Source organism: Malus domestica, chromosome 07 (genome assembly GCF_042453785.1).
Source record: "Malus domestica chromosome 07, GDT2T_hap1".
NCBI lineage: Eukaryota > Viridiplantae > Streptophyta > Magnoliopsida > Rosales > Rosaceae > Malus > Malus domestica.
The window spans coordinates 7386081-7456415 of NC_091667.1; the positions used below are offsets into that span (position 1 = coordinate 7386081).

The following is a 70335-nucleotide window of genomic DNA, read 5'->3' on the forward strand; positions in this document are numbered from 1 at the left end:
GTTATGCTAAAACGTAGCTAGCCACACTATGAAAATAGAACTCATATCTTGAATACGAGAGCAAGTACTCTACCATTGGTAGAAATTTAGAAGGTATGGTCCTTGTGCGTTTTGAAAGTGGATTCTTGAAATTCTTGAACATGACCAATTTTACTGTCAATTTGCATTCACGAGGAAAAATCAGTACTAATGACCTGTGTCGAAATATAAAATTATTCATCGATCTACACTAAATTTCCTTATCATGTTATTTTGTGACACTGGTCTTACATTTTTTTCATTTCTAGTTTAGCGGTTGAGATTGTTACATCGAACTTTTTAATCCACATTACCAACACCGTTTGTTTTTTAAATCAAAAGTATAAGGAGAAAAATCTAGTTTTCAAAAGGATGTGAAAGTATTTGAGAATAGCAGTATTTTGTAGATGCCCTGTCCATATCAGTAGTTGAGTGCCTTGATACTCTAATGTGTTCTATTGGTCCCAATCTAATTCTTCTACTCTTTCTCACTTCAATATCATGATATTTTAGAGTCTAGATGTTTATTCCTTAAATTCAAGTCTATGGTTTCAACTCAACCAAGTCATGATTGATTTCGTGGTGGTTTGTGATTCCTCCTTATGCTCTTCCTCAACGAGAATTCTAGGGTATGTACATTGACGATGACGTACTTTCATGAATTTAACGATAAAGTGAGTGTTCAAGAATTTAACATAATTTAATTGCTGAATGCGGTCCCCTCAAACCTTCATGCTTATGGCACCACTCAAAGATGGATGGGGCAAAATTAGGTAACCTTCCAAGCCTTTATTTCTAAGGAGCTTGCCCCAAAAGTCAGCCTCTAGACCTTAATGGAACCAATTTGGACTGATTTCCTAGATTTCTCGTTTACACTTTATTTTTTCGTATGTTTAGTGGACCTAACAAAAGAGTAAATGATGAAGATTCCTGACCAAAGGCAAATAATCATATAAATGGGGACAATTCTTATTTTCACAAGCATTTGTACTTATTGTGCCATAATATAAAGAAGTATAAAACAAATGAGTTCGAGAGTATTTAGTTTATGTTTTTTTCAAGAATAATAACAATGTAGTAATTTTTTTTTTAGACAACTGTCATTCATAAAATTTGAACTAAACATTCTCGGACAAAACGGAGAATTTATTCCATTAGATCAAATCAGTTAGTATCATATTTTTATGCATGATCTCTCCTTTTGTGTATATAATATGATACAAAAGCAAAAGAAGAAATTGTGGGGTTTTCACACTAATTTTGGAAAGGGGGAAACAATTAATGGTTTCAATTAGGAATTATAGAATTCTTTTCCTTTCCATACCTTGACAACACTAATCTCCCTGTTGAACTTGATCTCTTCAGTACCAGAGGACCCTTTACCAAGCTGAAAACTCCACTACTTCTAGGGTTGTTACTGGATTTGGAATTCTGTTCTTGATCAACTCCTTTTGATGATCCAATTTCCATGGAAAATTGAAGATTTTCGCTATAAAATTGGGCACTTCCCATCTGATTTTCCAAGTCCTCTTCATCATCTTCACTATCATGCAAATGCAACACATCAGCAATGGAAACTGATCTCCTCAATTGCTGCTGGATCCCATGATCTTGTCCAATCTCACAACTGCTCACTCTACTCTCCAACTGACCAACAACCTCGTCCGAATTATCTTGAACCACCAAAATACTTGCATTACTCCTGTGTTGGTATTCCGAAGCAGACGCGTTCACCTCCTCCTGTTGATTTCCATCGACCGGAGGCACCGCTTGTTGTTGATGAGGCACCAAAGCAATGGCAGGAGCAGCAATGTTCGACCGGCACAGCGGACAACTAGAATGAGATTTGAGCCAAGTATCAATGCAAGGAACATGGAAAGCATGGTTACATTTTGGCAACAGCCTCAGGCTCTCATTTTCTTCAAACTCACTTAAGCAAACCGAGCAATCGGTGCCTTCCACAAGCATATCACCTTTCTTGTACTTGTGAACCGTGATGGACTTGATCAGGGACTCATCCAGACCGTTATTTGAGCCTGGCATCGATTCACTAACTAGGTTTGGATTCGAGCTGTCCATTTCCATGTCTCGAGCGCCATCACTGCCTCTTCGCCGGCAGTATCTGGTTATGATGGTGTAGTAAGTGACTAGAATGAAGGCACTAGCAAAGATGCCAATGATTGCTATAATGAGAGGAGAGAGATCTGTTGGAGAGTCTTGTTGGTTTTGATCATCGGTTTCGGCCAAATCAAATGCAGGTGGAGGACCAATGATATAGCACCACTGAGGGCAGTAGATGCTGCAAATCCCTTGGGAACAATCTTTGTATGTGTCATATGTTGCCCATGGATTTTGGTTTCCTGCAGAGCCCATATGACCAAAAAAAACTCAATAACCCTAGCTCCTGCCAGATCTTGCAAGTCTTTTTCTTTTCTTAATTTGGTCACTCCCCTTTTACTTTGCTTGATTTATGCTAATGTTAGAGAGAGAGAGAGAGAGAGAGAGAGAGAGAGAAAGGGAAGCAAAGTAGTAGAGGAGAAGGGAGGTGGATTATTGATGTGTGACTCCCTTGTATTCCACAACTTTTTCTTTAATTTGTTTTCTTTTTCTTTGGAATTATTTGTGGGAGGTGATGCTTTGTTATCTTGTATATTTGGAAGTAGATGATTGGTAGTTGAGTTTCTATCAAGTGATTAACCTAAAAGCTTAAGAAAGCATCAAATCCAAGTCTCTGTAGTCGGTGAATATAGGTGGGAGTGTACTCTTTGCGTTTTAAAAATATGCAAAGCAACACCACACTTCAAACTAACTCAACCCTCGGCCTTCTTGCCTCCTTTGAAAAAAAGGACTCAAGATTCTTACATAATTTAATATGATTTTTTTCCTTTTAAAATGGGGACAATTAATGGCAAGCCAGGGTTATCCATCTTTTTCGAAGGCTGGAAAGATTCACAAAGACATTTCAGCCTCCTCTTGACCACAATCAAGCAGACGCACTAGCTTGAAGCCTCGAATGCGGGACCTCCCTATTTCTTGTATTTTGAGAGCCGGAATCTGTGCCCTTGGCACTGGGCTACTTGCTTTTCAAGACCTTAATCTAATCCATTTTATATGATTGTCACTTAGTACTACGGTCTAATGATGTTTCTCTTCACTTGTAAGTCTTAGATTCTATTCTCATCAAAGACGAATTTAAACCACATTATTGCTAATCCATTATGAGGCTTAGTCCATTCTCCTACTCCCTTAGTGTAGATAAATTGTCTGTTAAAAAAAATCATTTTGTATTATTCATTTGTAAGAAAATAATCAATATTTTATGTTTAGTTACTATGACAACTTAGTTAAAGTCGCCAATTACATTAGGGAAATTTTATTTTAACCCATCTAACCTATTTCTATACCCAACTTACTATTTGCACCCATTTAATTTTTCACTAAACTATTAATATCTCTTTAAACCCAAATTTAATTCCTAATATACCCCATAAACCTAATTCAATTATAACAGCACCAATCAAAATCGAATTATACATATATGTGTTGCTTTTCTTGTATTTGATCAAAAAACACCACCACCAAATCAAAATAAAATTAAAATAATACTACATAAGGGTTAACGCCGAACACAGAAGCATATCCGTCTAAAAGAAAACTCTAATCTACATGCCATTAAGCTTCTGAAACTATTCAAATTGCTTAAGTTCAACCCTGAGGTTTTATTCCGGCTATGTCTTCGAGAGTCAGATTCAACGTATCAGCAGAACCTTTCTTCACCTCTTCCCCACGGGCAGCCAGAAATTGCTCAACGTTGGATGGTTTTCCAAAATACCCGAGATGATCAGCAATCAGGTGGAGATTGTTACACCCACCACAGCAAGCTACCACCACACCTTTCTCGTATGATTCTCTACTGCACGTCTTCATGGATCTTGTTTCACAGACAGTGCAGGTAAAAAGCATGGCCAGGTCATGCCTTGGGGATATTTTCTGCTCGAAAGAAGCAGAAGATTTGGTATCGGAACTGTTGATAGCGTTCGTGTTGGAATTAAATAGAATTCAGTTTTTGTTCAAGTGTCTAAGAATGAAGAAATCAATAGAAAAGTGTATGTCTAGTCTCATAAGACAAGTGTATGCTTTAGATCTTTGTTTTGAATCAAGGGCTGAGATTGCTCTAGATTAGCTTGTAAGGAAATATCCTAAGTTGATATTTATTGATATTTCTGTGATTACTTCACAGATAAGAAACCTTTCACATTCCCCCGATTTCTGTGTTCTCTGTTTCATTTTCTTGTCTGCCTCCAGGAACCAAACCAACTCACCAGAATTTATCATGGCCTCAGAGCTTAGGTTCTGATCAAATTCAGGACTGGGCGTTTTGTGTGTGTGCTTCGTATCTCTGAAAAGGAAAGGGGAAAAACATACCCAGATCGTGAAAATCTCATCTGTTCTTACAAAGCCTCACATGGTTACTTCGAGCAGTGGAGGAGATCTGAGGGCTCCTATTTTCAATGGGATCAACTACGATTTTTGGTCCATTAAGATGAAGACCATATTCAAATCACATGATCTCTGGAATTTGGTGGACAAGGGTTATGAAACTGTAGAAACTGAAAATGATTCTAGCGATGAAGATCAACAGTCTGTGAGGAAGATAGCAATGAAAGTTAATGAAACAAGAGATGCAAAAGCTCTTGGTATCATTCAAGGGGCAGTGTCTGATGAGATCTTTCCTCGAATCTCAAACTTTGAAACCTCCAAGACTGCATGGGATGTTCTTCAACAAGAATTTCGTGGTGATAAAAAGGTTAGGTCTGTCAAACTACAATGTTTAAGAAGAGATTTTGAGTACACTAGGATGAATGATGGTGAAGCTCTATCTGTTTATTTAACAAGATTGACTGATATTGTGAATCAAATGAAAACTCTTGGTGAAGAACTGACAAATCAAAGATTAGTGCAAAAGATACTTATTAGCTTGCCTAAATTTTATGATTCCATCGCATCTATTATAGAAGAAACTAAAGACCTTGACTCCATTGAGGTTCAAGAAGTGATTGGTACATTGAAAGGCTATGAGCAGAGGTTAAATATGCATTCTGAAAACTTAGCTGAAAAGGCTTTTACTAGCCTAAGTGTGACTGAGAGAGATAGCAGTTACAGGGGTCAGGGGAGCAACTCAAATCAAAAGAAATTATGGAAAGGAAAAGGGAAGAAATGGGACAACAACCATACTTCACAATCAAAATCAGAATCTAGCAGTGAGTCTACCAAAACCAAGTGTAAAATCTGTGACAAATTACACTATGGTGTTTGCTGGTTCAAGGGAAAACCCAAATGCACCAAGTGTGACAGATTTGGCCATCTAGCAAAAGATTGTAATCCAAGAAGGAACCAAGTTGTCAACTATGCACATAGAGCAGAAGAAGAGGAAGTAAATGTCTTTTATGCTTGTAGTGTTGCAAAAACTGAAAACAAGAAAGGAATCTGGTATATTGACAGTGGATGCAGTAATCACATGACTGCATATGAATCCTTACTGATCAACATTGACAGAAGCTTCAATTGCAGAGTTAAAATGGGGAATGGACAACTAGTGGAAGCTACTGGAAAAGGAACTCTTGTTCTAGAGACAAATGGTGGAAGAAGATTCATCAAGGATGTAATACTTGTACCAGGTCTTGATGAGAATCTCCTTAGTGTGGGACAGATGATTGCTCATGGTTACTTCTTACTTTTTGGAGACAATATGGTGGAGATCTTTGATGACAGAAGCCTCCAAAACTTGGTAACACAAGTTGGCATGACAGAAAACAAAAGCTTTCCACTTATGCTAGATTACAATGATTCAATTGCTCTAAAAGCAAGTGTTGCAGAAAACTCTTGGTTATGGCATAAGAGGTTCGGACATCTCAACTTTCACAGTTTAAAGAGATTGGAGAAACTACAAATGGTGACTGGTCTTCCTGAGTTACAAGAGACTAAAGAACCGTGTGAAGGTTGCATATTGGGGAAGCATCACAGGGACTCTTTTGAAACTGGAAGTGCATGGAGAGCAAGTCAACCTCTAGAACTCATACACACAGATGTGTGTGGTCCAATGAAGACACTTACACTCAGTGGGAACAGATATTTTCTGCTATTCATTGATGACTGCACCAGGATGGTTTGGGTATATCTTATGAGAAACAAGAGTGAAGTCTTTTCAATCTTCAAGAAATTCAAAATGATGGTTGAACTTCAGAGTGGTCTCAAGATCAAAAGACTAAGAAGCGACAGAGGTGGTGAATTCACTTCACTAGAGTTCCAAGAATTCTGTGAAGGAGCAGGATTACAGAAGCAATTGACAGTGGCCTACACACCACAACAGAATGGTGTGGCTGAGAGGAAGAACAGGACCGTGGTTGAAATGACCAAGTCAATGCTCCATGATAAGAAAATGCCACTTTCTTTTTGGGGTGAAGCTGTCAATACATCTGTGTATCTCCTAAACAGGTGTCCAACTAAAGCACTTGAGAAGAAAACACCGTTTGAGGCATTTAGTGGCAGAAAACCAAGTGTGAAGCACTTGAAGGTGTTCGGATCAATCTGCCATGCACAGATACCATCTCAACTACGACACAAGCTTGAGATCAATAGTGTCAAGTGTGTCCTTGTAGGTTATGGAAGCTGTGAAAAGGGCTATAGGCTCTACAATATTGAGTCACGTAAAGTGATTCTCTCAAGGGATGTGGTGTTCAAGGAGAATGAAGCATGGAATTGGGAAACCAATAACATAGACACTATCTCATTTCCACTAGCAATGGAAGAAGCACAAGCTGAAGTGCAAAATGTGAATGAACCTGTTATACAAGATGAGAGTCAAACTGATTTTTCAACTCCAACACAAGGATCTCAGTCCTCTACTTCAAATGCAGAAGGACAAGAATTACAGGATTCCTCCCCTGAAACAACTCCATCGAGAATGAGGAGTTTAAATGAGATCTATGCAGTGTGTAACTATTGTGTTGTTGAACCAGAGAGTTTTGAAGAAGCTGAGAAGGATCAATCTTGGCAGAAAGCAATGAGTGAAGAAATTGCCATGATTGAGAAAAACTCTACTTGGAAATTGGTAAATAGACCGAGTGATAAACCTATGATAGGTGTGAAATGGATTTACAAGATCAAACTGAATTTGGATGGATCAATACAGAAGAACAAAGCAAGATTAGTTGCCAAGGGCTACTCACAACAACCTGGGGTAGATTTCAATGAAACCTTTGCCCCAGTGGCAAGGTTAGACACCATTAGAACCTTGATTGCTCTTGCTGCCCAAAAGGGATGGAAACTTCACCAGTTAGATGTCAAATCAGCTTTTCTAAATGGCATTTTGGAGGAAGAAGTGTATGTGGATCAACCACAAGGATTTGAAGTGCCAAATAAAGAGGAGAATGTCTACAAGTTAAACAAAGCACTGTATGGACTCAAACAAGCCCCCAGGGCTTGGTACAGTGAGATAGACTCCTATTTCAGCAAGAGTGGATTTAACAAAAGTCCTAGTGAAGCAACATTATATACAAAAACTGGTGAGAACTCTGAGATGCTTATTGTGTCTATATATGTTGATGATGTGGTCTTTACTGGTAATTGTGAAGAAATGATTGAAGAATTCAGAAGGGAAATGATGAGACAATATGAGATGTCGGATCTTGGCTTGTTGCATCACTTCTTGGGAATTGGAGTAATACAAGAAACTACTGGGATTTTCATACATCAACAGAAGTATGCACAATCACTGCTTGAAAGATTCAATCTGAAAGGATGCAAATCTGTGGCAACACCATTGATCACGAATGAGAAACTTTGTAAAGTGGATGGTTCTGAATCTGCTGATGAATGCTTATACCGAAGGATGGTTGGAAGTCTGCTTTATTTGACTGCTACAAGACCTGACATTATGTATGCAGCCAGTCTCTTATCAAGGTTTATGCATAATCCCACGAGAATTCACATGGGAACTGCTAAGAGAGTACTAAGGTATATCTCAGAGACCTTGGATTATGGAATCAAATATGAAAAGGGAGAAAAAGCAATTCTGGTAGGCTTCTGTGACAGCGATTGGGGTGGCAGTGAAGATGACATGAGAAGTACCTCAGGATATGCATTTACATTCGGTTCTGGTATATTTTCTTGGGCTTCTGTCAAGCAACAAAGTGTTGCATTGTCTACGGCTAAAGCAGAGTATGTGAGTGCTGCAATGGCTACCTCCCAAGCTATATGGTTGAGGTTTGTGTTAAAGGATTTTGGTGAAATGCAAGTGGATGCTTCACCACTTATGTGTGACAACACATCAGCAATAGCTATGACCAAGAATCCTATTTTTCATCAGAAAACCAAGCATATCAAAAGGAAGTTTCACTTCATAAGGGAAGCCTTGCAGGAGAATACCATTGAACTGATCTACTGCAAATCACAGGATCAAATGGCCGACATCTTCACCAAAGCTCTACCGAGGGAAAGGTTTGTCTACCTCAGAGGAATGCTTGGGATCAAAACCAGAATTCATTTAAAGGGGAGTGTTGGAATTAAATAGAATTCAGTTTTTGTTCAAGTGTCTAAGAATGAAGAAATCAATAGAAAAGTGTATGTCTAGTCTCATAAGACAAGTGTATGCTTTAGATCTTTGTTTTGAATCAAGGGCTGAGATTGCTCTAGATTAGCTTGTAAGGAAATATCCTAAGTTGATATTTATTGATATTTCTGTGATTACTTCACAGATAAGAAACCTTTCACATTCCCCCGATTTATGTGTTCTCTGTTTCATTTTCTTGTCTGCCTCCAGGAACCAAACCAACTCACCAGAATTTATCAGTTCGCATCATTATTCGGTTTCGAACTGCCATCTTCAAGATTTGCCAAATCCTCATTAACCAGATTAGTTGGATTTGTTTGTGCCTGAAGATCTATTTTGTCAAATCCATATCTTTTGAGTATAGAACTTGTAGAAGGAACAAATTGATTTGCCGCCAACAATTTGTATGAACAAAAACAAGAAAAGTTAAACGGAATAGTATACAGTTTAAGCATGAAAATATTTATCTTTAAAAGAAATCCATGGAGAACGTATAAATGACGGACTGAACCAACAAGTTCTTCAGCATAAAGAGAGAAACAAACGGAGGACTTCGATGGAAATAGATCAACAAATTCAACTTAGTATACAAAAACAAGAATAGTTTTCTGTGTCTAAATTGATGGATAGCATTATCAGATACTATGGGTGTCCATTTTTGTGTTTTGTGCGAACAAACAAGTAACGCGGATATGTCCGTACACCATCGATAAAAGAGTAAACAATAGCCATCTACTTATGAAAAATTTCTGAGTTTCCTATATATTTTCCACCATCACATTTCTTTTTCTTTTCTTGATTAGCAATCTTCCGCAAAAGAAATGAAATGAACGTAGGGTTTAATTATAGTGTTTGGGTTTATTGATAAATTTGAGATTTATTATTAATTTCATTTTGTACTTAATAGTAATTATGCAATAGGGTAAAATAGACAATTAACATTCAAAATTTTAAGTTGGATGTAAAAAGAGGTTGCATAGGTTTAAATAAAATATCCCTTACTTTATTATATTGTTGATTCTGTGATTTTATTTTGTCGATAGTTAATTATAACATTATCTATTAACTATAGTCTGGTGAAGTCGACAATAATTTTAATTTAGTGGTGCTTCCTTCGTAATGTTGAAAAATATTCATATGGATAATGCTGGGGGACACAAGGTTTTTTCATCTAAAATTAGTATGTTTCATCCCAATTGATTAAAGAAAAGGGTAATGCTAGGAAGATTATATATTTTGTTGATGCACAAAACCGGAGGGGTCTTGGAATAACGTAAATCCGACCGTGAATCTGCAAGAAAGTAAATAACACAAGATGTATTGTGGTTCACCCCAATGTTTGGGCTACGTCCACACATATATTATATTTCTCTGAGAGGATTGTGAAGGTGAGGGTGAGAGCTTCTGAGGGTGAGAGAGTTCTTCCCATGGCCTAAGAATTGGCCTCCCTTAATGAGGAGAGTGAGGGATCCTTTTATAGAATAAGGGCTCCTTACTTATTACATATTTGCCCCTCTATTTATTGCATAATGACATTTGAGTCCCCTGAGTATTTATACGAGGTCTAAATATGGAGGCCCTAAGTATGGTACAAACAGTAGTCCCCCAAGTCTTCAGTCAAGATAGTCTTTTGGCTGGATACTTGAAATTTAGTCCATGTGTGGGCCGAAGTAACTAGATGTTGTCTTGAACTGATGCTCGATATGAGGCGGTGCTCAATCTGAAATGATGCTCAACTAGAAGTAGCACATGTTGCGAGACTGCTCGGTTTGTGGCTTTTGTTACTTTGGTTTGCTCGGCTTGTGGCGTTGAAGGTGAGGGAGTCCCTTTCATAGAATAAGGGCTTGCTCCTCAATACATAAGTGATGGGCTAAGAGTTGATGCTCGCGGCGAGGCTGTTGCTCAGCTGGCGGCGATGCTCTCTAATGATGGTGAGGGGGTCCCTTTTATAGAATAATGGCTCGCTTCTCAATACATAAATGATGGGCTAGAGTTGATGCTCGCGGCGAGGCGGTTGCTCAGCTGGCGGCGATGCTCTCTAATGATGGTGAGGGAGTCCCTTTTATAGAATAAGGGCTCGCTCCTCAGTACATGAATAATGGGTTAGAAGTGATGCTCGTGGCGAGGCGGTTGCTCAGCTGGCAGCGATGTTTTCTAATGAAGGTGAGGGAATCCCTTTTATAAAATAAGGGCTCGCTTCTCAGTACATAAATAATGGGTGTTCTCTAATGAAAGTGAGGGAGTCCTTTTTATAGAATAAGGGCTCGCTCCTCAGTACATAAATAATGGGTTAAGTCTCCCAAGTATTTTACACGAGGCCCAGTTGAGGCCCAATATATGGTACATAATATAGTCCCCCAAGTCTTCGGTCAATAGAGTTTGTTGGTTGGAGACTTCAAATTGAATCCATGTATGGGCCGAAATGACGGTTGTTCGGAGGCAGTATTTGCATACCCTGCATTGAAGCTTTGTAGGTGAAGCTTTGCAAGTGAAGCTTTTGAAGCTGGAGTTTTATAAATGAAGCTTTTGAAGCTGGAGCTCTGTAAATGAAGTTTTTGAAGCTGATTGACATGAGTGATGCTCATGAATGTTGACATGAGTGATGGTCATGAATGTTGACATGAATGATGGTCATGAATGTTTATGTATGATTGACATGAGTGATGCTCATGAATGTTTATGTATGATTGACATGAGTGATGCTCATGTATAATTTTGGAATACTGGACGTACTTTTGATCACCTGGTTGGTGATAATAGCGGCAGGCTGCCGAATAATTTTGGAGTACTGGGCCTTTTGATCACCTGGTTGGTGATAATAGCGGCATGCTGCCGAATAATTTTGGAGTACTGGGCATACTTTTGATCACCTGGTTGGTGGTAATAACTGCAGGCTGCCGAATAATTTTTTGTAGTACTGGACGTACTTTTGATCACCTGGTTGGTGATAATGGAGGGCATGGCTCTTTTGGGCATATGAGCCTTCGCCTTCCACATAACATTCCAGCCCTTTTTTTTTGGGCTTGCTGTTTTTTTTTTTTTATAATTATTATTACCCTCTCGATGGAGTTTATACAGATGTCTCCGAAAGATAAGAAAAATAAATTACATCATTCAAAAATAAATAAAGCAGTCGTTAGGGATCAGACGTGCTATCCATCGTGCTGTCATCTCTCTGTGGACCCCTTTCCAGCAAGACCGATTCCATTGCCTAAAATTTCAGAAACCCTACTTTACTTCATTGTTGGTCTCTCTGTTTCCGCCAATGTGGCTAAAAATCCTCATCTTTTTTTTTTATTCCTTATCCTCCTCCTTTTTCTTTTTCTATTCTTTTCCTCCTTCTTTTTCTTTTTCTTTAACATCATGGTGTCGTCTGTGAAGAGTGGGAACATGCACTCCTTCATGATGTGAGTCTTTATCTTTTTCAGAAGTTGATGCCTTTTTGAATGGCTCTAGCTATCACGTTCGAGAGCATCTTCTGTAGCAGCATCAAGCATCTCAATCATTGAGGGGTGAACAAATGTAGTAACCAAAGGTATGCCTTCTGGAAATTCCACAAAGATTGGTCGTTCTAAATCCTCAGTTTCCTCAGGAAAAGGGGCTTCTGTTTTGGGCAAAAACTCATTAGAAGTGGAGAGAAAGAGACGAAAAGCAAGACCCATCAGAAGGATTGCAACTCTAAACTTCACCATCAAATGCTTGTGCTTGTGATTAAACCAGTCCATTCAATTCAGCTTCATTGCTTTCACTGCGTGCTTCTTGCTTTCTTTCTCTCTAGATCTTTGAATGTAGTGGATGTTGAGCTAGAATTTTCTTGGAAAATTCAGGCCGGATTTTCCCAGAAAGTTGTTGTAAAAGCTAGAGCAAGAGCTGCACTGCAGTACCTTCGGATGAGGTGGCCAGGGCGGGGAGCTTGGAGATAAGGCAAGGGGACGCAATGGCAGTGTGGAACGGTTGAAGAGAGCTCAATTCTCGCTGCAACAGCCTTGAGGAAGGGGAGCGACGGGCCATGAAATTGGACAGAATCGAAGGGCATGGCGCTGCTAAAATTCTTGTTCTTGCTGTTGACATCGCTGCTCGGAAAAATGCGCGCAGAATTGTCGATCTTCCAGCAATCGAAGCTGACATTTTTTTTATCTTTGTTCGTCTGTGTATTTCGATTCCAAACCCTAAAACCTCTGTTTCTCTCTGGCTCCATCACCTTCTCCTACTGTAGGCCCCGAAGCCATCACCGTGACAGTATAGATTTGATGGATGGCTGAGATCAGTTGGAGGTCAATGGCCAATTGGTTGTGTTATCTGTCTCTGTGATTTGCTTGTGGAATTGGAGGCTATTGGTCAGCGGATTCAAGAGAGATGCACCTGAGTTTCTCTTTCTCTCTGTAGATTGAATGGGTGTGTCTCTGAGTGTGGGTGTTGGGTTCCTGCAAATTCACGGCAGAGGTGAAAAAATGAAAGATAACTGACACAACTTTTCGTATTGCTTCACACAGCGACAAATGTTGATGCACAAAACCGAAAGGGTCTTGGAACAACGTAAATCCGACTATGAATCTGCAAGAAAGTAAATAACACACGATGTATCGTGGTTCACCCCAATGTTTGGGCTACGTCCACACTGATATTGTATTTCTCTGAGAGGATTGTGAGGGAGAGGGTGAGAGAGCTCTTCCCATGGCCTAAGAATTGGCCTCCCTTAATGAGGAGAGTGAAGGGTCTTTTTATAGAATAAGGGCTCCTCACTTATTACATATTTGCCCCTCCATTTATTGCATAATGACATTTGAGTCACCCGAGTATTTATACGAGGTCTAAATACGGAGGCCCTAAGTATGGTACAAACATATTTAAATCATATTTTGTAACTCATATGACGTGATTATTGATGATCGGATTATTACTTAAGTATTGATTAGCATGCTTATTTTCTATTGGTGACACATCACATGATTTGCAAATTTGGTTTAAAAAATTAGTCTACCTAGCATTATCCTAAAGCAAATGATAAACACACGTACTTTTTCTCCATAAACACACCCCTATTTTTTTTTTTTTTTTTTTTTTTGGAAAACAACACACCCCTATTTAATCTTACTAGTTGTTTTCGTTTGAGATATTAAAGTCAATGACTAATTTTTTTTTAATTATTATTATTAAGGGGAGGGGAAAGACTTCAAAAATATTACATTAACTTAGGTGAGAGAGAGTTTCGAACCCAATAAGCATAAGTAGAAATCCAGCATATCCACTAGAATAGCAGACCACATGCAATTCAATAACCAAAAATAAAAAAGAGTGAGAAGCTAAAATAAGTGTTACAATCACCCATTAATTAATTAGATAAATTTGATTTTATTGACAAATATTATGTCAAAGAAATAAGAGATTTATGATAGCCATTTAATTTTCTACCATTAATCTCCACTTGTTAGGTCATCTTCAGTGGTTGGGATACCCCCCCCCCCCCCCAACAACAAAAAAAACCATCTCCAATGATTGAGCTTTAATAAGTAATGGGGAGACATTTAATTTTCTACCATTAATCTCCACTTGTTAGGTCATCTTCAGTGGTTGGTATACGCCCCCCCCCCAACAATAAAAAGCCATCTCCAATGATTGAGCTTTAAATAAGTAATGGGGAGAAAATAACATTTTGGGCTAGATTTCCTCCCCATTTTAAGCTAGGGATAAGAAACTGGGTCAACCATGCACGTTCACGCGCTACACAAAACATCACACACGAGGAGTTGACGCGCCTCACTGCCCCTCGTGACAAAGCTGCTAGCGGTGGAACCCATTGGCTACAACATTGTCAGCCACTTGTTTTGAGCCCAACAACTCTTTTCTTGATCCAACGACTAGCGTGACTAGACCGTTGGTTAATCCAACGGTCCAAATTCAATTTTTTTTAAATTTATAATTACATTAATCGAATGGTTGTGGTCGAATATAAGCAAATCTAACTATATAAAAAAGAGAGGATTTGACGGTACAAATTCATGTAGTATTTTAATTGTCGTTTGTATTATTGTTTTAAGATCGAATTATGAACTTTTGTTTAAGAATGAGGTAGGTTGTGCAATTTTTCATTATTTATCAGAATTTAAATATTTTTAGATCAAAATATTCATAAAAATAAATTAGGATAATCCACATAAGTTTTATTTTTCAAAGAGTTAAAAAAAAAAGAAGCTAAAATCAATTTTTAATAATCTCGGGCTAAAATTTTAAGCCATAACCATTGGAGAATAAAAATTATTTCTGGATTATTGCTTAAAATTTTTTGGTTTAAAATTTTAAGCTTCATCTCCAACTATTGGAGACGGTCTTAGAAGACTTTGTTTGACAATGGTGTCGTTGTGAAATAGAACAAAGGAGAACTATTCTAGGGAATGTGATTGTAATGGGATAATTTAGGTGTTACCGTATCATGATTACATGAGTTACTAATTAACTCATATTATAATATTTGTATATAAATTAATTTTTCTTCAAGTAAATATGTGTTGTTGTCTCATTTAATACGTGAACTAATACTATTACGTGCATAATAATATTACAATATAACAATAATTTCTCAATGCAAAGACTTTCATATCCTTGCTTAATCCTATATAAGTGTCGTTGAACAAACCTATGAGGCTTTAAAGATTCCCAAATTTGAACGAAGTTGTCTCCCTAAAATGAAAATAAACATTGTTTGAGTTAGGCTTTTTAGTGAAAATTATCTTTGAGACTGACATAACTTCTTATTTTAGTCCATACCAATGAAAATTAATAGTCCCTGAATTTGTCCACCGTAAATCATTTTGGTTATTCCATGAAAAATTTGTCAATATCCTCGTTAAATTGTCACGTGAACGACCACGTGATCACCTTTTAAAAGTATTTTTGTCAAATAAATCTCTCTACTTGACGAAGATAATGACATTTTTTTTTCTTCAGAATAACCATTATTTATGGTGGACAAACTTAAGAGCGACTTCAAAAAACTATTGATTTTCATTGGTCAATAAAGTGAGGAATTATATCAATATCAGAGATCGTTTTAATTGAATACATTAATCGAATGATTGTGATCGAATATAAGCAAATCTAACCGTTAAAAAATAAAAAAAAAGATGATTAACGGTAAAAATTTATTTAATGTTTTAATTGTCGTTTGTATTATTGTTTTAAGATTGAATTATGAACTTTTGTTTAAGAATGGAATAGGTTGTGTAATTTTTCATTAATTATCGGAATTTAAATATTTTTAAATTAAAATATTTATAAAAATAAATTAGAATAATCCACATAATTTTTATTTTTAAAAGAGTTACCTAAAAAAAATGCTAAAATCATTGTTTAATAATCTCAGGTTAAAATTTTAAGCTATAACCATTGAAGGATAAAACTTGTTTATGGGTTATTGCTTAAAATTTAAGTTTCATCCCAAACCAGTGGAGACGGTCTTAGAAGACATTGTTTGACAATGGTGTCCCTGTGAAATAGAACAAAGGAGATCTATTGCAGATAAAGTTTAGGGAATGTTATTGTAGTGTAATAATTTTTAGGTGTTACTGTATCATGATTACATGTGTTACTAATTAACTCTTATTATAATATTTGTACATAGATTAATTTTTCTTCAAGCAAATATATGTTGTTGTCTCATATTTAATACGTAAACTAATACTATTACGTGCATAACAATATTACAAATTTACAACATAAACAATAATTTCTCAATGCAAAGACTTTTATATACTTGCTTAATCCTATACATGGTGTTGTTGAACAAACCTATCAGGCTTTAAAGATTCCCGAATTTTGAAAGGAGTTGTCTTCCTAAAATAAACGTTATTTGAGTTAGGTTTTTTAGTGAAAATTGTCTCGGAGATTGACATAACTTCTCATTTTAGTCTCTAACAATGAAAACTAATATAAGTGATTCATGAGTTTGTTCACCGTAAAAAGGTTATTCCATGAAAAATCTGCTTATATTCTCGTTAAATTGTCACGTTAACAAACCACATGACCCTTTTAAAAGTATTTTTATCAAACAAATCCCTCTACTTGACAAAGATAATGACATTTTTTTTCTTCAGGAGAGCCATTATTTATGGTGGACAAACTGAAGAGTAACTTTAAAAAAACTGTCGATTTTCATTAGTTAATAAAGTGATGAATTATATCAATATCATATATCGTTTTAACTTCAAACCCCTTTAATTAAGGCTCTACCAAATTGAATATGAGATGTTTATCCTACGTAAACGCAGGCAGGCCTTAGGAGGCCGACGTTAGTTACAATGATTATTCCTTTGCATTAAACAAATTAACAATAAATCCTATAACAAAACTACTTGAAAATGAAAAGTTAGTAAAGTAAATTATTTAAATCCGACAATCATTTTTCACTTAGGAGAGAAATGTGATGTGAGTTAACCACGTGCAACCATGTGAGTCTCATGCAAGGACAAGGATTGTATGCCCTCTTACTTTCGGTGTCATTTTGTTTTGTGTGATCACTGTTAAGCCACGTCAACATTTTATATTATTTTTTTTATAAAGATAATAAGACAAAAATAAATAGTAATATAAAATGTTGACGTGACTTAACTGTGACCACACAAATAGAAGGGCACGAGAGGGCACTGAAAGTGGGAGGGTAGACAATCCTTGTCCCTCATGCAAGGCCTAGATCTGGTTTATCAGCTCAAGAGAATAAATTGGGAATTGGGATAAATGACTTATACGAAACTGATTCATTGTTATCAAAGCATCTCAATATGCTTATATCATATTATTTATAAATATTTTTAAAAAATGATATTACATTATTGAATCAAATAACGATGAACCTATTCTATATAAGTTACTCTTAAAATTTTGACTAAGGATTTCCATGCCTTGAGATAGGAACATTACCCTTCTACCTTTTGCAATCCCAAAGTAGCATAGAAAATTGGGTAAATTACACAAAACTACTTCAATTATGAGTCAAACCACAATCTTATACCTTATGTTTTAAACATTGCAATATCATACATCAATTTATGAATTTGTTGCAATATTAAACCTCTGTTAAATTTTCTGTTAATTTGGTAGTTAAATTATGAGGTGGCAGGGGCAGGACCCACTCCTCCTCCTATTGAAATAAAAAACTAAATTTTATTAATAAATTAATAATTTTTTATTTAACAATATTTTTAATCCCTCTTTTCTTGTCTTACTTTCCTTCTTACTGGGCTCTTCAATTCGCAATAACATCAGCTGTCAAACTCATCAAATCCATCTCTGCCGAACCTGCATCTCGCCTGCAACCACCCACAAACCTGCATCTATACTCGTTGGCACTCCCATGTCGTCGACCCACCTGCACCGCTCGAACTCGTTTTTGACGACTTTGAATCAACCATGTCGGCAGCATCGTGTAAAAGGAATCTAGAGCTTGATGGTATGCCCAGACCCGTTTTTTACAAAGCCCATACCAGATCTGGAGCCTGATGTGCTCCGCTCGAACCCAGTGGACTGGCAGAGGACTTGGTGAAGGTTTTGGCGGCGAGGGCGGGAGGTTTTGGCGTGGACGAGGGGTTTGGAGTGCGAGTAGAAAGAGGAGGAGGGCAAGAAGGAGGGAGACGATGGCTGCCATTGATCTCTGCAAGTTAGATTAGAGAGGGTGAGGGAGACAACGAGAGCTTGGAGAAAAAGGAGGCAAAATAAAAAAGTAATAATTTATTAAATAAAAATGTATTAATTGTTTAATAAAAATTATTAATTTATTAATTTTTTTTTTTTTATTCCAATAGGTATAGGAGTGGGTCATGCTCCTGCCACATCATCATTTAACAACTAAATTAACATAAAGTTTAACAGATGTCTGACATTGCAACGAATTTATGAGTTGAGATATGACATTGTAATGTTTAAAACATGAAGTATGAGATTATGGTTCGACTTATAGTTAAGGTAATTTTGTGTAATTTACCCTAGAAAATTACATGAATGCAACACCACCCAATAGTGCCTTTCTAATTTTGTGCCGTCCAAATAGGCCTGAAATCCTCCCCGGCCAAATAAAGACGGCTCCAAACTTGATCTTTTGGCTCTTCCAAGTTCCAGCCAGTAATAAAGAACACACCAATTTGCAAATATTTTTTGTTGGAAACTGGTTTTGTTCAATTTTTGGGCTATTATTGGCCAAATGCTCTTGGATGGAGACTGTTTTGTTCAAATTTGGAACTAATATTGGCCAAATGCTCTTGGTTGGAGATGGCCTCACCGTCATCCTAACTTCCAGATCCAAACACATGTCATAAGGTCTCATCTGTTCCTGTTTTGGCCTTATCAAGTTAGACTAATAATATGTTGTCATTGTGAATACAATGATAAAAACCAGACGAAATCAAACTCAAAACCTCAAATGAAAGGATGAATACTCATAAATGATTTACAAGCCTCTTACACAGTAACATGTTTTTAATAAATCACGTTAACGTTCAATTACTTATGCTATATAGTAAGAGTTTTAATATTTGTATTAAAATTGAGAACAATCCAGTAAAGTGCAATTACAATACTCACTTTCTCCTTTACACACTACTTCTTTCTCCATATCTACTTCAGTAACTTCAGAGCACATTTATAATATTATTTAAAACTTGTATTAAAGAATGTGATTTTCACACACCTGTTTCGTTTCTCACAATTTCTCTTTATCTATGGTCATTGAATTGAATAAATCAAATAAAATCAACAACCATAATTAAACAAAAGTTTGTAAAAAACTTAAAAGGGTGTGAAAATCACATTTTGCGCTTGTATTAATCCTAAGTATCTCTATAAGCTGAAATATCTACAAAACATCCAGACCTTTTTTTTAAGGGTATGTTATCCACACACCTATTTTTACTTCTTACACACCCCTTGTTAATTTCTGTCATTTGATATTCTCTACGGCCGAAAACTAAAAAGGTGTGGAAGAAGTAAAAAAGGGTGTATGGATATCACACCCCATTTTATTTACTTATTTATTTTTAAATTGCCTACTTTTGGCCCAAAAGAAGGGCTCTAAATGTTGGACAAGGATTGTCTGCCCTCTACTTTCGGTGCCCTTAATGTGCCCTCCTGTTTTGTGTGGTCACGGTTAAGCCACGTTAACATTTTATATTATTTTTTTTGTATAAATATAATAAGACAAAAATAAATAGTAATATAAAATGTTGACGTGGCTTGACCGTGACCACACAAAAGAGGAGGGCACGGGGAGAGCACTGGAAGTGGAGAGCAGACAATCCTTGTCCCTAAACGTTAGCCTAAATGATACTCAAAATGGCTCACTACCAATTTTGCCTTCATTTGCTCCACCACATTGATCATGCTTTCAAAATTCAAAAGCAACTTATTGTCCCAAAACACACTAGAGAGATTACAGCCCAAACCTAAAGGGTGCAAAATGACTTTTTCGAAGTGCCAGACAGTTAATTTTATTATGTATGGTTAAAACCAAGGCACTCAACATGGATCAAGCGGTAGATCGCCATGATAGCTAGTCTTCTTCAACCTACTGTGTCCAGCGTTCAAATATTGAACGAGAAGGAATACGGATAAAGAAAGGATTCCAAAATAGAAGATAATTTGACTAGTAAGTCATATCCTTACGCAGATGCAACAATTTAAACTAACTAATTGATCTTCACTGAACGGTGAGTCATTATAATTTAAAGTTGTAACATCATTATCACTCTTCTACAACAGGATACAAACTCAATCTATGCAAAAAGTATACATGGTTGAATAAAAGATGAGTTCATACAACATGATACTGTGGTTCACAAATAGACATTTTACTATGTATCATAATACAAGTTATAAACGATTTTCCTTTTTATCTTTTAGTTACACATTCTACAATTTAAATCGCCGTCGTCTAATTCATTATTTCTCGTTTCTACTATGAATGAATAATGGGTATAAACATTACGCTCAAATACGGGCTATGCTCTTCCTTTCCTTCTGTCATCCAGTGCCTGCTCCAAAACACAAAAGAAACGAAAGTTTCCGCGGTTGAAGGTCAGAAATGATTAAGAGTACGTATGACCGGAAACTAAGCATTCCAAATAGAAACATGTTCAACGATGGATGGAAGTTCAGATAAAAACGTATACATGCATATTAACGATCCACTGATATACATATTAACCATACAGAAGGGCCCTTTGTGGGTTAGTCAATCACAATTGTTGATCGAATACACACACGACACATTTAGACGATATTCCACTAAATCAAGAATCTTAATCAGCAGTCTAGCAATATAACTTCTTGATTGTCTGCAGATCATGTGTTCTGTGTATTTGTTTTGTGTGTGCATAATACATACGCATTGATTCTCTTATGTATCCATCCGTCGTTATAATCGCTCCTTATCAGAAAATGATTGTTTCAAATATTTCCATGCTTCTTCAATCAAAAATAGAAAAAGTATCTCCATGCTTCAACTTGTTGAGTTTTATTGTAATCCAGATATTCTGGTTTAGGTAAACTAACATCAGAACAGTATGATGCAAAGCATCTCTTTGTACTCCAAGAAAGGTCAACTAAATCCGTACTGCTTTCTTGACTATGACACAAGTATTTTATTCAGTGTACGCAACAGAATAGAGCTGCAATATTTTCATTTGTGACAAAACCCCTGAACTTAAACAGTGTAGGTTAATGATGGAGTCGCATCGACAATCCATAAACACTACCACAATCCCGTCTTTTGTATTGCTCACTAGGAGGAATCAATTAAACATTTGTATCGTAGGCAAGAAAGTGGCACAAATTCAATTGACCTTTTATAAGCTTGGAGTACAAAGAGATGCTTTGTAACGTATTGGTTTGATGTTAGTTTACCTACAACAGATTATGTGGATTAGAGTCAAACGCAAAAGTTGAAGCATGGAGATACTTTTTCTTTTTTCGGTCAAAGAAGCATGGAAGGAATTATATCAAAAAGAAATTTCTCATCCCAAGTACTAAAAAAAAAATATCCCCATTAATATCTTAACCATAAAAGTATGGTCCCAGAGTTAGGCAAAATGTGAAGTAAATTTAGGTAAGAAGGAATACCTTGCTTTGGAGTATTCTCATGGTCAACACGAGAGTATCACGCAACCTACAAAAGAAATTGAATAATCATATTAGATGAGATATTCTTGACAGAAAGAAGAGTGTTTAGTATGCTTCAAATAAAGGGAAAATAATAATAATAACAACACAAAGTTATTATCAAGATGTTCTGTTTTAATATATAACTACAATAATTTATGGAAAAAAATTAAAATCGACACATAAATATAAAATTAATGTATTACTGAATACTGTATGTTGCACAAGGATGAGAAGATCCATCAGAACGTGTCAACACAAATTGTGTCGAGAAGCCACAAGGAACTTTGATCTGCAACCAGAAAATTATAGAATGTTGAGTATACTTTGGAAAATACAAATATCCAACGATACATTTTATATATTGTTTTGATTAGTGGAGAAATCTATAACTACCATCATGTGCTTAAGGATATTAGCTTTAGCTTTTACTTCTCTGAGGAATACGTATTTTCATAAGGAATTTTCACTCATTGTGAGAAAGTGTGAGAACATAAAGTTTGATCAACAACCTTTCCTAGACCCACTTGATACAACTTCACTTGATACCATTGTATACTACTAATTATATTCATTAGGATAATGCCGTTAACTCAGCCAATACTTAAAACAAGCAACTTCAAGAGGATCTCATGACATAAAAACTTAATTACTCAAAAATGAAGTATCACCAAGTAAAGAACGTACCGATAACTCCTTCGAGAACTTTTCTTCAAATAAAACAGCGTCTGCACTATTGATCCTGATTTGATAGCCTGACCGTCTCAGAACCAGAGTTGCTGGCTCCCAATCATCAGAAGAGTCCATCTGTTTTTCAGCAAAAGTATATGGGAAAAGTTTTTTCACATGATACATAAGCCATAAGTTGGTTGCAACAGATTTTGAATATTGTTTATATACAAGCCAACTGAATTAGATAATGGAAAGGAAAATAATCTGTTGCGATAGGTACAAAGGGATGACTAAACCATATAGCTAAATTGATGTCATTTTGACCAGACAACGTCCTTCGCCCTACATAACAAAAATACAAAAACAAAAAACCAAAAAAGAAGAGCCTGGAAACAAGACACTACTAAGATAAGTAACCATATATGCTAGTAAATGTTTGTTAATAAGTAGATGAGGCCATATTCCCCCAGTATGGAACAGGTTCCCAAGCTTGCTCCACAATCCAGGAACAAAGTATTAAGTACAAAATCCTTTGAATCAGAAGTCTCAAAGACACGAAAGCTCTGAGACATTTGAACAAGGAAAATGACTTTCTGAATTCAAATAATTGCCCCATTTATAACACATTTGAACCTATTTTCCATAAACTCAGGTCATCATGGCAGTTTATCTGTGCATAGAACTTGCAAAATATACAGATAATGCAATTTGGGTGCTTAACATAATATTTTCCTTTCTTCCGTCCCAATAAAAGTACGGAGTAATACGTACTAATTATGCAACAAGTGATTCAATCTAGAGCCTTAAGTTCCATATGCATACAAGTTATACAAGGTAGTAACGCACGAGGAGGAAAAAAAATGTGAACAAAACTTTAACAATGCGTTTAAACAACGATGGCCACAATTGGTAAACATCATTAATGAAAATACCTAGACTGGAGTTTCCTCCTAATCTAGAGCCTCAAATCATTATATTTGAAATTTCACCAAGCAACAAATTTCCAATAAATTAGCATTTTAAATTACTGTCAGGGGATGGGTTAACCAATCTACACTAAAGATGGTGACTGATCAATAAGTGATGCTTCAAGAAAGAGAATAAAAATATAAACTTGATGAAAACAATAACCATACCAGTAGTAGAACACTAAAATTGGCTTGTCCTTTAGAAATATGTGTGTCAATCTCCATTTGCATGTCTGGGTCTAGAAAGTACCTCAGTGAAAAAACAATGCAAATATTACAATTCAGATGGGGCAAGAAAACCAATGCGTTGGAGGAGAAGAGTTGGTGACAAAATCAAAACTGGAAAACAAGAAACTAACTTAAATTATCAGATTTCAGCTTTAAAAGTACTGTAGTTGATATTTTCGATTATTTTTTCACTTAAGTTACTTGGGTTTAGGTCACAAATATTTTCGATTTTATGACAATACTCCATGCCTTGGTAAAAAATTTGCTTTGAATTTTCAACTAGAAATAAAACCTAAATATAAAAATAATATAAAATAAAGCGTCGCCTTAAGAGTGTTTACATCAAATGCATCAATACAGCATAAATGCACATACCACATCTAATTTTGTTCTGATCATTAGCAAAATGCCTCACTAGCTCCCCCTGACAATGAAAAATAAATTTATCAGGAAACAAAATAGTCATAACTGAAAAGTTTAAAATGAATGGAATCACTTATGACACTATGCACATAAAAGGTAAGCAGAAAACCTGACGGCCTTGTTCATCCATCGGTATGCAGTCAACAGCAATTATCTTATCAACATCATCAGCAGTGACAATATATTCTGGATTTGTGGCACCTGATTGAAGAAAACACAAAACCAAAATGGAAAATAAAATAAAACAATACATACATGGATACCGAGTACACTGAAAGGACCCAAATCACAAGAAAACTACCAAAAAATAAAAAATCATTTAAACGTCTACCTTCAATGACCTCCCTAGTTCCATCCTGAAGATGACGAACCCACTGATATGCAAACAACGATGATGTATAAGGAAGGAACTCATAACATATGCAAACTGCTTAATAGATGGAAGTTTACGAGTGAAGAACGTTCAAGGAGTTTCACCTGAAACACACAAAGTGAGGTCCCACGTACTGGATATCCACAGCCAAGAAGTTTGCCTCCCGGAATAGCCTCACCAATAATCTGAAAATTCTCTATTCCAGGGCCCACTAAATGAAATAACACTTATTAGATTTCATGAATGGGCAAGCAACCGAATCCCTTTTTTATAAAAATGAAAAAATCAATCACCTTCAGAAACAGAGGGAGCAATCTCATCTTGAGTGGTGTAAGGAGAAAATGAGGTGCCATTGTTCATACTCCTGCCTCTCACATTTGCATCATCTCTATTAATAAATCCAGCCATATCCCTGAGAATTGTATGATTCACAGCCTCAGTTAAAGGAAGAGCGGTCATATAAAAAAAACTCCTCATCTAAACCCAGGTGCGTAGAAACTTATTCTATAATGTTATGGTTACTTTTTAAATAACCCCTTGCATTTTAGTTATATATATGAACTTCCTTCAGTGTAAGAGTCGATCCAAATTTATTGACGAATTTCATTGATATGAAGCTATAAGATGCCGCTAATACACTATATTACGGAACAATTTACGACTACTTGTAACTTTCAAGAACTTGATAAGAATTACTCAAAAGAAATTAATGTGTGTCCAAATTATTCAGTTTTATTTCAAATAGCACCATGCTTAGTGGCCAAGGTCGTCTGGCAGTGTAATTGATTTTAGGCAATGACTTGCGAATTATCAATTTTCAATTACTAAATTAGAATTCAATTGTACCAACCACAAATGCTGTAACCAAAATAACAAACAGAGGTGCGGAGCAAATATGAAATTTCAACAGAAGACCTCACTGCTATAAAGAAATTGTATGCAATTATCAAACATGGTTCAGCATAATACCGGGGTCTTTAACTATATAGAGCTGTTTATAGAAAGTTAAAATTTTGATGCAATCAGTAAGATTTTTTGTTCCAAACACATATATGCTTACTAATGGTGGGAAAATAAAAGATCAAGGCAACCAAAATGAATAATTAACACCAACCTCTCTGCATTGGTTGTGAACTCAGGCGGAATTTCATTATTTACTAGCATTTTCATCCCATCGATGTCAGTCACATATTTCGGCAATGTGTCAGTTGGCTCCAAATGTTGGTCATCAGTATAACGATCAAAGCCTTGCCGTCCCTGCATTAGGAAAAACAAAGAGAGACGGTGTTTTCAGTAAACAAGAAAATAAAACAATCCATGACAAAGCTCAGACCAAAAAAAGTATATGAGTAGGTTTATACCATCAGTACTGTGGATCTATCAGGAAATTGGCCATTCAAAATGGCAGAACCATGGCTATCTTTACCATGAGATTCACTTTCACCATGATTGTCCACTGCGGAGGTTAATTGTCTAATTTTATCCTGCCATAAAGTAAGAAGATGCCTTACTGCATTTGTCAAGATAAGATGCTTCTGCTGATTACTGGGGAATAGTGAAAAATCAAATTAAACAGTAGAGGTATCACCAAAATCAGGAAACAAGGTACTTAATTTCACACAAGTGTCAACCTTATGAAGTACGAACTGAAGTAAAAACCCCAGTGAGATCCATACAATGTGGTGTTGGTGAACAATACTAATTTGCAGATTAAGGTGCTCGTTGACCTATTCTATTACTAGGTTCACTGATTGTGTAACTTTATCATCTTTCCAAGGTTTGTCATATTCTCATGTTTCTGATATAATAATAAGGTGAAATGGGATGCCTACAATAAGTAGGAATTATTCATGGTTCAGGACAGTACAAAAATATGCCTTCAAGCACAAAGTTTGTCCTCCTTACTTATCCAATGCATGAATCCTTTAGCAGGTAAATCACAGTCCTGCTCCCAACTTAATCATTTCAAGTATTTCAAAGAGGAACGGACTCGAGAAGCCATATGATCTGAGAAGATTTAACCTTTACTCATAATTTTTTTTTTTTTTTTTTTTTTGTTTTTTTCAGTAGGGGCTTCGTGACAGTTTTCTATACATAAGGAAGAGTAAGCAATGCATTCTACAGTATATGAACAACGAATAAACACTAACAACAACATGAAGTCACAAGAGTGCTACTTACATGGGAAGTTCTAATCTTCCACTGCAATTGATCATGTAGATGCTGTAGATTCAAGAAAGCAAAAAATCAATTAAAAGAAGACAAAATTTATTGCGCTAAGATTCTGGGCTTGTCTATCAACTAATTTTGTTTTGCTCTGCTTTTTTCATTATAAATCTAACATAAGATCTGATCCCACTTGTCTATTCTGAACAATTATCAGTGTGCCAAATAGGTCACCTTAACTCAGCATTAATTGGATGTTCATTGGCTTGATCTTTTCTTTTTAATCATCTAAGACATCTCAATTTCAGGGAAGATTATCTTACTTATTACTATAAGCTTAATGGAATGCACTATATTTTATGTACACCAGACAAAGTATCCCCAATTTTTTATGACACAATACATTTAGTTATCAATTCCGCAGAATGACAAGAGTAGTATATAAATATTTTTTTAGTGGAAGTTCCTTCCACAAACTTTTAGACTGAAGAGGACTAATATATTCTAAACTGGTATGTATTCTGTAAAAGTTAAACCTGTGAGACTATCATGGACATAGGAAAACAAAATATAGCGTAAAATAAGAACAATCAAATGTAGATATCTCCTTAAAGGATGTTACAACAGAATATGGCATCACCCATGACACTTGTTCTTGTAGCATATGATTGTTACCTTTAAACTGTTCGATATGGCAGACGCATTTATGACATGGGGCCAAATCCCATATTCACCCAATAACCCTAGCATGGATGACATGAAGATATACTTCTCATCGTCTGCAGCCTAACAAATACATAACAATCAGTAGCTGTAACAGAAATTGAAAATAAAAAAAAAAAATCTGGCAGTTTTTAAAAGCACAGACATAAGAAATGCAAGGAACAAATAAAGATGACATATCCAAAGTTATTCAGGCAAACATATAGAAACTCTGGACATGTAATAAACTTTATCCTGATTAGAAAACAATTGCTGTCGACTCACATTAGGAAACTTTATGCTGACAATCTGACATAAGTTCGTGTTTACATCCATTCTAAAACAATAAACAAGTGGTGAAAGCTCACAAGGCACCAAACAAACCAATTAAGGAAATTTCGAATAAGACCAAAATTTCCCGGCCCATATGGTTAAAAATTCAAATGATAATTAAAGAGCTCTAGCGCCTACACTTTTCTATGTAAGTTCTGTGAACCAATGGAACACCATACTTCAAGCAGGGAAGAATAAGCTTGTTAAATAAATGAGTAAAAAATGGCATCTAATCTTGTCCATCAGATAGATTATACACAAACTATCATTTCTTTCTCACTCTCTAACCGGTTAAATAATACCATGTACCGACCAGCTGGAGCTCAAACTCAACCTCCACCCATTTATTTTTAGGAAATGTCCACACAACAGATATATCCTCTGAGCTTTTATATTTTCATCAACACCCTTACGAGTTTTTGGAAAAAAAAAAAAAAAAAGCTTTCCTTTTCCAGGATATAAGCCAAAAAGTTACTTCTATTTTGTATTGTCATGGAGGTCTTCTGAGAAACCCAGTCAAAGAGCTTTTATTGTCATGAAATAGAGTCAATTGTAACATATGGTATTGCAACCCATTTTCCCAATACGATATCTTGGGCATCATTGTTGCTATTTTTTCTATAAACAACAAAGAATAGGATTTCCTGTTACAAACTACCATAATAATCTAAAATAGCTCGTAACATTTTCAATGATTACTTTACCTTCAATTCATGAGTTAGTTTAAGATTTTCTTGAAGATCTCCTTTTCTGCGGGCCAACTCATTTAATGCAGAAGTAGTGGCTTCGTTCTGCTTCTCATCAATTGCCTATCAAACGAGGTAATATTATTTCATACTTCAGAACTTGCAAACAAAGACTACAAGTATCTTCAATTTAAAAAAAGCAGAATTCCAAGAAAAAACCATAATAATTCTCAAGCGATGGACAAACCATCCGTAAGTCAGCAAATTTCCTCTCCAATGCATACTTCTCATTCAGCAAGCGCAATTCCTGATACAATGAAGACCACTTAATCCTCACATTTGAGTATGCAAAATAACACCAATTCAAAAAAAAAAAAAGCAAATATTTGTGGGAAAAAAAAAAGGCAAGCTATGAACTGATATACCTTCACACAAGCAACAGTAACTTGCCCACGAAGAAATTGGATCTCCTCTTCCTGAGCTCTGGCTCGGGAATAAAGTTCCTGTTCATTAAATTACATAGTGTCAAAATATCAATAAAGTTTCATTTTTTAAGTGTAGATTAATGAAGTACCAGTACCATAGCTTCTGGATCTTTGATATGGACACCATTGTCATCTTTTAAATTCTTTGGAGCAAGCTGTGTTTCAGAGCCATGCCTACAGATGGAAGGGGGGGAAAAGATGCTTCACATCAGGAAGATACCACAAACCACTATAAATTACGTAAGTAATGGGGATCTGTATTTCATGGTATTGATGCTCAATGAAGGAAATAATTAAAAATTTCATAAGAACTTAAGAGCTTTTGTGCACAGTGCACCTGATGAGACTTATCAACTACATATAAGTTCTTATATGTGCAGAAAAGCTCTTAAGTTCTTATGAAAAATTTCATAAGAACTTATATGAAGTTGAAAATTTTCATAAGATTCTTATTTGCACCGGATGAGACTTTTCAACTTCATATAAGTTCTTTTTCAACTTAAAAAGAATATTATAAATATTTATTACTTATCATCCAGATAAGACTTCTAATCCTAAACGGCTGTCCTGTGACTCCAAGGCTTCGTGTTGTCAACCTTTTTAATGGACCAAATAAGAATCTCGCTGTTCTTCTTAATCAATATCTGTTTTGTCGGTTACATTCTTCATTACCATTTTCATTGTCTAGAAACTTCTTAACTAGAAAAGCAATAACTAAGTCTACAATCCACGTCCCCCCCCCCCCCAAAAAAAAACCTGAACCATACAAACCACAACTCAAGTTCCAATTTTCAAATATAAAGTTATCTCAACAGTTGATAAAGCATAAAAGGTTCCTACTGTTCTTAATACCAAAAGTCTTTTCCCCAGCAATCTCCGGAGAAACTCTCATGTCCACCATTTTGAGCATAACTAAATTCTAGTCCGTAAGGTCGTAAAATCATTGAAAAAATAAAGTCCATGAGCTACGCAACCTCATTCGCGCTCTAGGCTAGCATGAAATAATTAACAAGTGCAAAAGAAGTTTCCATCAATTTATTTCCTTCCTTACCAAAAGGGATTTATAACAACGCTCAACTATTAAAAACAGAGAAATACCGAATCAATCAACCTAGAAACACAATCCTGGTTAATAAATACTATTTATAATAAGCTGGTTTATGGTATTACCTGTTGAAGACATCAGTGCTCCTATTCTGTGTCCCACGATCCGTCAACTGCTGAGATGCACTTTTACTCAAAGACATCTCATTGGCAGTTCAAGGTTCTCTTCAAGACAACCTCCGATATTGACATAACTGATTGTTCCCATTATAACTAAGTGAATCTTGCATTTTACTCCATTTCATTATCTCATTCCCGAATTTGGTTTGAAAACTTTTGTATACACCACTGCCAAAAATTGCAAGAAGCTCCCTACAATTAATAAGCTATAAAGAAGTCATCAAACTGTAAGAAATATCAAAACAACAAACATTAGGTTCGTACGGCGTTTACCACGAAAACCCAACTATCCAAAATACATATTACAAATGCAATTAATTACAACTAGAGCTTCAATTAGTGAGAAATACCCTTCAAACCCAAATCATTAATCCATTAAAGAACCAATCTTTGTCTTGATTTCAATTTCCTTTTTCCATTAAAGGATGGTTTTCGTCCACATTTGGTAATTCAGCTGAATCACAGTCCCTCCTAAAACAGAAAAAATAACAGAAACCCAGTGACCCACGATCAGTGTTGAAGCTAAATCTTAACTCTCCACCCAAAATTCTCAAACCCAAATAAAATCATTCAATTCCGCCCACAAAAGTAACGAACCAACCCAGTTGTTCAAATTTAGCAACTCTAAAATATTTTCCCGAAACCGAAAACAAACAAAATTAAAAACTTGGGAACGTCCCGTAATGGTAATAAACGCAGATAATCATGATTAGAAAATGAATTGGGTACCTGTTGATTTTGCAGAGGGAGATATCTGAGGGAGCTATGAAAGGAAACCCAGCTGCAGATCTGACACTCTGCCTGCCTAGTAGTTTTAGAGAGAGAGAGAGAGATGGGTTTGTTCTTCCGAAGTCAATGGCGGATTAAGCTGGTTGAAGTTTTTTTCCACGTTCCATTAATTCCTGCAAAATATGGAAGTCTTGGTTGGCAGATGGAGGATTGGTTTGAAAACGGGATTTTTCCTCCTTTTTTCTACAATATTAAAAATAATAATTGAGATTTTTGTTTATTCGTGTTTGTGTGTAGTTATGGTGGCCAAGTGGATTGGCGGAGTGTGAAACGGCGGCGTCGTTAGAAGTGGGATTCCTTGGCGACTCTAGCAGGTTGTTCTATTCGGATCCGGTTCCTCTCCGGACCCTTCTGTCCCTACTGCGGACCTGCTTATTCTGACCCTTGATTCAAATCGTACGACCATAATTTAATTTTAAAAAGTATGTGTAGACATTGAAATTTCGGTGGCATAAATGTTAGCCATTGCATTAAGATTACATTTGTAAACATTGAAATTTTGGTGAAATAAATGTTGACCATTGTATTAAAATTACAACCTTCATTCACTTCACCTACATCATACATTAAGTTCACCTACAACATCCACCAAGTTCACCTACAACATCCACCAAGTTTCACCTACAACATCCACCAAAATTCACCTACAACATCCACCAAAACAAATGGATGGTGGTGATTCGTTCCCAAAGCTTATAAATAGGCTCCTCCATCAAAGAATCAAGAAACCAATTCACAAATACATTTTTCTACTCCCAAAATGGAAGAGAATACTCCCCACACATCCAAAATCCTTGAAGCTTTGAAACTCTAAAGCTTTCAAGCATCCAACCTCCCAAATTCAAGCAAATCCCGAAGGATTAAGAAAGCCATTTTCGTTCTTCGTCAAATCCTCCTTCAAGATCAAGCCCTAACAGCCCTTGAAGAAATTTCTCCTTCAAGATTAAGCCCCAACGACCCTTGAAGAACTTTCACCAATTCAAGATCAAGCATCGACGGCCCTTGAAGAAAGTGTTCAACAAATCCACACAACTGTTCATCCTAAGATCAAACCCCGACGGCCCTTTTGGATCAACAACATCATCAAATTCACATAACTGTTCATCATAAGATCAAGCCCCAACGACCCTTTGGATCAACAACATCAATAAATCCACACAACTGTTCATCCCAAGATCAAGCCCCGACGGCCCTTAGATCAACAATCATCTGTTCTTCAAGATCAAGCCCAAAAACCCTTGAAGATCCGTTCATCACCGTTATTCAAGATCAAACCTTAACGGCCCTTGAAGAAACACTCATCCTCAAGATCAAGCCCCAACGGCTCCTTGAAGATCCGCTCAAATCCACCTTCAAAGATCAAGCCCACGGCCCCTTGAAGAAACTTCCAACAGTTCATCCAAGATCAAGCCTCGACGGCCCTTGGATCAACGAAACATCCACAAATCAACACCTTACGGAGATCGAATCAGATGATCAAATTTGAGAGAGATTGTAACCCAAAATCATCAAACACAAATATTATTTTGTGCACGTTGTTCTTGTCTCTTTCGTTTCAGGAATTTTCTGTGTTCACAAATTGGCACGCCCGGTGGGATCATCTCTACCTCTCATCTCTTTCTCCGTTCAAGAAATTCAAGCACACTTCCAAAATCAATGGCATCAAGGAAGGCTCAAGTTGTTCCCACAACCAACACGAAGAACAAGAGCATCCTTGCCGCAGGCGGCGCCATTTCAGGCATCGTAACTGGAAGCAAGGCAAGAGCTCTTGTTGCCTCCTCTTCCACCCCTACATCAACCCTGCCAAAGGAACAAGAGTACCTGAGGTACGAACCTGTGATCACCCTGGCCTCGCTAAAGGCACCAAGGGAGGAAAGCCCGAAGAAGTACTCCGAGTCTTTATTTTCAGATGCTGACTCAAGCGACATCACATTCATGCAAGTTATGGCTACCGGAGCAACTTCAATCGATGAGCAGCTGGCTCAGATGAATGAAGCAATTGCAAGGTTAACCCGAACTGTGGAAGAAAAAGACTTACAAATTGCAGCACTCGTCAACCGACTGGAGGCGTAGGATGGCGAGAAACCTAACATGAAGATTGATCATCTGAAGAAGGAAGACGACGAAGAAGACGAGCCCCCGGTGAAGAAAATCGATGTGAAGCCGGAGCCAGACCAAGCAGCGGCACTCATGGGATCTCTTTCTATCCAGCAGCTGCAAGAGATGATCACCAACACCATCAAGGCACAGTATGAAGGAAGCTCTCATGCCTCCACGTTGTACTCGAAGCCTTACTCCAGGAAGATTGACGCCTTAAGGATGCCGAAGGGCTATCAACCACCGAAGTTTATGCAATTTGACGAAAAGGGAAACCCAAAGCAACATGTCGCACATTTCATCGAAACCTGCAACAATGCAGGGACGGAAGGAGATTACCTCGCCAAGCAGTTTGTGCGCTTGTTAAAAGGAAACGCCTTTGAGTGGTACACAGACCTGGAGCCCGAGTCCATCAACAACTGGGAACAGTTGGAAAGGGAATTCCTCAACCGTTTCTACAGTACCCGCCGCACTGTGAGCATGCTGGAGCTGACGAGCACGAAACAATGGAGGGAAGAACCAGTCATGGACTATATCAACCGATGGCGTAATCTAAGCCTCGACTGTAAGGACAGGCTCTCCGAGATTTCTTCAATCGAGATATGAATCCAGGGCATGCAATGGGGTTTACAATACATCCTTCAAGGTATCAAGCCACCGACTTTTGAAGAATTAGCCACCCGTGCCCACGACATGGAACTGAGCATCGCCCACCATGGAAAGAATGAGCCAATCACCGATTTCAAAAGGGATAAGGTGTTTACTTCAAGAGCAGACAATAATGGGAAAAAGCTCGCCAAGGAAGCTTTTACCACCAAAACCATCCCTATCAAGACCTCGTCCGCACCCGTCAAAATCTCCTTCAATAACAAAGCAAATGAGATAAAAAGAAGTGAGCCTTCCCACACCCAAGATAGGTACAAAAACACTTTGAGGGAACTGGAGCAGAAGGTATACCCTTTTCCGGACTCCGACATGGATGCAATGCTGGACGACTTGCTGGAGAATAAGGTGATTGAGTTGCCTGAATGCAAACGCCCTGAAGAGATGAATCGTACCAACGATCCCAAGTACTGCAAGTACCATCGTATCGTAGGTCATCATGTGGGCAAATGTTTCATCCTAAAAGAACTCATCATGAAGTTGGCACAGCAAGGGCGGATTGAGCTCGACCTAGAAGACACAGTCGCAACGCATACCACTACGATCGTGTTCGGGTCCTTTGATCTCGTGCCTCTTCAAGAAATACCTGACCATTCCTATCAATGTACAAGCTACATGGCACCTTCTGCACAACCATCATTGGGGGCAAACGACCAGGATGCACCTATCAATGATGAAGAAGGGTGGACATTGGTGACCTATAAGAAGACGAGGAAGCCAAGACCACAAGCTATAAAGCCAAATGGGGAACAAGCGAGAAAGCATCGTCGCCGCAATAATAGGAAGCCTAAAAGAAGTATAAGAGCTGCTAAGTCAACATATGATGGGGAACCTATGGAGCAAGAGCCACGTATTCCCGTCTCTTTGCACGAATACTTCCCGGATGACTTCTTCCAACAGTGCACTATCAGTGCATGTCACATGGTCGAAGTAGAAATGGAAGAACCCTCAAAAGGCAAAGTTGTCACCACTGAGGGGGAAAATACTCTTATAACTGAAGAAGGTCTGCCAACACACCTTAGCATCGAAGGAGCGCTCCGGTTGCCAAAGGAGATGCGAAGAGCACTGGCAGCGGTCTTGGCAAGTCCCGACGACCAAGAAGTGCAAGAAAGCAAGAACGAAAGCTTGAAGCTTCGGCCATATGAATGTGCCATATGCTGTGCCGCCGAGGACGCAATCCACTTCACCAATGAAGACTTGCTGCTAGGATCCAAGCCTCACAACCGACCTCTCTTCGTCTCTGGGTACGTAAGGGAGCATAAAGTCAGCCGCATGCTTGTGGATGGCGGATCAGCCATAAATATCATGCCAAAGTCAACAATGACCACAATCGGCATCAAGGTGGATGAACTATCCCTAAGCCGTCTACTAATCCAAGGTTTTAACCAAAGAGGACAAAGAGTGATGGTCATGGTCCGAGTGGAGATGACCATTGGTGAACTCAAGTCAAGCACAATATTCCACGTGATTGATGCAAGAACTTTCTACGGTTTGCTCTTAGGAAGGCCTTGGATCCATGCAAATGGAGTAGTACCGTCCACCCTTCACCAATGCTTAAAATTTTACCGAGAAGGAGTGAAGGTGATCTATGGCGACACCAAGCCATTCACTGAAGCCGAATCACATTTCGCAGACGCCAAGTTCTACATGGATGAAGACATGGTGCCCGAAACTCTTCGAAAAGAGATTAAATCCATGGGCAAAGCAACACCTAAAAAGCAGGAGTGGCAAGCCGTGCCAAAAAAGCAAGAAGAAGAAGTTATGCCATCTTCAAGCAAAAACAACGATGAGCTTGCTAAACCTGCAACAACCAAAGGGAGTAGAACGCCCTCAAATGGACCAAACATACCCGTTTTCCGATACATCCCGACGTCTAGAAGAAAGAATGGTCAATCCCCGTTTGAAACTGCAGCAAGCAAAGCCGATGCACAGCGGCACATGGATAATGTAAAGTTGCTTAAAACAAATGCAATTCTGCCTTTAACACAGCTAGGCGACACTAAGGTTGCAGGACCATCACAAGGCTTCATAAAAGGCCTGCCAAAAGGGGTAGAACCAAGCTTTCTCCCAACCAGGAGGACCGAAGAAGGTTTTGATCCAAATGCCTACAAACTCATGTCTAAAGCTGGGTACAACTTCACCTCCTCTGCAAATTTGGGAAAGAAGGGTTTGAACACCGTCAAAGACAACAAACGTGATCTCACTAAAACTCAGAAGAAGTTGAAGGAACATGGTTACGGGGTCAACAACAACAAAGCTGGACTTGGCTTCACACCAAATGCACCGGTGAAGATCTCCAGCAAGACAAAAAATGCTAGCGCTCAACACATCAGCGTGAGCATTATACAAAATAAAGAAGAGCCTCAACCTGCCCCCCAGACGTTAGTATTCGATAGAATGAATCGTTCAAGACCCAGAGTTTCGGCAACTAAACTCATTGGCGGTCAAAACAGAACTTCCGTCTTCAAAAGGCTTAACACGTCAGCATCTCGAAGCTCTGTTTTCAAAAGGTTGTTGAAACCTAAGAAGCAAAGCAATACGACTAGCTTTCCTCCACGACAGTCAGTTATGGAAAGACTTAAAGAAGCCAAAAAGCCTTCCAAAAGTAGAAAAGATCGATCGTCTGGCAGAAAAAGATGACGTTCGAAGTTCCATTCCTTCAAGAATGAAGCGCCAAACAATTTTGGAGGTTAACATAGTTGGATCACTGAAAGTAAAAAGGCGCACCATCATTTATACTGGACAATCTTCATGCCAACAAACTCAAGGGGTCAACATCGAAGAAGAGGCCCAAGACGTCTTCCACATCACAATCCAAGAAGGTGAAGAAGATGAAATCCTCGAGGAAGATGTCATTACAGCGCCGTCACAACTCAAAGATGGGGGGCAAGCCACATTTGACGATCTCAAAGAACTCAACTTAGGCACAAGTGAGGAACCAAAGCCTATCTTCGTGAGTGCATTACTAAGTGCAGACGAGATAGAGAAGTATTACCAGATGCTATTAGAGTACAAGGACGTCTTTGCTTGGACTTACAAGGAAATGCCCGGCCTCGACCCCATCATTGTTGTGCATCATCTTGCAGTCAAGCCTGGAACACGACCAATAAAGCAAACTCAAAGACGCTATCGATCCGAGCTCATCCCGTAAATCGAGGCCGAGATTGACAAGTTGATCGAAGCAGGCTTCATTCGAGAGGTGCAATACCCCAAGTGGATCTCCAATATCGTCATAGTCCTTAAGAAATCTGGACAAATACGTGTTTGCGTAGAATTTCGAGACCTCAATGATGTTTGCCCAAAGGATGACTTCCCCTTGCCAATCATTGAAATCATGATGGACGCAACCACTGGCCATGAGGCACTATCATTCATGGACGGCTCTTCTGGATACAATCAAATTCGTATGGCTCTTGAAGATGAGGAACTAACAGCATTCCGCACTCCAAAAGGTATCTACTGCTACAAGGTGATGCCCTTTGGTCTGGAGAATGCTGGAGCTACATATCAACGCGCAATGCAGAAGATCTTCAATGACATGCTACACAAGAACGTAGAATGCTATGTAGACGATGTGGTGGTCAAGACAAAGAAAAGATTAGATCACTTGAAGGATTTGCGAGTAGTGTTCGAAAGGTTGCGAAAATACAACCTCAAGATGAACCCGTTAAAATGTGCATTTGGCGTCACATCTAGAAAGTTCTTTGGCTTCATTGTCAAGCATCGTGGCATTGAAGTGGACCAAGCAAAGATCAAGGCCATTCAAAGCATGCCCGAGCCAAGAAACCTGCACGAGTTGAAAAGTCTACAAGGACGGCTAGCCTTCATCAGACGCTTCATCTCCAACCTTGCAGGGCGTTGTCAACCGTTCAGTCGACTCATGAAGAAAAATGTTTCGTTCGTATGGGACAAAGCATGCAACATTGATTTTGAAAGCATAAAGAAGTATTTATCAAGTCCACCTGTCCTGGGGGCACCTGTACCAGGGAAACCGCTCATATTGTACATCGCTGCTCAGGAAAGTTCAGTCGGAGCACTCTTGGCACAGAAAAATGAATCCCAGAAAGAATGAGCGCTTTACTACCTCAGTCGAACGCTCACCGGCGCTGAGTTGAACTACTCCCCAATAGAAAAAATGTGCCCTGCCTTGATATTTGTCATCCAGAAGCTCAGACATTACATGCTTGCTTACACCATCCACTTGGTTGCTAAAGCTGACCCGGTCAAATACGTCATGTCCAAGCCAGTTTTGACAGGACGACTAGCTAAATGGGCATTGCTTCTCAATCAATACGAGATCATCTACGTCTCAGCTAAAGCCGTCAAGGGACAAGCACTAGCAGACTTCCTTGCCGACCATCCAATCCCAGCCGATTGGAAAATCTCAGACGACTTGCCTGACGAGGAGGTGTTCTACATCGACATATTCCCGACATGGACGATGTTCTTCGATGGATCTGCACGAGCAGACGGAGCGGGGGCAGGAGTAGTATTCATGTCGCCACAAAGGCAAATACTACCTTATTCATTCCAACTAAGCGAATTATGCTCCAACAACGTCGCTGAGTACCAAGCACTGATCATCGGGCTCCAAATGGCGATTAACATGGAAATTACAGCCCTTGAGATATATGGCGACTCAAAGCTCATAATCAATCAACTCCTGACTGAATATGAGGTGAGGAAAGATGATCTCGTCCCATACTTCCGGCTGGTAACGCAATTGCTGCAAAAGATCAAGGCAGTAACACTAGAACACATGCCAAGAAAAGAGAATCAAATGGCAGACGCTCTCGCCAACCTAGCCTCGAGCATAACGTTAGGAGAAGACGAAGCCACAAACGTGCCAGTCTACCAAAGATGGGTAATCCCGCTTGTCACTGAAATGGTACTAAGTGATACAAATGTTATTTCCATACTTCCGATCAACGTTGAAGAATGGAGACAGCCGCTGATCAACTACTTGGAGCATGGAATACTCCCAGATGATCCAAAACACCGTTCTGAAGTACGTCGACGAGCGCATCGCTTCCTCTATTACAAAGGGACACTCTACCGGTGATCTTTTGAAGGAGTACTTCTGAGATGCTTAGGCGATGAAGAAGCCAATCAAGCCATGGAAGAAGCACACTCAGGAATATGTGGAGCGCATCAGTCCGGACCGAAGCTTCATTTCCAGCTCAAAAGAATGGGTTATTACTGGCCAAGCATGGTAAAGGATTGCCTAGAACACACCAAAAGGTGCCAAGCCTGCCAATTTCACGCCAACTTCATACATCAACCGCCTGAACTATTACACCCTATAGCTACTTCATGGCCATTCGATGCATGGGGATTAGGACCAATTGCGCCAAAGTCATCTGCAGAAGAAGCTTACATCCTGGCTGCAACAGATTACTTCTCCAAGTGGGCTGAAGCCATACCCCTGAAGGAAGTCAAGAAGGAAATTGTCGTCCGTTTCATCAAGGAACATATCATCCACCGATATGGCGTGCCTCGCTACATTGTCACTGACAACGGAAAACAGTTCTCCAACCGACTCGTGGACGAGCTCTGCGAGAAATACAAGTTCAAGCAGCACAAATCCTCCATGTATCATGCTCCGGCCAACGGTCTTGCAGAAGCATTTAACAAGACATTGTGTAACCTCCTGAAGAAGGTAATCGGCAGAACAAAGAAAGACTGGCATGAAATAATAGGCGAAGCACTTTGGGCATACAGGACGACATATAGAACGCCTACCCAAGCTACACCTTATTCTCTCATATATGGCGTGGAAGCTGTTCTACCGCTCGAAAGTGAAATCCCCTCGCTAAGGATGGCTTTACAAGAAGGCTTGACTGACGAAGAGAATGCAAAGTTGCGCCTTCAAGAGCTGGAAGCCCTGGATGAAAAAAGACTCGAAGCCCAGCAACACTTAGAGTGTTATCAAGCACGACTCTCCAAAGCCTTCAACAAGAAAGTTTTCCCTCGTTCTTTTCAAATGGGAGATCTCATCCTTTCATTGCGTAGGCCTATCATCACAACTCACAAGACAAAGAGCAAGTTCACGTCAAAATGGGATGGACCATACGTAATACAAGAAGTCTACACCAATGGCGCCTACTTAATCATGGCGGAAGACGGCTTGAAGATCGGCCCTATCAATGGCAGATTCTTGAAATGCTACTACCCCTGAAAGGCGACAACTCATGCTCTTTGTTCGCACGAGCCTAAACTGCATGAACCAAAGCTCCTGGCCCGCAAGAGCATAAACTATGTACGGCAAAATCATCATCAAAATTACTGTTAAATTCATCACTCATTTGAACTACGTTATGGCTTGATCTCTTCTTTGGAAGGGTACGTAGGCGGCTCGAACATTCAATTTCGAGTTCAGTCATATCAAAATAAAAAAAAATATATATAAAAGTTTTATTAAAGAAAGTCAATTTTATTACAAAAGAATAAATAAATAAATACATATGTTATTATGTATTTACAAAAAAAAACAAAAAACAAAAAAAAACAAAACAAATGCATTGAGAGAAATAAAGTCCGTTTTTACTTATTTTTTCTGGAAATTTTACATAAATTTGCATTATACATACTTAAAAAAAAAATCAAATCAAATCAAATTTACAAGAGGGGATCTTCAAGGACGATCAGGTGCCGCCTCACCACTCGGCAGAGCTCCAGAAATGAGAGGCGCCGGAGGTTGACTGTTTGAAGCCACACCACTCGGCGGAACTCCAGGAAGAAGATGAGCCAAAGGTTGATCATTTGGAGCTTCATTACGCGGTACAGCCCCAGAAGACGAAGGCAAATGCTGCTAGAACAAACCCACAAACCTCTGATGATCAAGTAAAATCGGACCATCAGATTCCTGCATCTGGTCAATCTTCCTCTTCATGTTTGTCGCATAGCTATGTGCGAGCTTATGCAATTGTTTATTCTCCTGCTTAAGCCTTCTAATCTCCTGTTTGAGACTCGTCACTTCAGCCGCCAATGATTCAACTTGACGGGTTCGAGCAAATAGGCGTTGTGCCATATTAGACACAGAACCTGCACACTGGACACTGAGAGCCAGAGAATCCTTAACATCCAACTCATCAGACCGTTTGGAAAGTAGTCTGTTATCTCTGGGAGTGACAAGGTTTCGGGCCATCACCGCAGCGGTCATATCATTCTTCACCACCGAATCCCCAACGGTAAGAGGACCAGTAGGGGATATGAAGGATGGGCGCCATATGTTATCTGGAGAATACGGGACTACCTCTTCACCAAGGTTCAAATCAAAACGACAGTCGGAGGGTCCAGACATTTTCAAAGGTGTTGAAGAAAGAAGAGGTCGGACAAATCAAGATCTTAGAAGTGCAAGAAGGGAGTTTCTACAAGCGAAAATTCAAGTGTGCTTTGAAACGAACTGCATGCCTCTATAAAGATCAACACTCGACGGGATTTCAAAGATCGAAGAGGCGAGCTCAGAATTCGAAGAGGCTAATTCAAAAATCAAAGAGGCAAGCTCAGAAATCGGAGAAGCATCTTGCTTTTCCAGACGCGTTAGCACCCGTCACGCGCAAACTCAGCTTTGCGGAAATCACGGGCAATTTGTTAAAGCGCCAATCCCAGATATCGAAGAGGCGCCAGTCTTTTTCAGCCTCGTCAGCACCCGTCACGCGCAAACTTAGCTTTGCAGAAATCACGGGCAATTTGTCGAAGCGCCGATCCCAGATATCGAAGAGGCGCCAGTCTTTTTCAGCCTCGTCAACACATGTCACATGTACACTCAGCTTGACAAAAATTACGGACAATTTGTCGAAGATTTCTGATAAAGAAGAAAGCACGTGAATCCATACTGATCAATCACGCATTGGTTGCCGACACGAGTAAAAGAATAGTACCTCTACAGGTACTAAAGAATTTCCTATAACTGTCCACCTTCACCCTCCATAGCAAGGCAGACATACATAACCTTTCTTCATCTCCGAGAACCTTTCTTCATCTCCGAGAATGTCTTCCCAACGAAGCCTCTCGAGTCACTCAGTGTTTCTTATTCATTGGGGTACCTCTACAAACAAATGACACCAAAGCAAAAGTATTTCATATCACCAGGGTAGAAAGCAAGAGTATCTCATATCATGCGTTCTCCCTGTCCTTTTCTTTTTCCTTGTTCTTACCTACAAAGACAAGGATAAAGAAAACAATATGCCGGAACCTCCACTCAAACTCGGATGCCACATTTGCCTGGAGAACAAATAAGGCAAGTGAAAATGATACCTTGCAGCATGTGGAGACAATGTGCAGAAGAAACAAGCAGAGAAGAATGCAGTCTTCACAGTCAGCTCAGCAGAAGGAGTCCGAGCTGAGGAACTCAAGAAGCTGCCACATCTGCCTGAAGAAACAAGCAGAGAAGAATGCAGCATGCACAGTCAGCTCAGCAGAAGGAGTCTGAGCTGAAGAACTCGAGAAGATGCTACATTCTACCAGAAGAATAGATAAGACAAGGGAAAATGATACATTGAAGCATGTGGAGACAAGCACAACAAAGCACGTGTCGATTCATCTGCTACTTCTTCAAAATCAAAAGTATCTCATATCATCAGGTTTGCAATCACTTTGGGTGGAGGACTCGTTTTGACCCTCAAATTCTTGGGTCGACTTGCTAGGCGTTATGGGCTGCATGTGCCGTTTCACCACCCTTGAATCAAGTCCTTAAAGATCAAGTCACCAACTGGAAGAAGAGCCCATCAATCTTGAAGATCATACCGTTGACCAAACTGCTCAGGTGTGAATTAGAAAGATTGAACAAAGCAACAAGTCGTCACCTTCACCTCGTGCCTGCTTGCCATGTGTTCGAGTCAACCTTCAAGAATCAAGCATCAACGGCCCTTGAAGAAGTTTCCGGCCAAATTCAAGATCAAGCCTCGACGGCCCTTGAGGAAATCACAAGTCCGATTCAAGATCAAGCGTCCACCATATTTGAATCAAATCCAGTTCAAGAATAAGCTGTGGAAAATCAACAATTGGAGGAATCCAAAAAAATCCTCCAACCCAGTTCAAGATCAAAGCTGTGGAAAGTCAACAAAGCGCAAAAATAAATACGTGCCGATTCATCCACTACCAAAGCCAAAGATCATCTACCACATAAAGCTCCTTGTGGTCCAATTTCAACCTTCAAGATCAAGCCTCGACGGCCCTTGAAGAAATTTCAAACGAAGTCCAAGAACAAGCCTCAACGGCCCTTGAAGAAATCTCCAGCCCAATTCAAGATCAAGCCTCGATGGCCCTTGGATTGACAACTACATTAAGGGACTTCAAAACGCATCTCCTACATGTAACAAGCACATGTATACAACGCGCCTTGAAGTGGGGGCATTTGTAGATATTGAAATTTCGGTGGCATAAATGTTAGCACATTGCATTAAGATTACATTTGTAAACATTGAAATTTTGGTGAAATAAATGTTGACTATTGTATTAAAATTACAACCTTCATTCACTTCACCTACATCATACACTAAGTTCACCTACAACATCCACCAAGTTCACCTACAACATCCACCAAGTTTCACCTACAACATCCACCAAGTTTCACCTACAAACATCCACCAAGTTTCACCTACAACATCCACCAAAATTCACCTACAACATCCACCAAAACAAATGGATGGTGGTGATTCGTTCCCAAAGCCTATAAATAGGCTCATCCATCAAAGAATCAAGAAACCAATTCACAAATACATTTCTCTACTCCCAAAATGGAAGAGAATACTCCCCACACATCCAAAATCCTTGAAGCTTTGAAACTCTAAAGCTTTCAAGCATCCAACCTCCCAAATTCAAGCAAATCCCGAATGATCAAGAAAGCCCTCTTCGTTCTTCGTCAAATCCTCCTTCAAGATCAAGCCCTAACGGCCATTGAAGAAATTTCTCCTTCAAGATTAAGCCCCAACGGCCCTTGAAGAACTTCCACTAATTCAAGATCAAGCCTCGACGACCCTTGAAGAAAGTGTTCAACAAATCCACACAACTGTTCATCCTAAGATCAAACCCCGACGGCTCTTTTGGATCAACAACATCATCAAATCCACATAACTGTTCATCCTAAGATCAAGCCCCAACGACCCTTTGGATCAACAACATCAATAAATCCACACAACTGTTCATCCCAAGATCAAGCCCCGACGGCCCTTAGATCAACAATCATCCGTTCTTCAAGATCAAGCCCAAAATCCCTTGAAGATCCGTTCATCACCGTTATTCAAGATCAAACCTTAACGGCCCTTGAAGAAACACTCATCCTCAAGATCAAGCCCCAATGGCTCCTTGAAGATCCGCTCAAATCCACCTTCAAAGATCAAGCCCACGGCCCCTTGAAGAAACTTCCAACAGTTCATCCAAGATCAAGCCTCAACGGCCATTGGATCAACGAAACATCCACAAATCAACACCTTACGGAGATCGAATCAGAGGATCAAATTTGAGAGAGATTGTAACCCAAAATCATCAAACACAAATATTATTTTGTGCACGTTGTTCTTGTCTCTTTCGTTTCAGGAATTTTCCGTGTTCACAGTATGTTTCATATCACATTTATTGGAATATGATTTAGAAAGTATATTTCATAACACATTCACAAGATATCTATTCTACTGTTGTTCTATTAAGAGAAAAGCTCTTGTCAACTTTTTTTTTCTTGTTTTTTTCAATTTTACCCTCATTTTTGAATACACAATATTGACATGAGGAGGGTAAAATAGTAATTTGGTACATTTTGACAAAATGACAATCATATCCTTATTTTTCCTATTTTACCATCACTTTTGATACACGATATTTACATTTTTTCATACTCTTTTTAAAATTTTAAAAACTAATGACACTCCTTAATAAAAAAACAAAATAAAATTGTTCACGCACAGAGAGTGTGTGCTCATCGGCTAGCATTGATAATAAAATCACATTAGATAATAAGCATGAATAAACTATCAATCAAATAATTTGAATGAAGAGTATTAATGTAGACCGTGATCGTAATTCCAATTACATAAGTTATGGGTGGTTGATTGAGTATGTTAATATTGATTAAATTAATTAATCAATTATCGTACGACGTATTGGGTTTTAAAAGTAAGTTTCATGAGTAGGCCTATTGGGCTTTTGATCTATTGGGATTGTAAACCAAGTTGTACTTGACAACTTAAGTGAGAAAGCCCAAAAGACCCAAGGAACCTATTAGATTTGGAAGTCTTACAGATCTATCAACCTGATCCTAAACGATACGAAAAAACAAGTTTTGAATTGGCACGTTAACTAATTGGGTTGTTATTAGGTTACACGTTAAAAACATAACAATTTTACCCGCGAGTAAACTCATTTCAATCCGCTAAGAAAAAAGTTAGTTTGATACTTTTAAACTGCTAAAATACTTTACTACAACAGTTATATTATTTAATCTCAAATAAGTGAGGTTAAAAAAAATTCCAAAGCACATTAAAATTCATAATAATTAATTTACAAGTGTTGAAATGTGAAAAAAAAAAAATTGCAAACGTTCATGATCGCATCCTCTATGCTTTGATGATGGGTACATCTTGTTTGGATTTTTAATACCCTACATAGGGGAGTTTCAAAATAAAAAGAATAAATAAACACTCGTGATTACATCTTCTACACTTAAACGATGGTTATACCGTCATTTAGATTTTTAACACCCTCCAAACCCTCGACAAGAGGTTTTTGCATATTAAGCCCGCATTGCATAGTGTTTGCAAAAGAAAGGAGACTTGGCCCGTTACGCTACATCTACTCTGACCCACCCAGACTGCCTATTTTGATTCTGATGGCCCATTAATTCTTCCCTCCCTCCCTCCACTACCCACCTCCTTCATCCCTCAAACGGAGAACGGAACTCCGTTTCCAAAAGCAGTGAAGGAGAGTGGCTTCATGCAAGGGCTTTCTCCGACCACCCGTTCCGGCAGTTCTGAACCGGAAGACTTGACTAAAACCGGTAGTTTTCACCGTTCTTTGGATTTACATTCTCTGTTTTTACCACCTCCATGTTGAATTCACCAGTTTTACTGCCCAATTTGCCTTGTGTTTTAGATAAGAGAAGTAAAGGAAGCAGACGATATGTTCCGCAGAAGAATTCCGTGGCGTATGCATTGTTAATCACACTTTACCGGTAATCTGGACTTGTATTTAACTTTTTTTTTGTTTTGATTTGTTTTGTCATATTTTTGGAAGTAGGAGTTAGTAATGATTAGTTTTTATCAGGGGACTTGAAAATGGGAATGAATTTATGCGTAAACAGGAGCTTATCGATGCAGCTGAAGCGAGTGGACTTTCTCGTGTGCCTATTATGTATGTTAATTTGGCTGTTAAATTCTTTTTTGTTTGTAATTTGTGTTTAATTTTGGGATGTTTGTGATGTTTTGAGACATGGGTTGTGTGTTATTAGGCCAGAGATGGGAAAGGGAAAACCGGGAGGTCCAGGACGCTTTGCGGGTTCTGGAAGGGAATGGTATAGTGGATGGTCCTGCATGAAGACATTGGTAACCAAGGGGCTAGTTACAAAATCAAGCTGCCCAGCAAAGTATGGCTTTTGTTTCTGCATTTGCTTCTCATGTTTTTGTGCTACCGAGGATTTATATATTTATTATGTATTGTTTTTCTGCCTCTGAACTTGTTAATTTGAATGGTAAAATAAGCCACACTGGTTTTGTGAAAACTGAAAATGAACTATTTATAAAACAATCATCATTTACAAATTATACAGTACGAAAGATCTACTTTGACGTGGAATTCATAGAACCTTCGTTCTTTATAGAAGAATGCCTTGTGAACAGGAACATGGGTACATGTTTACATTCTAGGTAAATGACATTTAAGTTGTTTACAACCTTAAGCAAAATATATGAGCTGTGAACCTTGTTTTTTATGGTTAGTTTTGAGATGAGTTAGTACTTGCCTGAAGCAAATGCTGAAAAATCATATGTATTATGGCAGTCAATTCTTATAAATTTACAAGTTGTTGAGTTACACTTGGATTGATTTTGTAACAGCAGATGTGTAATGCATGTTGCAAATGTAGGTACATGCTTACTGAAGAAGGTCAAGAAGCTGCACGTGAATGTCTAACCAGGTCTGGTATGGCAGGTCCTGTCAGAAAAACTGCTAATGCCAAAGGGCTTTCTGTTCTGGATGTGGATACTACTTCACATCAGGAGCTTGATCATTCTGACTCTGGGGAAGACGTCATATTGTTATCAACTAATGTGACTAGGAAGAAGAATTCGCTTGATATTCCAGAGGAATACATCGGGAAGGTATATGTCTAACTAGCTTCTAAATATTTACTTGAACAGTTTCTCTTTTTAATGTATCATGTTAGATTGGAAGTGTCAAAATAGCGCCTATACAGAGTTTTACAACAACCATAATTTAGGAGTCACAAGTTAACTTCTGGTTATATATTTACAAGACTGTAGTGGATACTTATAGCGCTTTTTTCTTAGATTTGAAAGTCACCTTTTTTCCAGTATTGTTGAGTACAGCTGATATACTGTTAATATGTTGCTAATTGACTTCTTGGTTTTTAGAGTTATCCTGTGCCAAAGTCTACTTTGGATGGTTTTGAAGCAAGTCAGAATGTTTTCTCATTGCCACCTCTAAGCTTTGGGGAGAGATTTGAAGATGCATATGAAGTAATCTTGGTTTTGGATGATCGAGAGCAATTTGCCACTAGGGGGTCAGTAGCTTATTATTTTTTTTCTTCTGCCGTTTCTTTTTATGATGAAGCTAGTCAATGGTGCTTTTTGTTCTTTCTTGGCAAGAACAGAGTTTTGGGGTTAAAAATAGTCAGCAACATGAATGGTCCTTGCATACATGCTCTCTTTAGATCTCATCACTAGTCACTATCCATATTTCTTGTGTAGGGTTGACAATAATGCAGGAGCTAGTTGTCCATCTTCATCCCTACCTTCACCACTATTACTTATCCCCATCCTTGCCCCCCTCCTTGTCACAGAAAGTGCGCTGCCTAATTATTAATTTCCCCATTTTCACCTTGTATCCATATCCCCATATCTGAACAACAAATAAAGGGAAAACAAAACACCAAATGGATGAAAAGTTGATTCAACCAAGTAATTGTTAATATGGCAACTATTACCAGTTTTCTATTTTTATTTCTTTTTCTTGTTATTTTACTATGTTCAATGGTAGTGTTCCTTCCTATTATTTGTCCATTGTTCTGCTAGTGTTTTTAGAATTGTGACTGATTTGGTATATATTGTGTCTAGATCGCGGCCTGGAAGAATTATTGAGAATGTTCGCACTCAATTCAAAATCAAAATAGAGGTCAGTTTTCTCACTCTTTTATATGCTAGTTCTTCCAATGGTTTCGTACATTAACTAGAAGTAGAACGTGTAGCCTTGGTTATCATTTTATTTTCTTTATTATTGGTTTTTCAAAACAGGTTGACTTTTAAGACTGCTTGTTGTTACCTTGTTTGTATAGTTATTCATCTGCTTCATGTTTGAGTCAGGTGGAACATTTAAATACAATGGAAAATAAAGTGAGACATTCTTGCAACTGGGGCTCATTAAAGCAAGAATCCCATGGTCCATGGGATTTCAGTTTTTCCTCTATGACTCTATGAAGCACTCAACTGATTTAGTCTGTTCAGCCTTGGTTAAGTACGGCATAAGCTCATCAGTTTCACTTTCACCGTACTGGGACTAACTTGGTAGTTTAAGTAGCTAGCATAGGACTCAACTGCCCTATTTGTTGCTGCTTTGAAAATATTTTTACATGGTTCTCTTGATACTTTTAGGCAATCTATCTCTTACGAAAATCGATGGAAAGATATAGAGATATGAAAAAGGATTTGCACATGGTCTTTATAGATTTGGAAAAGGCATATGATAGGGTCCTAAGAGACATTCTTTGCAGGATTTTAGAGAAGAAAGGAGTACGAGTAGCATATATCCAAGCTATAAAGGATATGTATGATGGAGCAAGGACTACCGTAAGAACTCACAAGAAAGGAGTACGAGTAGCATATATCCAAGCCATAAAGGATATGTATGATGGAGCAAGGACTGCCGTAAGAACTCACGAAGGACAAACCGAAAGCTTCCCCATAACTTTAAGGTTACATCAAGGCTCATCTTAAGTCCTTACCTATTTGCATTGGTAATGGATGAGTTAATGGGACATATGCAAGATGATATTCCTTGGTGTATGCTTTTTGTAGACGATATAGTGTTGATAGATGAAACTCAGGAAGGAGTAAATGCGAAGCTTAACCTTTAGAGAGAAGTGTTGGAATCTAAAGGTCTTCGCCTAAGTCGGTCAAAGACAGAGTATATGGAGTGCAAGTTCAATGCAAACGGAGGCTCAAATGAGTTAGGGGTGAGGATTGGAGATTAGAAAGTGCCAAAGAGCGTCTGCTTTAGCTACCTAGGATCTACCTTGCAAAAGAACGGAGAGTTGGATGAAGACCTCAACCATAGAATACTAGCTAGATGGATGAAGTCGAAGAGTGCATCCGGCGTGTTGTGTGACTGTCGTATGCCCCTGAAGCTCAAGGGAAAATTTTATAGGACAGCAATAAGGCCGGCAATGCTTTATGGCACGGAATGTTGGGCGGTGAAGCATCAACATGTACATAAAATAGGCGTAGCGGAGATGAGAATGCTTCATTGGAAGTGTGGGCACACGAGAAAGGATAAGATTAGGAATGAGGATATCCGAGGTAAAGTAGGAGTAACCAAAATTGAAGGAAAGATGAGAGAAAATTGGTTACGGTGGTTTGGACATGTGAAACGAAGGCCTACTGATGCTTCGGTTAGAATATGCGATTACGGGACAGAGGTTCAGGGCCGAAGGAGTAGAGGAAGACCTAGGAAGACTTTGGAAGACTTTGGAAGAGACTCTAAGAAAAGACTTAGAGTACTTGGATCTAACGGAAGAAGTGACACAGGACCGAGCACAATGGCGTTCTAAGATTCATATAGCCGACTCCACTAGTAGGAAAAGGCTTTGTTGTTGTTGTTGTTGGTTCTCTTGTTACTTTTGTTGACAGTGAGATAAAATCAAGCACATTATTTTGCATCTTCTAATCTGTTCTACTTGTTGTTTTTACCTTTTGGTATGTCTCCACCGGCGAAATCCAAAGTCCAATTTCTGAATTTGAGTATGTTACTCATAAACTTCAGTTATGATTCTAAGAATTTTCTTAATAATTATTTGGCCATGCCATTCTTGTTGTTACAAATGTTTTGGGTCTGTTGTAGTGTTCCTCACGTGTTTGCTATTTCAAGTATCAAGTTGTTGCGATTGACATAAATGGCATCGTAAGACTATTTTTGATAAATTCATAAAGAGAAATTATATTGTAGGTACTACCAGCCAGCATTTCTGAGTGGTATATGGTCCCCTAGAATTTCGCCATTTGTACACTTCTGGAATATAATAGAAAAATTTCCAGCCATTATTTTACTATGTAAATAATTGTGGCTTGTAGAAGTGAAAGATAACTCCTTATATTAGTTCTTGTTGCAATATATTTTTTTCCAGCTGTGGAAACTGTATTTAACAATCTGACTCTTCTACAGGTTAGAAGGTTACCAGTTGGAGATGGAATCTGGATAGCTCGCCATAAACATCTTCATAGCGAATACGTGCTTGATTTTATAGTTGAGAGGAAGAAAGTTGATGATTTGCGCTGTTCAATCAGAGATAACCGTTACAGGGACCAAAAACTGAGGCTTTTGGTATTGATTCTTAAGACTCATGGGTTTATCTTTATTAACTATACAAAAATTTGCTATAATATGTTGATACTACTGTTTTACAATTGTTTCAGCATAAACTAAGCTGCTCCTTTACATGCTTAGTATCAAGCTATTTCATTGTGGAAACTTGGGTTTCTCCTAATAATATATCTTTACCTTTTAATATCTGCTTTCACCGCATTTAATTGGAAAATGTTGAATTACAAACCTTAAATGTTACAGCATGAAAAGGAGAGTACCTACGTAAAAACCTGAAACATATTCCTATCAGTTGTTGTTCTTATTTTCTTTCCTCCCATAACTATGGATATTATAAATTGAACATCACATGGTTGTCCCTTTTGAGGATTTAATGTTTAAAACATTTTGTCTGTGCTCATTTCATTGCTTAAGTATCTAGGATGAACAATTTGATAAAGGAAATCATGTATCTCCTATAAAATGCATTACCTAGGCGGGGAATTTGGTGGCCGCAGTTTTAGGCCAGATGCACTTGTGATTGTGGCATTGGGTGCATACTGCACATCTTAATGCTTATTTTCCCAATCTAAATTGACTGTTTTTTGGTAGGTATTGGCAATAAACGTCTTTTTTTTTTTATTGAAAGTAAATAAATCAAAAGTTTGTATGCATCAAAAACTTGTTTGAAGAAACAAAGTAAATGATTGAAGCATTCTCTAGTTTGGAGAAAACTATTGGGAGTTTTGAGCAAGAATAAATTAGCATTCTCTTGGGTAGTGTTTGTTATGGACTTCATACGTTGTGTTTAATAGCTTAGTGAAACAGCAGTTTCATTTTACGTATGAATTTATTGCCACTCCCCACAGTCCTCATTCCAGACTCACTGACACCGACCAGGTTGGGTCGTTTAGGCTGTCACACCTGTTTTCTGGCATAACCGAACAGAACCGTAACCAATGGTGGTGGCGGTTCTATCGGCAGTTGAGTGGTGGGGGTGGGCCATACCAAATTCCCCCACCCCTAACAAGGAGTACTATTTGATTTAGCAGTGCTTATGAATGCGGAATTTTCTGATTTATTTAGTTTCTTGGCAGAGTAAATTTGTTGGATTGAGTTTTCATGTTTGCTGAATTATGGTTTTCCTGATTTTGTTGTAGTGATATTAATACCTTGTTTTGCATTATACTTCGGATACTAAAGGAAAACATGCTTTTACAGTGAAACCTCTATATAGTCATAATGTTGGGACCAAACCAATTTTATAACTTTAGGGAGGTTATTACTTAATAGAGGTGTAGTTCAAAAAAAATTATTTTTTGACTTAGTTGTCCTTAATGAATGTTGAATGGATACAAAGAACCACATTAGTAGTAAAGCATACGAATTTCCAAGATGAAGCTTACGAATCTCCAAGATGAAGCACTAGAAAAAGAAAGACACCTAATCTCCAAAATATTTTATTTCATCTTAAATTTTTAATTGTAAAAATATAGCATATTCTTTGACATTGACAATTATTACTATGTGGAGGCAAGTTTCTTAAGACAGGACCTAGAAAAACTCACTTTATTACAATATGGAGTTTATTCTTACATATAACTGGCCCAAGTTGGGACCATATTTTGTTTATGACTACATGGAGGTTTGTTCCTTTATAGAGTATCACGATAGAGAGGTTTTACATGGCCCAAATTATTACACCATAATTTTAAATATTTGGATTATAATATATAAGCCCTCACCATTTGGATTATGATATATAAGCCCTCACCCTTGGTTTGAAGCACTTGAATTGGGATCTAATAGATCCTGACCTTGCGTTTATGTAAGGTATGATTCACAAACTAATGAGAACGTACAAAGGCTGATTTGTATTAGTCTGTCATTGATTTTCTTGTGGTGCTTCATGTTTGGTTCTTTTGTCTCTCACTGTCTACTAGAGAGATTTGTTTGCTTCTAAAGAGATTGTTTACCTTTCCTGAGAACGTTGGGTTCACTGTGAAATACATTATTTCATGTTTATTCTGACATGTTTGCTCCTTCAATTGCATGTGGCAGAGATGTGGTCTTAAGAAGCTGATATATCTTGTGGAAGGTGATCCAAATTGTTCTGAAGCAGCGGAAAGCATTAAAACAGCGTAAGCATTTTTGTGAATATTCCTAATGGCCACGTTTCTTCCTTGACTATTCCATTTAAAGAAAATCATTTTTAAACTAAGAAGTAAACCTCTCATTTGTATAACAGTGATCAATTGAATGGTGATGAATTTTCCTTTACCTTCTGTTTCCGTATGTCCTACATCAGTGTTGTACTGGTTTTCCAATACCACAACCCAGCCAAAATATTCTCTTGGGTACTGTTCACAGCCCTTTTAAAGGCTCAAATTAATTCTTCCATATCAAGTAAGCCCCTAATTCAAACCCTAGTTTCTGCACTTTTGAAACCGTAATCTCTAGGCAGTGCACTTCAAATAGTCTTCCGAAAGAATGCCCAATATCAAACCTCCTTGCTGCCTTATATATCTGTATTATCAAACAGGAAATCTAGTCCCTCCAAACCTGTATTCTGAGTTTTCTTTCGTATAATAATTATGGTCATTGAAGTAGGGTTAATTTTGAAGGATAAACTAGAAAAAGATGGCATATTCTTACTATCTCTGGTTTCGATTAAAGGTTCTGTAGTATATACTTTTAGTTAGCATGTTAAGAAACACTAAAGAGATAAGAGATATTAGTTTTAAATTTTAATACACGTCTGAGGATCCTATAATCCTATTTTTTGGGTCATGTTCTCAATTTACCCGTCCAGTTTTTAGGTACCCATGATGATTTTGCACTTCTCAAAACCCTTTGTGTGAGTGACTGAAAGTAAATCATATAATAATTCTTCTATTTATGTCCTAATGATTGCAAAAGAAACAATTATCATTTGGAATCCATCTTCAACAGTTATAGTTCTCATTTCGTACAGCTGTTTCACAACTGAAATTTTGGAGGGATTCGATGTTCAAAGAACCAGTGGCTTGGCTGACACACTGAAGAAGTATGTTCATCTTACTCAAGCGATAACTCAGTATTACAAATCAGAGTATTTGGAGGAACAAAGTATGAATGCTGGGGTTTGCCCTTCTTTTGATGAGTTTATCAAAAGGTGCCAAGACCTGGATAAAATGACAGTTAGTGACATATTTGCCATTCAGCTCATGCAGGTATGAACTGTTTCTGAGAGAAAGGAATATCACCTCTTATTTGGCAGTTAACAATGTCTTGGTTGGCTCTGATCCCTTAATGTAACAATGTATAGGTTCATTTATGGATAGTCAAATGGAAAGAAATTAAATTCTGTGGGTTCGGCTTTTTCCTTTTTACATGTATATCTAATATATACTGTCAACTTCTAGAAAGAGAAATAAACTAAAAGGTGCATTTCTAGTCTACCAAGGTATGTCCTGTGTTGGATTCCTCTGGATGTTTTGTCCTTGGTCTATGGTATCGTTCTACTTACTTTTTGAGCATCTAAACTCCATTAAAATTAGTGAGTGTCTAGAATTGTTTGATAAAGAATTCGGTAAATTACTCCAGACTCAGAGCTATTTAGAACCAAATTTTATGATACGGTTTGGTGTAATTGCTTGGTTTGGAGAACTAGGGCAGTTCTAGTGACAGTGGGTTGAACAACGTCTACATTCATCTTGAATTATAAATGCAGGTTCCCCAGGTAACCGAGGAAGTTGCCATAGCTGTTCTGGATTTGTACCCCACGCTTTTATCTCTTGCCCATGCCTACTCTCGACTTGTAAGTCCTCACTCCCTTGTTTGGAATTTGAAATGTAATAGCCACCTTTGGTGCTTCTGTGTGCAACCTTTTTTCTGCTCATAACATTTCCCTCCTAAAACATTTTCTACTTTACGTTCATCAATTTGCAATCTTTTAAGATTTCTAGTAATCTTGTTAAAAATAAGAGAGTTAACGCTTGCTGGGTCATGACCGCATGGGACGGAGGGATTAAAGGTGGAAACAGAAACACTTTGTTGTATCTTCTTAAATTCTATTTCAGTTTGGTCTGATTACATTACCTAATAGCGTTGATCTGTTTGTTTACTTATTTAACCTTGTTCTAACATTTTTATTCACTCAAATTTCTTCATTTCTTTGTAAATTGTAAATAGGAAGGCGACGTCGATGCACAGGAGAAGATGCTTAAAACGCAGAGTAACAACGTTGTCAATGCAGGTGCTAGTAAAAATATATTTCAATTCGTATGGGGAAATTGACTGTTTCTTGTCCTAGGTCGTGAACGGACAATTGCTCTTGTATTCTACAAATCTTGCAATGTAAATAAGATGGAGGGGAAGTTAGGGTTATAAGAGTATATATGTTGTTGTATGTCTTCTCTTCCTTTTCCTTTTCTCCTTGCCCGTTTGAATTTTCTTTTAAAAGTTATTACAGTTTGACCAAGTCAGAAACTCATATTGGCATAATTGAGGCGTATTGTAAGCAAAATCAAGCCAAACTTTGTCCGCAAGTAATTTTAAGAGTCGCAACGTTATAAGAGTATATATGTTGTTTATACAATGTATAGCCGCGTAGCCGGCTGAATTTGACACGTTCATCGATTAACGGATAGACTAAGGTAGAAAAATCAACGTTTGCGTTCGGAATGAGACGTATATCTCTCTCTGTCGTTTTCCCCCTTGACTTTTACAGTTACACAAGGCTTTCCACTGAAACTCAAACCACCACCTCGCACATCTCACCATCAATAATTCTCCACCCCAAACTTTCCAATCCATCCAAACAAACAGTAAAAATATGTGAATCCATGAGGACGCCCCCTGCAAGGAGCGACGTCGGCGTGACATCAGCGAGCACACATAGGCCCGGCGACGAGAAATTAAATCAGTGGCCAACTGCTCTCTGCTGGAGTCGGTATCTCGGGCGCGGATCGCGAAGGTGTTGGTCCCCTGCAGGTCGTAATCGACGAGAGAGTCGAGGGTGGTGGGAGGAAATTTGGTGGTGGGAGGTCAGCAAATTGGGTAGGTTCGGTGAGGAGTAGAACAAGAGTGTTTCTTGCGGTTTGACTACTGGTCGTTTGTCCTTGTCTTTTTCAAACTGTTGCACTTGCTCTCACCCGCCCACGACTTTCATCGTTTACTTCTCCATCTTCTGGAAAATCAAATCCCGACCACTTTCCTAAATTCCAAATACGACCCATTGATTCCGCACCCAAATGATTCAATCACCTCCAATTTCCACAGAAAACCCACCAAATTTGTTATAAACCCACCACCTTGCTGCTCCTCCAAACCCAAATCCCTAATCCTCGCCTTCATGGCCTCCCTTCTCTTCCTCTCTCTCCTCTCCCTCACTCTCTTCCTCTCCCTCTCCTCCGCCTCACGCCACCACTCCATCTCCCCCCAACCCCAGATCCAGCTAGCCTGCAAGGCCACACGCTTCCCCGACGCGTGCCAAGCCTCCCTGGGCAAGCTCGTCACTGACCCAAACGCCACCCCTCTCGAGACTATTCATTTCGCCGTCAAGGTCTCTGATGACGGCCTCAAGACCGCGCAGGGCATGGTCCACACTATCCTGGACTCGTCTGCGGGGAACATAAACCGCACCACCGCCGCGAAAAACTGCCTCGACGTCCTCGCCAACTCCCGGTACCGAATTTCTCTCACCACCGGTGGATTGTCAAGTGGTCGCGTTAAAAACGCACGTGCCTCCATGAGTGCCGCGTTGCTCTACCAATACGACTGCTGGTCGGCTCTCAAGTACGCAAACGACACCCAGATGGTCAACAAGACGATGTCGTTTCTCGACTCGCTGATCGGAAAATCCAGCAACGCGCTCGGCATGATTTGGTCGTACGACAACTTCGGAAATGACACTAAGAAGTGGGGGCCGCCGAAAACCGAGCGGGACGGGTTCTGGGAGCCGGTCATGGGCGGAGGGTCCGACCAGGGATTTCGGGGCGGGATTCCGTCGGGTTTAAAGGCGGACGTGACGGTGTGCAAGGGGAATTCGTGTGATTACAAGACGGTGCAGGAGGCGGTGAATGCCGCGCCGGATAACGCGGGAGATAAGAGGTTCGTGATTGGGATAAAGGCTGGGGTTTACGAGGAGACCGTGGGGGTGCCCCTAGAGAAGCGGAACGTGGTATTCTTGGGTGACGGGATGGGCAAAACGGTCATTACCGGGTCGTTGAATGTGGGCCAGCCCGGAATATCCACCTACAACACTGCCACCGTCGGTACGTTTACTACGCGTCACTTTTTGGTTTTTTAGTTTTCTTTTTAATTTTTTTTATCTGCCGTCCGTGGGTATTTAGTTTTTTAAGATTTTTGTAATATGACGTCACATTTGGTTGGCGAAAAAAATGCATGGTGGATCATATGTTTAGGGCGCGTATGATACGTGAGGTGGGAGAGCACGGTTGGTCTGAACACCATCGTCCAATTTCGTTTTGTCCCAAACATAGCATACCAAATATAGCACGGAACCTCTATTTCGTCTCATTTCGTCCCACTCTCCCTTATGGTGTGACCCCGCACCCACGTAATCTCAGAAGTTGAGGTTGGGGATGAGGATGGGTGCTGTAATTGCTGATTGTTTGTCAATCTTATATGTATCACAGGAGTTAGTGGTGATGGGTTTATGGCGAGTGGTCTCACAGTCCAGAACACAGCAGGTCCCGACGCCCACCAAGCAGTTGCTTTCAGATCAGACAGCGACCTCTCCGTAATCGAAAACTGCGAATTCATAGGCAATCAGGACACTCTCTATGCTCATGCCAACCGCCAATTCTACAAGTCGTGCACCATCCAAGGCAATGTGGATTTCATCTTCGGAAACTCTGCCTCCATCTTCCAGGACTGCACCATCCTAGTTCGTCCTAGACAGCTCGAACCCGAGAAGGGCGAAAACAATGCAGTCACAGCCCATGGAAGAACAGACCCCGGGCAGTCAACGGGCTTTGTATTTGAAAACTGCTTGATCAATGGCACGGAAGAATACATGAAGTTGTATCGGAGCAAGCCGCAGGTGCACAAGAACTACTTGGGGAGGCCGTGGAAGGAGTACTCGAGGACGGTTTTCATAAACTCGAGTATGGAAGCTCTTGTTGCACCGCAAGGGTGGATGCCTTGGGATGGGGATTTCGCTTTGAACACCCTTTTCTACGGAGAATTCGGGAATTCCGGCGCGGGTTCTGATTTGTCCCAGAGGGTGAAATGGAGCAGCAAGATCCCACCCGAGCATGTTAATACGTATTCTCTGCAGAATTTTATCCAGGGAGATGAGTGGATTAAAACATGAAATATTAGCGGGATTTTAAATTATTCCCCTTTTTAGTAAGAAAAATACTAATTAGTGAGTGGAGTAGGAACTCAATGCATTATGTTGCATGAATCAATTAAAGAAGGAAAAATCAATTTTGCTTCATCTATCTTCCACTTAAATGATTTTCTTTTCTTTTAATGAAGAAAAATCATATCATTTAAGATATATATACAGATTATATTAATACATTTCATAGAACTGACACAATATAAACGTACCAATCAACTATGTTTATGAAATTAAATGTACCAAAATTGAAAATCGACAATGGTCTATACATAACATGTGGCACCTAAACCTAATAATAATGGTACATAATAGACTATTGTTGATTTTCGAGTTTGGCATGTTTATTTCCAAAGTCATTTGGCATTTCATCATCAAATTTTGAACATCTTTGTAATCTTCCTTATATTTGATTCAACAATGTTCATTTCGATTCAACAATGTTCCTTGCAATATTATCCCAAACTAATCTGTGATAGGTCTGGTTTTAAAATCCGTTTGCGGGGCCTCGTTGTAAGTTTACTTTTCCGTTTAAAAAAATAATAAAATTTCAATAGCGATTAGCAAATAGAGAAATTTTTCGTTGTGATCCGAATATGATACACCATGTGTTTTAATATAAATATTTGAAAATTTTATTTTTTAAATTGTTAACTTTTTAACATATATATTCTATTATTTATAGAATGATACGTATATTACTTTATTTAAATTACATTAAAAAAATCTCTTCGAGACCGGCCCCTTCAATTACTTTATTGCAACTGAAATTCTTTTCTTATCCATCCCAAAAATAAATAAAACCAACAAAAAATCAGCAACAAACCAAAATCCCGACATATCACATGAATTTCCAAATCCTTTACTATATTTGACCCATCAATGCCGCCCTCCTTATTTAAACCTCCATGGCGATGGCACTGGCAACGCTGTTCATCTCCTTCTTCTCCCCGCAAAACCAAATTCCTCCTTCTCATGGCTTCCCTCTTCCTCTCTCTCCTCTTCCTCACTCTCTACCTCTCTCTATCCTCCGCCTCCCATCACCACCACCAGCCCACATCCCCCCGACCTCAGATCGAACAAGCCTGCAAAGCCACGCGCTTCCCCGACGCGTGTCAAGCCTCCCTCACCAACCTCGCCACTGACATCAGCACCACCCCTGTCCAGACCATCCAATTCGCCGTCCAACTCTCCGGCGACGGGATCGAGACGGCGCAGGGAATGGTGAAAACCATCCTGGACTCGTCCGCTGGCAACCTAAACCGCACGACGGCTGCGAATAACTGCCTCGAAATGCTCGCTAACTCCCAGTACCGAATTTCTCTCGCCACCGACAGTCTCTCGCGCGGTAAAATTAAAAACGCGCGTGCCTCCATGAGCTCCGCGTTGCTCTACCAGTACGGCTGCTGGTCGGGCCTCAAGTACGCCAACGACACCAACATGGTCAACGAGACGATGTCGTTTCTCGACAGTTTGATCGCCAAATCCAGCAACGCGCTCGGCATGATGGCATCGTACGACAACTTCGGTAACGACACAAAAATATGGGCCCCGCCCAAGACGGAGCGAGACGGGTTCTGGGAGCGGCTGGAGCACGGAGGCCCCGACCCTGGATTTCGGGGCGGGGTGCCGTCGGGTTTAACGACGAACGTGACGGTGTGCAAGGAGAAATCGTGTGATTACAGGACGGTGCAGGAGGCGGTTAATGCCGCACCGGATAACGCCGCGGGAAACGAGAGGTTCGTGATTGGGATAAAGGCTGGGGTGTACGAAGAGACCGTGAGAGTGCCCCTAGAGAATCGGAACGTGGTGTTTTTAGGTGATGGGATGGGTAAAACGGTCATTACCGGGTCGTTGAATGTGGGCCAGCCCGGAATTTCCACGTACAACACTGCTACCGTCGGTAGGTATTTTTATTTATTTTTCTATTTTTCAGAAATTACCGTAAATATTGTTTTTGTTTGATAATTTGAATACTATTACGTCAGAAGTTGGCGGTGAAGAGTGCATTGCCATCGTAACGTAGAGTATGGGGAATTAGGCGCATGTGGTATGGTGGGTTGTAGCTTTTCCCACAAGTAAATGGAACTCGCTCTACGATATACGTTTTGATCGCTAACGTTTTTGTAAATATGATACATGTATTATTACATGACATATAGAATTATAGCTAGCTCAATAGTACCTTACTGCTTATCGTATTTTGCTAATTTGTTGATTTATGCGACAGGGGTTGTTGGTGATGGGTTCATGGCAAGCGGACTCACAATCCAAAACACAGCAGGTCCCGACACCCACCAAGCGGTTGCTTTCCGATCAGACAGCGACCTCTCCGTGATCGAAAACTGCGAATTCATAGGCAATCAAGACACCCTCTACGCACAAGGCAACCGCCAGTTCTACAAATCATGCACCATCCAAGGCAACGTCGATTTCATCTTCGGAAACTCAGCTTCCATCTTCCAAGACTGCAGCATCCTCGTCCGTCCACGGCAACTCCAACCCGAGAAAGGCGAAGACAATGTCGTCACAGCCCACGGAAGAACAGACCCTGCGATGACAACAGGTTTCGTGTTTCGAAACTGCTCGATCAACGGCACGGAAGAGTACATGAAGTTGTACCGGAGCAAGCCGGAGGTGCACAAGAACTACTTGGGGAGGCCGTGGAAGGAGTATTCGAGGACGGTTTTTATAAACTGTAGTATGGAAGCTCTTATTACACCCCAAGGGTGGATGCCTTGGAGTGGGGATTTTGCTCTCAACACCCTTTTTTATGGGGAGTTTGGGAATTCTGGACCGGGTTCTGATTTGTCCCAGAGATGGAACTGGACCAGCAAAATCCCATCTGAACATGTTAATGCGTATTCTGTGCAGAATTTTATTCAAGGAGATGAGTGGATGTCAACTTGAAATATTATTATAGGCTATTTTTAATTATGAATATTAATGGGAAATAATTTTTATACACTACATTTTATAAACTGTTTAATTTTATTTAATTCAAAAGCCGTTTGTTAAAAAAAATAAAAAATAAAACACTGCAAATAAAAAGGATTATTGTGTAGGTGACGAAAATAGGAGCGTGAAAATCATTTTGGGCTTTTAACAGTTGCCGTTACTCAATATTATAGTCTGGTGATATTCCTCTTCACTTGGAAGTATTCATCTTTACTTGAAAATGAGAGATCTTAGGTTCGAATCTCGTGGATAGCGAATTCGATACCAAATTAGGCTACCTATTATGTGACTTAACCGAACTCCCCCTTCCTTTTAGTGTAAAAATATCCATATACTAAAAATAAAAATAAAAAAACAGTTGCCCAAAAAATTGAGTTTAACTTCATTTTGGAGCTTGAAAATCATTTTTGCGTCAATTAGAAATCAAAGTCCTACTGTGGGCCGAAAATTTTGGGTATTATGAGAGTGATTGCAATACAAAAAGGCTTATTTTATTAACACTCTACAAATTGTTGAATAAACCTCACATACTTAATACACTCCACATTTGTTTTTTCAATTGAAAATTATCTTAATACACCCCACTTCCTTTCCCATAATAACCTCACACCCACATTATTAATATACACTATACATTTTCTACATACACCCCACATTTTTTATACACCCCATATTTCTCAAATCTTATAACACTCATTTTTTATTTTGCCGAATGATTTCAAACCATCTGAACATTAGTTTGCCAAATACTTTCAAATTGAATGATTTGAAAAATGTTTAGGTTCCTTTGAACGTTTTTCAATAACAATAATAACGACCATGATTCCACATTGCTCAACTTTTCCTTCGAGAAATTGTGTGACTATATGGAGTGCCTCGGTCTATTACTTCTTACCGTGATTCAACATTTCTCAATCATTTTTGGATTACCTAGTAGAAATTATTTGGTACAGATTTGCGGCGTTGTACTATGGCTCACCCACATACGGATGGTCAAACCGAGGTTACAAACCGCACCATGGGTAACATGGTTCGTAGTGTTTGTGGGACCTTGCTCTTCCTCAAATTGAACTTGCCTACAACATTGTTGTTCATAGCGTAACTGGCAAGTCTCTTTTCTCCCTGGTGTATACTACAGTCCCGTAATGGACCTCATCAAGCTCCCTAAGGGTCCAAGTGTGAGTGTTGCTGCTGAAAAGATGGCAGAAAGCATCCAGCCTTTTAAGGCAAAGGTTTGTGAACGTTTGGCACAGACAAATGCAAAATACAAAGCGGCGGTTGACCAACAAAGGGGTTCCCATGTGTTTCAGGTCGGTGACGCTATGATGATGTTTTTGAGGAAAGAAAGATTTCCAGTCGGGACTTACAGCAAGCTCAAGCCTCGCAAGTATGGACCCTATAAGAATCTACAGAAGATTAATGATAACGCTTATGTTGTGGATCTTCCCTCTTCTATGGGCATATCTCCTACCCTCAATGTTGCTGGTCTTTTTGAGTTCTAAGATTAAATAATTATCGTTGTCATTGAAATCACTAAAACAATGAAAAATATGAAGTCTTACCTAATGTGAAAATTTCGAAACACCGATTTCGCATTCCATTTGTCAAAAATATTTTTTTTTTAATCAACATATTTGTAGTTCCATTGGTTAGGGTTTTATTCAACAATGGAAGGTGGGACAAGTTTTGATAGTTGAAGAAGATAATTAATACGTTAAAAGTGATTTAGAGTGTATTTAGAATTTTTTTATTTTTTTAAACCTAATAAGGTCAAAATTGTCATTGTATAGTAAGGTAAATAAGTTATTAATATTAAATTTTAATATGGGGTGCATTGAACATTTTATGGGACGTTAATATAAAAAGCCTACAAAAATGAGTAATTGTAGAGTAAAAATTACATGAGTTTCACAATTAATAGATAGAACCCACCTTTATCAAACTCACACGATTGATACCTAACAATTATGTTATAAGAATCAAACTCAAGGTGATAAATTATAACATATAAAAGTTAAACTCGCTAAAACCACTGTGAAAGGCCTCAGATAACAACACATATTTTAGTGGAATGGAATTATACAAGGATTTGATTGGTTGACATTGGAAGTGTACCAACCAAAGCCATTGCCCGTCTCTTATCCCATCCACGTTCGATTTACATCTTCTCATAAAACTCCATCATTGACTTTGATCGGTGTGGACCGAGTGATAAGCCTCTCAAGTGATTCACTTGCAATATCGCACAATAATGTGACATAAACAAAGTATCTAAAGCACGACTTGTTATATGCCCGTAAACCTCCTCAAGTGATAAACCACATCAGCCTGATGAAGAACTAAGATGAGAATCCTACCATTTCAAAAAAAATATTGGCTAGAGTCATTCACGTGTAAATACAAGGATAGAAAAAGATACGGGGAAGATATTTCACAGGAAGAAGCGTTAAAACACCCATAGGAACAACTGATACTATGTCGGTCGGAGTTCTCTGTAAACCTTTCTTTTCTTTTTCTGTCAGTTCATCTCCATGAAAGGCCCTTCTAAGCAACCCCATAGCGGCACCAACGTCAATAGCCAGCAATTGAGTTCCTTGCCACACATCCTGCTCATCATTTTTGAGAAGAAACGAAAATAATTAATGAGAAGGAAATTGGAATCTGTGAACAAGTCCACAGGAACAAATGTAAAACTACTAAAACTCATATTTTACAAAATGTAGGAGTCAACATCCTGCTTTGTGGTATACGCAGAGGTTTCCAGTTGTTCGGAAAGGGGGCTCTACAAGGAATCAAGCACGAACCAACACATATGGAAACAACTAAATCCACAACCAAACCAAAAAAGCAATATCAAACTTAAGTTTTATCTGTCAAAAAAAACCAGGCCTACCTAACAAAGAATTGAGGGCAAGAAACTTTGGCTTGACCAAGTTTTGTCATTGCGGCGTTGCATGTCAGTGCAAGCGTGAGGATAGATGTGTCACTTGTGTTGCTAGACCCTTAGTGCGTTACCTTCCTAGACCTGGAAGCAGATTGAAGCAGGATTAAATCTATATAATCTTCAAATCCATCTAGAAAAATTATAAGATACATTAAACAATAGAGGATAACATACACATTAGTAACAGCAGTCAAGCATGGTTCCCTTCAAATAATTAACAAAGGAAGTTACCACCACGGAACTTGCTTAGAGATAAACCACTCATAAGCTTCAGGTTGCTTGGCTGATAGTTGATCCCAGACTAAGCTCTCAAGGGAAGAAGATTGTATTAATAAACTGCAATGATGCATTAGTTAAACATATTGAAAATCTTCAACCAAATAAGAGGAAATCTTTGGGTTAATAAAATCTATAAGCAACCAAAGTGGATAGAAGGCACACATCAGTTGCATTTGAAACCTTTGAGTGAATAAAAACGCATAATTGAAATTTCAAAGTCCTCAGCATAGTCTTCCAAATCCCCAAAAATAAAGCAGACCACATATTTTCACTTTCGTGCTAACAAATTAATCTACTTAATTTACAGTTCAAAAATAAAATAAGGTTGTTGAAGCTGATCCTGAAAACTTTATGGTCGCCTTATTACAACTGACTGTAAAAGGGATGCCATTTTTATGGAAGTGAGGAATGGACCGGTCCTTAATTCATACACAGGACTACTCATACTTAAAGCTAAGTTTAAAATACATCCTTATTAGCAGCACTGGCAACATAGGAAATCACAGTTTGAATGGACTAGCTACAAAACTGATCAACTTCCACACATGAACTCTTAAGTTTTGAATATAAGTGGTGTATTACCTGTTTTGCACAAAAATGTTTGTGTCTCTGTCTCTACCATCTCCTCAGGATGCAATCTCACTTGAAGCTTGCAATAAGGAGTGTCGTAGAAGGCAGCCTCGGCAGCCTGGTTACTTGAGCACCAATAAGTTAGGAGTAGAACTAAATCATTTTTATCAATTCCAACTCCACGATGTGGACACCAAGGAAGATGGTGTGTCTCTCTGTAGACACTCCACTCCAGGCACTGCATAAATAGAGTTACCAAGAAGCTCAGCCTTTTAAACTAAATAACTGATACCAGGTATCTTTTTAATCCCTCGCTCTTCCATTTTGGTTCTCACAGCAGAAACATCAAACCAGCGGCCTGTTGCTGCATAGATATCGGACAAGAGCACATAATTACCAGGATTTTGGGGTTCAAGCTCAAAAAGTCGATGAGAAACTAACTCTCCTAGCTCAGCATTACAGTTTAGCTTACAGGCTGCTAGTAGTGCACCCCAAGCGCCAGCATGAGGCTCCTCATGCATTGATTTTAGAAGATCATAAGCTGCTTTTAACCGTCCTGACCGGCTAAGAAGACTAACCATACATGCATAATGATCAGGAGAGGGATTTAAATGGTACTTATGTCTCATTGATTCAAAGAAGTGCCAACCCTCCTCAACGAGCCCAGAGCGACTACAAACTGTCAGGATGACTGTAAAAGCAACCTCATCCGGAGCTAAACCTTCAGTTAGCATCTTATTGAAGAGGGAAACAGCCTGATCCCCTTGACCATTAATCGACAACCCTTGTATCATAGAACAATACGAAATCAAATCCCGCTTAGGCATCTCTTCAAACAAACGTGTTGCTCTTTCCATATTCCCACACATTGCATTCATGTTAATCAGAGCTGCGAGAACATAAGCCTGACGAACATCAATGGAGCTCTGGCTCAGGTAAGAATCAACCCATTTAGCCACCTGCAAGCAACCCACTTGGGAACAAGCTGACATCAAGCTCACCATTATAAACTCGTCAGGCTTAACATTCTTCGTACTCATTTCTTGAAATATCTTTACAGCCTCGTTAGGTTGACCATTTTGAGCATACCCTGATATCAATGCCGACCACGCAACGATATCTTTATCCGAGCATTGCTCAAACAAAAATCTCGCAGACGCCATATCTCCACACTTGGCATATCCATCGATCATAGTAGTATAAGAAACCACATTCTTCTCAGGCATTTGATCAAAGATCCTTCTAGCATTGACCAAATCCCCCATCTTTACAAACCCACTAATAATCGCATTCCACGACACTGCATTTCTCTGGGGCATCTGATCAAACAGCTTGTTGGCCTCCACCAAATCCCCAACACTAGCATACCCAACAACCATAGTCGTCCAAGAAACCACACTTCTCTCAGACATTCCATCAAACACCTTGCGAGCGCAAACAATCTCCCTGCATTTCCCGTACAAATCAATCAAAGTGGTGCCTACAAACACATCCCCGTCAACTCCACACCTCACCGCCAACCCATGTATCGCCCTTCCTTCCCAGACCCTCCCCTCACTAGCACACGCCTTAAAGAGAGACGGGTACGTAAACCTATCCAGAAGGCCCTCCTCCCTCTTCATCCTAACAAACAGAGAAACAGTGCCCAAAAAACCAGACCTTTCGCAGTATCCTTTGATCAGACAGTTCCAGAGAAAGGTGTTGGGGCTGAGGACGCGGTCGAGTACGGCGGTGGAGTAAGAGAGGGAAGCGAGAGCGTTGGAGAGGCAGATGAACTGGCTTATGAGGAAGCAATCTTGCTCCAAACCTTTACGGACAATGTGGGCGTGGATTTGTTCGAGACGGAATTGGGTTTTGCAGCCTTTGAGTAAGGTTGCAATTGAAGGCAGCAGAGAAGTGGGACGGCGGCTGTTGGGCGGAGCTAGCGATGAGTAGAGGGGGATTGTAGGCATGGGTCTCTCTGTTGCAAATCCAATCACACCGTTAACTTTCCACGACTGGAATCTGCTACAAGGAACACATTCTCCGCTTCTCTAAAGACGTTATGGTACAATTCAATGGCCATGTAACAGCTGAGAGAGAAAAATTGGAGGGAAAACTTGCTTGGTTGCCGAGAAAAACACCAAGAAAATGGTGACAAAGGCAGACAAAATATATTTTCCAACTTGTTTGCCTCGGCTTTAAAGGCGGACAACTTCCTAACGAAAACACAAGGAACAAGAAGATGACGAAAGCAATCATCACATGCAGACAATATAAGACAAGACAACCGCTTACGTAAAATCTTTGCTTTCCAAGTTATTCCCATGGACGGGATTCACTAGCCTCTCAGGGACGTTTGTTGCGCTGGACTATCTCGGACTGGACTATCTTCAAGGACTAAGCTGGACTGGCTTAGACTAGACTAAGCTGGATTAACTTAGTGAAGCGTTTGGTGCAGTGTTGGACTAAGAAGCTGGATAATAACAAATTCTAATATTATATTATTTAATATATAAATTATTAATATTTTATTATGATCTAGGTGACCGGAGATGACGAGGATTCTATCAGGAGTGGTTGTTGAGCATGACGAGAACGAGAGAGGATAGTCTTAGCTAGTCCCATGGTTATTGGGGGGTCTCGCTAAGACCTCTTAGTGAAGGGTTTTGTCCATGCTAGTCCCCTTTAGTCTCATTAATGTTAGTCCCAGCATGGAACAAACACAATATTGGACTAACAGTTAGTCCAGTCCAGTCCAGTCCCACTTAGTGAGGGCAAACAAACGCCCCCTCACAGTCTGGGCAACGTAAGTCCAAATTCTAGGTTTCGACACAATTGATACAACAATGCCATGTATCAGCAAACGGCGAAATGCAAAGGTCCGGGACTAATGTGATACCATTAAAAGTTGTCACGCTCCTGATTCTGGGATGCGTCCAAAATCGATTCGTGACAAAAAACAGTAGTGCTATAAGAATACATAAAGTCAACTGGGTTCATACATAATGTATGTCAAATATTTAACGAAAATAAAAATACAATAAAGAGTAACAAATTGAAAATGCACTACTGTCACTCACACGAACTTCATAGCTTATTCAAATTCTGTTTTTCCGCTGCATATATCTGAACAAGCTATGAAGCTTGTGTGAGTGAAAATAGTGCGCCGTTGCATATATAAAATAATCGTTACTCACAAATATCAATTGAATCCACACGCATTTCAATTATCAGTTTAAAAAATCCCTCAATCATCAGTTTCAGAGCACATAACACCAGAATAATTAAGGGCATGTTGACTAAAAAATCAATGTTTGTCAAAATATCCCTACTCTATTCAACAACAATAAATTCTTCAATCCGAAAAATCCAAACCTCGAATTTCTCATTTCCTTCCCATCACCTGGGCAATGGCAAAACGGATGAAAAGTGTCATTAGAGGCCCACGTAACTATTGACCCAAAAAAGGATGATATTGGACCCTTTTTCCCCTCAATATTGGGCTATTAACTTACGCAGCACCGTCCCCTTTGAGCCCAAATCACTTTGGGTGTCCGTTTTGTACGGTTCACAATCTCACTGCTGCAATTCAAGGACGACGAAGAGAAAAGAGGCACATTTGAATTTGATCGATCGTCGTCCCAAATTCAACTGAACTCCCAGAATCAGAAGACATAGAACACAATGGCAAATCATAATTTTTCATCTTCTTCCCTGCTCAGAATTCTAATTCTTCTACTAGTATTCTTGCACTTCTCTCCCATCAATACAAATGCCAAGTCTCGTCGCCCAATCTCTGTATTCCAAATTCTTCTTCTTCTTCTTCTTCTTCTGTTAATTTCTTATATGCTTCAATGTTTGTGGGCCTTTATTTTTTAATACTAATTGTGAATTTATGATGGGTTCTTTTTTGTGTGTGTTATATTTGACAGGATATTGAGACAAGGCAGAAGAAGAGCCAGTGTTATGCTGACATTCAGAGGTATATCCACTTCCTTCTCTCTCTTTTTTGATTTCCCATTTCTATCTTCACTAATTCTTGCTTGGAAATTATAACAATTGTGGCAAGAAAATTGAAACAGTTTAATTTCACAGTTTAATTTCTTTTTGAGCTACGGATGTTTGATTAGAGTGGGATTTGATTTAACCCCACCAAAATATTTGAGTTATTAGTTTTAAAGAAAGCCACTTTATTTGTTTTCACTTAATGCAACAAGAATTTCTGCTTTTCCTAGTTGTATGATTGACATGGTCTACCTCCAAACTGTATTGAATTAAAACTGTTTGAGAAAATTCTTTCAATGCATATAGAACTCGTAACTCGTTGCTTTAAAGTATGTGATGATGGATTGGCACGCAGTTTTTATTTTTTATTTTTAAAACCGTTAGTCTCTGACTGCTCCTTTTTGTTTTTGATGATTGGAATAGCGGATTGTGGGGTTGGCAATGCAAATCCTCCTTGATAGCAAAAGAAAATTGCGCTTTGCGATGCCTTTCTCCTACTTGCTATGAGCTTATCTACGAGAGCGATCCGGTAAGATGGACTATATTAGATTCTCCATTATTGGATTCGACATGTTACATTTGTTATTTTACATGGGTTGTGTTCTTATTGTAGCTTGAAGAAGGTGAAAAAGATATGCTTAGGGGCCAAGAGTTCAAATACTGTATGCATAAGTAAGTTCCAAGTCTTTATGGATATGAAATGTTATTGCTATATGATTCGGTTTATGCAGAGTGATGATTATATTTTTTTTTTAGGATAACATAAGGACCACAATTACAAACTGTTAGTTTTACATTACATAGCCGGATTTCTGTTAGGGTTCAATTATGGATACAAGAATCTCCATAACCATAAAATAGAATTTATTAACAGTGGAAAAATATGTTAATTGCAAAATATTACTGGGAACATCAAATCACCGAGTTTCTTATTTCCTTCCAAATGGCTTTTATCTATTTTCTTTTTTCCTTCTGCCAACTGGTTCACTGTGAAGGTGAAAAACTTGGTCTTTGTTCGAAATTTCTTGCAATACTTTTAGACAACATTACAGAGGTTGATTGAAGGAAAAGTTTGTTTTTGGTGTGCATTTTGTAGTTGAGTGTTGGGGCAATTTAGGGGCTTCATTGTCAGTTTGGTTTCTTATTTTCTGGTATTAACGGGTTTAGTGGCTAATTTTTATCTGTTCATAGATACTCAGTGTGTGTTATAATGGGTTTAAGGTAGTAATAGTCAAGGGCAATGGTTGGATCAGTCTAAAACCTCTTGAAGAGCAAAATTGCCGGAATTATAATGAGATATAATATGTTATTTTGAATCATCGATTTTCTTAGATCTGTACTGACTAGGAAATAGTTGGCATTCATAAAGATCCCCTACCAAATTGAGGATGACAAGCTGGGGTCACTCAAGTGACGTTCTGGATATCAAACCTTTTTCACCATTGTAAAGTGTTTTTATATTTTCCCAGTAATTCAGTGCTAGCAGTGCTTATCAGGTTATGCCAACAACCACTGTCTGTACTTATTAGCACAAAGCTTTTTGATGAATCGGATAAAGGGAGAAGAGTGCATTAATTTAGCGTGATGTTTTTTTAAGTTGATTAGATGGATCCCTTCTAAATTTCCATTGCAACTTGATTTTGTGCAATGGCTTTTTAAATAAATTTCTACAAAAAATAAATAACAGATGTTGAGTTGTTGACAAAGAATAAACTTAGGTTGAACAAGTTACAGAGAGTATTTTTATTTAGTGTGTTGAGAGAACCATACTGTCACTTGTAATAGTAGGATAGTTATGTCGGTCATGCATATTTGGTCTACACATTATTCATATTATACAAAGGCCTTTCTGGAAGTGGCTTTGAAAACTTGGTGAAGAATTCTTTGCTTTAGGACAGTGGTGTTTTCTGAAGGCTGGATGGAAT

At 38.8% G+C, this 70335-nt stretch overlaps 8 protein-coding genes across 14 annotated transcripts in view; 4 read left to right on the plus strand and 4 right to left on the minus strand.

Annotated features, from left to right (window-relative positions):
- Window positions 1-1143: 1143 nt before the first annotated feature.
- Window positions 1144-2655, minus strand: LOC103410069 (RING-H2 finger protein ATL52-like). The gene has a single exon (XM_008348838.4). It carries the CDS (start codon window positions 2389-2391, stop codon window positions 1306-1308), a length of 1086 nt encoding a protein of 361 aa, XP_008347060.3. The 5' UTR covers window positions 2392-2655; the 3' UTR covers window positions 1144-1305.
- Window positions 2656-3723: 1068 nt separating this feature from the next.
- LOC114825828 (uncharacterized) lies at window positions 3724-4353 on the minus strand. The gene is made up of 2 exons (XM_070825598.1): window positions 4268-4353; window positions 3724-4042 (listed from the first exon to the last, which is right to left on the minus strand). Exons 1-2 carry the CDS (start codon window positions 4351-4353, stop codon window positions 3724-3726), a joined length of 405 nt encoding a protein of 134 aa, XP_070681699.1.
- A 15955-nt stretch (window positions 4354-20308) lies between these two features.
- On the minus strand, window positions 20309-31322 carry LOC103438869 (uncharacterized). 7 transcript variants are annotated; one of them, XM_070824555.1, is made up of 21 exons: window positions 30759-31075; window positions 30380-30500; window positions 29976-30235; window positions 28901-28979; window positions 28746-28823; window positions 28540-28627; window positions 28339-28443; window positions 27275-27385; window positions 26615-26656; window positions 25795-25917; window positions 25548-25690; window positions 24727-24845; window positions 24538-24644; window positions 24392-24434; window positions 24170-24261; window positions 24013-24061; window positions 23578-23648; window positions 22457-22576; window positions 21976-22061; window positions 21731-21776; window positions 20309-20643 (listed from the first exon to the last, which is right to left on the minus strand). In XM_070824555.1, the coding sequence occupies exons 6-21, from the start codon at window positions 28609-28611 to the stop codon at window positions 20611-20613; spliced, it is 1362 nt and encodes a 453-aa protein (XP_070680656.1). In that variant the 5' UTR covers window positions 28612-28627; window positions 28746-28823; window positions 28901-28979; window positions 29976-30235; window positions 30380-30500; window positions 30759-31075; the 3' UTR covers window positions 20309-20610. The 7 variants fall into 7 exon arrangements, with proteins under 7 accessions (XP_070680656.1, XP_070680655.1, XP_017188909.1 ...); XM_070824554.1 differs by having other exon boundaries at window positions 28568-28627; window positions 29976-30221; window positions 30759-31029; XM_017333420.3 differs by having other exon boundaries at window positions 28568-28627; window positions 30759-31024.
- Window positions 31323-38172: 6850 nt separating this feature from the next.
- Window positions 38173-54806, plus strand: LOC103428449 (crossover junction endonuclease MUS81-like). Its single transcript, XM_029105436.2, has 13 exons — window positions 38173-38586; window positions 45384-45570; window positions 45666-45744; window positions 45837-45923; window positions 46021-46155; window positions 46654-46888; window positions 47162-47310; window positions 47864-47921; window positions 50184-50342; window positions 52383-52462; window positions 53296-53533; window positions 54034-54120; window positions 54495-54806. The coding sequence occupies exons 1-13, from the start codon at window positions 38173-38175 to the stop codon at window positions 54597-54599; spliced, it is 2013 nt and encodes a 670-aa protein (XP_028961269.2). The 3' UTR covers window positions 54600-54806.
- A 54-nt stretch (window positions 54807-54860) lies between these two features.
- LOC114825983 (probable pectinesterase/pectinesterase inhibitor 51) lies at window positions 54861-57768 on the plus strand. The gene is made up of 2 exons (XM_029105435.2): window positions 54861-56578; window positions 56963-57768. The coding sequence occupies exons 1-2, from the start codon at window positions 55657-55659 to the stop codon at window positions 57640-57642; spliced, it is 1602 nt and encodes a 533-aa protein (XP_028961268.2). The 5' UTR covers window positions 54861-55656; the 3' UTR covers window positions 57643-57768.
- Window positions 57769-58431: 663 nt separating this feature from the next.
- LOC114825982 (probable pectinesterase/pectinesterase inhibitor 51) lies at window positions 58432-60642 on the plus strand. Its single transcript, XM_029105434.2, has 2 exons — window positions 58432-59575; window positions 59903-60642. The coding sequence occupies exons 1-2, from the start codon at window positions 58555-58557 to the stop codon at window positions 60580-60582; spliced, it is 1701 nt and encodes a 566-aa protein (XP_028961267.2). The 5' UTR covers window positions 58432-58554; the 3' UTR covers window positions 60583-60642.
- A 2055-nt stretch (window positions 60643-62697) lies between these two features.
- On the minus strand, window positions 62698-66710 carry LOC114825984 (putative pentatricopeptide repeat-containing protein At5g37570). The gene is made up of 5 exons (XM_070824556.1): window positions 64436-66710; window positions 63749-63910; window positions 63524-63655; window positions 63066-63236; window positions 62698-62983 (listed from the first exon to the last, which is right to left on the minus strand). The coding sequence occupies exon 1, from the start codon at window positions 66373-66375 to the stop codon at window positions 64696-64698; it is 1680 nt and encodes a 559-aa protein (XP_070680657.1). The 5' UTR covers window positions 66376-66710; the 3' UTR covers window positions 62698-62983; window positions 63066-63236; window positions 63524-63655; window positions 63749-63910; window positions 64436-64695.
- A 1210-nt stretch (window positions 66711-67920) lies between these two features.
- The window catches only part of LOC103439310 (uncharacterized), a 4992-nt gene continuing 2577 nt past the window's right edge, over window positions 67921-70335 (plus strand). The window contains exons 1-4 of the mRNA XM_008377853.3: window positions 67921-68203; window positions 68338-68387; window positions 68834-68939; window positions 69024-69082. Of these exons, the coding sequence (XP_008376075.3) occupies window positions 68090-68203; window positions 68338-68387; window positions 68834-68939; window positions 69024-69082 (329 nt within the window). The 5' untranslated portion in view covers window positions 67921-68089. The remainder of the gene's footprint in view (window positions 68204-68337; window positions 68388-68833; window positions 68940-69023; window positions 69083-70335) is intronic.

What these genes read in the sequence shown, in the direction of transcription:
- LOC103410069 (XM_008348838.4), bottom strand. Translation starts at nt 2,391, where the DNA reads ATGGGCTCTGCAGGAAACCAAAATCCATGGGCAACATATGACACATAC.
- LOC114825828 (XM_070825598.1), bottom strand. Translation starts at nt 4,353, where the DNA reads ATGATAAATTCTGGTGAGTTGGTTTGGTTCCTGGAGGCAGACAAGAAA. An exon ending in AAATCGGGGGAATGTGAAAG is followed by an intron (nt 4,043 to 4,267) that starts GTTTCTTATCTG and finishes CGCTATCAACAG; the next exon opens with TTCCGATACCAAATCTTCTG.
- LOC103438869 (XM_008377411.4), bottom strand. Translation starts at nt 30,052, where the DNA reads ATGTCTTTGAGTAAAAGTGCATCTCAGCAGTTGACGGATCGTGGGACA. An exon ending in CCATATCGAACAGTTTAAAG is followed by an intron (nt 26,657 to 27,274) that starts GTAACAATCATA and finishes TTGAATCTACAG; the next exon opens with CATCTACATGATCAATTGCA. An exon ending in AGTTCTCGAAGGAGTTATCG is followed by an intron (nt 22,062 to 22,456) that starts GTACGTTCTTTA and finishes TTCTGGTTGCAG; the next exon opens with ATCAAAGTTCCTTGTGGCTT.
- LOC103428449 (XM_029105436.2), top strand. Translation starts at nt 38,173, where the DNA reads ATGGCGATTAACATGGAAATTACAGCCCTTGAGATATATGGCGACTCA. An exon ending in ATCCAAAACACCGTTCTGAA is followed by an intron (nt 38,587 to 45,383) that starts GTACGTCGACGA and finishes TGACCCACCCAG; the next exon opens with ACTGCCTATTTTGATTCTGA. An exon ending in CCCATGCCTACTCTCGACTT is followed by an intron (nt 54,121 to 54,494) that starts GTAAGTCCTCAC and finishes AATTGTAAATAG; the next exon opens with GAAGGCGACGTCGATGCACA.
- LOC114825983 (XM_029105435.2), top strand. Translation starts at nt 55,657, where the DNA reads ATGGCCTCCCTTCTCTTCCTCTCTCTCCTCTCCCTCACTCTCTTCCTC. An exon ending in CTACAACACTGCCACCGTCG is followed by an intron (nt 56,579 to 56,962) that starts GTACGTTTACTA and finishes TATGTATCACAG; the next exon opens with GAGTTAGTGGTGATGGGTTT.
- LOC114825982 (XM_029105434.2), top strand. Translation starts at nt 58,555, where the DNA reads ATGCCGCCCTCCTTATTTAAACCTCCATGGCGATGGCACTGGCAACGC. An exon ending in GTACAACACTGCTACCGTCG is followed by an intron (nt 59,576 to 59,902) that starts GTAGGTATTTTT and finishes TTTATGCGACAG; the next exon opens with GGGTTGTTGGTGATGGGTTC.
- LOC114825984 (XM_070824556.1), bottom strand. Translation starts at nt 66,375, where the DNA reads ATGCCTACAATCCCCCTCTACTCATCGCTAGCTCCGCCCAACAGCCGC.